General features: G+C 47.5%; 1 protein-coding gene and 1 pseudogene across 6 annotated transcripts; both read right to left on the bottom strand.

Moving 5' to 3' along the window:
• Positions 1-1747: 1747 nt before the first annotated feature.
• AGBL2 (AGBL carboxypeptidase 2) lies at positions 1748-57476 on the bottom strand. Of its 6 annotated transcripts, none has more exons than XM_062196154.1 (17): positions 57388-57476; positions 57222-57285; positions 55226-55360; positions 50414-50467; positions 49444-49629; positions 47602-47709; positions 32750-32894; positions 30315-31097; positions 28647-28803; positions 21610-21736; positions 20965-21065; positions 15671-15801; positions 10909-10975; positions 10318-10437; positions 9789-9893; positions 5103-5189; positions 1748-2446 (listed from the first exon to the last, which is right to left on the bottom strand). In XM_062196154.1, the coding sequence occupies exons 1-17, from the start codon at positions 57421-57423 to the stop codon at positions 2273-2275; spliced, it is 2580 nt and encodes an 859-aa protein (XP_062052138.1). In that variant the 5' UTR covers positions 57424-57476; the 3' UTR covers positions 1748-2272. The 6 variants fall into 6 exon arrangements, with proteins under 6 accessions (XP_062052138.1, XP_062052142.1, XP_062052139.1 ...); XM_062196158.1 differs by having other exon boundaries at positions 50424-50467; positions 55226-55743; positions 57388-57406; XM_062196156.1 differs by lacking the exon at positions 1748-2446 and adding an exon at positions 4107-4173.
• On the bottom strand, positions 47063-47472 carry LOC133763035 (large ribosomal subunit protein eL42-like; annotated as a pseudogene).
• Positions 57477-58056: the final 580 nt, after the last annotated feature.

Below are 58056 nucleotides of genomic sequence, written 5' to 3'. Positions count from 1 at the left end.
GTCAGAGTGGCCAGGTATCCAGGAAAGCGCCAAGATTCTTGCCCCTTTTAATGACAAGTGAGAAAAAAAAAAAAAAAAAAAAAAAAAAAACAACCAAAAAAAAACACCTAGAATTTTTGTTCTCAAAGAGCCCCTCTGTCCATATGGAATCCCGGTATTTAGTATTCCACCAAAAACTGAAGAGCAATGCTTACTGCCGTCGCCTTGCCTGTTTGCATACGTTTACACCACTGGCACCTCTCCCGGCCGGAAAAGGGCATTCTGCCACCAGGATGGGGACAGGACCTTGGTTAGGCCATGGGTCCAAAAAAGTTGGGCTTCTTAAGAGAACGTATTCACCTGAAATCCATTTTGAATCTCAAAGCATTACTTGTATTAGGGACTACGTGGTTAGTTTATAAAGAAAAGCACGTTTAGAGAACATTCCTTGTTCCTCCCCTCTAGCCTTGACTGTGGGTGCCAGAGCCCAGCGGGAAGCTGACCTCTCTCCCCTGCACCCACTCTGTTCTAGGGTGCCCTGTCTCCGTCCTCGGTTCACCCTCAGTCATCGACATGTTCAGGTTGTTTCTCCAGCAGCGCGAGGTTTATTCAGACTGTTCAGGCGGTGAGAATGGATTACCTGCGTTTTTCATTCTAAAATTTCTAGCCAGGGTCACTCCTTCAGCCTTTACCAAAAGCTGAATGAGAAATGACAGGCACACTGGCTTCTGGAGGCTGCAGCATGTAAATTTCCTGCGGGCACTTCTTCCTAATCCAGGGAGGAAAACTTGCCACTCTTTTCTAAAGAGAACAAATATGACTCCTTGACAGGATTCACTTCACGTGAGCTGGGCGGTGCTTGAAATCTAATTAGCATGGCCTTCTAGGAATGATTGGATGTGGCTTTTGCCCCTTTAACACACATCCAAAACACACCTCTCAGGAAGCTTTGCGTTCTCAAAAAGCATTTCTAAAAGCAACTCATCATGTATTCTGATTTTTTTTATTCCAAAAATGTCATCATCATACTAGGGTGCCTTTCGTAACCTTTCTCCAAAGTTATCTGGAGCAAAAACAAGTAGTGCTGACCAACTTTCAAGCAAGTCCGCCTTCAGCTGTTTACAACGTCTGGGGACTTGTCCTTTAAGGATGTCCTTTAGGGACGGACAGTGGGGTTTTGGCTGGGTACTTTCTCGGTACTCAGGATGCTGACTGGTGGCTTAGGGTATGGGCAAGTGTGGCACGGGGGAAGCCATCAGCAGACTCCCCAGGTGAAGAGCGCAGAGCTCATTCCCTTCAGAAGGATGCCCTTGGTGTGGGGGACTGCACCTGGGAATTTTCTGGACTCTGCTCAGTTTCTCAAACTGGAAATTAAAAAAAGACTGATACACTGGGATGCTAACCAAGTGCGTGTTGCCATGTTGTTCTAATCACTACTCACCCAGCTAGCGGTGGGTGTTGAAAGAGTTGAGAAGTGATAATGAAAAATGTGCTAGAAACCTTCCAATCCAATGTGAAAGGAAAACAGTAAAGCCAAAATAGGGAGGCTGGCCCGAGCTGGAGTGACCTCTCTTTAATGTGACTCCAGCATGTCACCATGACAGTCATAGCCAGCAGACTGCTTGGTGTTCATGAGGGACTCTGGGAAAGAAATGGCTGACATAAAATATCTGTTCACATAAGATTATGCAGTTAACCAATCAAAGGAAACAACTGGTTAGAGAGAAAGAATTTTAATCATAGGGTTAAAAATTTACATAACCTTGTTGAACATAATATATGTAACATTAAATTCTGGATAATACAGGAATTGTTGTCTCTCTGTGGGAATACCTTACTTGGAGCAAAACTTGTATACTAACAGTCTGACTGATCATCCATCACCAGAAAGCTTTGACACAAGACATGTTTGGATAGCTTACTCCCAAAATACTTTTAAAAGAGTTCAATCTTTTAAAGTTGATTTGCATATAATTTTGGAGAGAGTAGCTATGGGTAAAATGCGGTATATCTGTGCTGTAGTTCCATGAGCACACACTTTGGTTGCTGCTAGAGGAAGCTTTTCCATACATTATAAGAACATTTCATTTTATGAAAAAAATAACTGAAATGATGAGGTGTGCATCGTGGGGACAGGGACGGAGTCTGAGTACAAAGTGTGGGGTCAGCACATGATGAGTGCACAACACAGTATACCACAGACAGTCCCGAGTCCTACTGCTCCCTGCCTCACAAAGGCTGTCTGGCCCAGAACGTCCCCGGCACATGCCTGCATGGCGTGGCACACGCGCACCTATGGGTATGTGTATATGTGTAAGGATGGGTATGCCACCATGGTACCACGGCCTGTCTTTGTGGCAGCATATATAGTCCTAGGCCAGTTTGGCTTCATACCTGGGGCTGGCTCTTGGCTGCAGTTTGTACTTTTCTTTGGAGAGCATGACACTGTAAAGCCTGGCTTCTTACTCTGTGCAAACAAGATAAACAAGCAGATTTCACTGTATGTTACAATTTCTAATTGTACTTATGGTTGGGGCTGGCTTTATTGGGATCTAGTGACAAGTACTTGTATTTTCTCCCCTGATACCAAAGTACTGCCATTGTTACAGGGCCTGGTTCCTCAGATGGTCAAATTAGGGCCTGCAGGTGACATTTTCATTGCCCTGGGAAGCAGAGGGGCTGTGTTTTACAGGCTGTCTACAAACATTTCTCAGCGGGAGAAAAGGACCTGCTCTTAGCTGGCGCCGTGGCTTAACAGGCTAATCCTCCGCCTTGCGGCGCCGGCACACCGGGTTCTAGTCCCGGTCAGGGCGCCGGTTCTGTCCCGGCTGCCCCTCTTCCAGGCCAGCTCTCTGCTGTGGCCAGGGAGTGCAGTGGAGGATGGCCCAAGTGTTTGGGCTCTGCACCCCATGGGAGACCAGGAGAAGCACCTGGCTCCTGCCATCGGAACAGCGCGGTGTGCCGGCCGCAGCGCACCTACCGCGGCGGCCATTGGAGGGTGAACCAACAGCAAAAGGAAGACCTTTCTCTCTATCTCCCTCTACTGTCCACTCTGCCTGTCAAAAATTAAAAAAAAAAAAAAAAAAAAAAAAAGACAAGACCTGCTCTAGCAAGGTGGCGGTCTGCCTATGTTTTCAGCTCTGTCTGTCTGACATGCTATGGAAGTCAAACGCCCACATCTCCAACAGAGACCAGCACACCAAGAACTTGAAGAAAATAAAGGAAAGGGGGCCAGCGCTGTGGTGTAGCAGATAAAGCTGCCACCTGCAGTGCGGGCATCCCATATGGGCACTGGTTAGAGTCCCGGCTGTTCCACTTCCAATCCAGCTCTCTGCTATGGCCTGGGAAAGCAGTGGAAGATGGCCAAAGTGCTTGGGCCCCTGCAACTGTGTGGGAGATCAAGAGGAAGCTCCTGGGTCCTGGCTTCAGATGGGTGCAATTCCAGCTGTTGCGGCCAACTGAGGAGTGAACCAGTGGATGAAAGACCTCTCTCTTTCTCTGCCTCTCCTCTCTCTGGGTAACTCTAACTTTCAAATAAATACATAAATCTTAAAAAAGAGAGAGAGAGAGAGAGGCTGGCACCATGGTCAGTTCTAGTCCCAGCTGCTCCACTTCTCATCCAGTCTCTGCTGTGGCCCGGGAGGGCAGTAGAGGATGGCCCAAGTGCTTGGGCCCCTTGCACCTGCATGGGAGACCAGGAAGAAGCACCTGGCTCCTGGCTTCGGATCGGCACAGCTCCAGCCGTTGCGGCCATTTGGGGAGTGAACCAACGGAAGGAAGACCTTTCTCTGTCTCTCCCTCTCACTGTCTGTAACTCTACCTCTCAAATAAATAAATAAATAAATAAACAATCTTAAAAAAAGAAAAGAAAAGAAAAGAACGGTGAAGACTGCTTTGGCAACCACCTGCTCCACTGGATTTAACTGAGTCCATGGCTACCTGCTACAGCCTGCGTAGGAAGTTTCAGCAGTGGGATTTGGTTTTAGCTTCCTGCAGACTTTGTGAAATGAATGGCAGAGGAAGAAACAGCACAAGTTCATCATCAGTCTGTCAGGCCTGAAACCTTCTTTGATCTGACTTTATTGGAACTCTCTTCCTTGCTCTTCAGTTTCTGTCACACCACAGCGATCCGTCTTGTCACCTTTCCTGGAGCATCTTATTATTTTTTTCCATGTTCTCTTTCATTTTGATGTACTTGAAAGGCAGACAATGAGCCAGAGATCTCCCATCTGCTAGTACACTCCCCACATGCTGCAGCAGCTTGGACTGGGCCAGGTCCGTCCCACGTGGCTGGCAGAGACCCAAGTACTTGAGCTATCACCCGCTGCCTCCCAGGGTAGGCGTTAGCAGGAAGCTGGAATTGGGAATGGAGCTGAGACTCAAGCCCAGGCATTCCTATAGGGGATCCAGATATCCAAGCAGCAGCCTAACTGCTACCCCACATGACTACCTGGAGTACCTTACATAGCAGGTTCTCCAGAAGACACTCACAGGCAAATGAGGGCATCAAACTAAGAATCCCTAAACAAGAGACTGGCAGAGACCACAGGGACGTCACCTTGGGAAGACTGCCCATTCCCTATCTAGGACATGCAAGTTCATCCAACATTCTTCCATCTCTCTCCCTTTCAGGAAAGAACAGGCAGACGCAAATGTGCCTGCGAGAGGTTATTATAGTGATAAGTAAGAATTCCACATAACTTACTGTTTTGCAAAAGCAACTCACTCACATCTCACTATGGACCGGTCAGTGTGGCAGCACTGGGTGTGAGGCACAACTCACAGTGGTTGGTGACTGCCCAGGGTTGAGAATCATGTATTCACTGGCGTGTTGCCAGAAACTTACAAAATAATGGCTGCCTAAGGAGAACGTTTGTTGAAATAAAATTACATTCTCACTGGGAAGCTTTTAGCTCTGGGTGGGCTTCCTCCAGGCTCCTGGTGCCTGTTGGCTGTGCCCCAGGCTGGCCAGCTGGTTTGTAGCTGCCTTCGAGATACACCTGAGCAGAACCACTCTGAAGAGGTGAAACAGTAGGGACTGTGGATCATCATCCACCCAAATCATACAATACAACTGCAAACAAATTCAAGTGAACTGCTGGCATATATAGTCGGTGAAGTACCTGCATTCTCTCTTGATTCTTAAGTAGAGTCAGGGTGGTCACTGATGGGTCCCGGCAGGTGCCTTTGTCTCTGCCATTTAACTGTGTCTGAAATAAAAGAACACAACCTCACTGGACTTTCCACTTGAACAAATGTGGTCATGCTGAGTACACATTAACTGTGAGTCTTTTATTCATAGGTGTTGATTCATTATCAGATTCTCACACCAAAAATATGGTAACACACAAAGGAGTAACAATTCAAAGAAAAGAAGGAGAGAGGACTAGTATTTGAGGGCTTACTGTTTACCAGATACTTCACACATTTGTGTATCTAATTCTCACCACAACCTCAGAGTGCAGGTATCATCGCCTCAGTATTTCAGATGCCGGAGCTGAGTCCCAGGGAAGGTTAAGTAACTCATGGACACAGGTTTAATATCTTTTATCCAAAAAGCTTGGGACGAGAACTGTTTCAGATTTGGGATTTTTTTTTCAGATATTTAGAAAGTTTGCATATACATTATAGTATATCTTAGAGATGTGATCAAAATCTAAACAAACAAACATGAAATTCCGGGCTGAAGCATAGTAGGTTAAGCTGCTGTCTGCAACACTGGCATCCCATATCAGAATGCTGATCTTGGCTGCTCCACTTCCAATTCAGCTTCCTGCTAATGTGCCCAGGAGGGTAGCAGAGGATGGCTCAAGTATTTGGGCCCCTGCCACTCTCGTGGGAGACTGGATGGAGCTCCTACTACTGGCTTTGGCCTGGCCTAGCCCCTGGCTATTGGAGCCATTTGGGGACTGAACCAGTGGATAGAAGATCTCTGTTTCTGTCTTTTTGTCATTCTGCCTTTCAAATAAATAAATAAATTTTAAGAAAAGTACATAAAATTCACTTATGTTTCATGTATACTTTTTTTTTTTTTTTGACAGGCAGAGTGGACAGTGAGAGAGAGAGACAGAGAGAAAGGTCTTCCTTTTTGCCGTTGGTTCACCCTCCAATGGCCGCCGTGGCCGGCGTGCTGCAGCCAGCGCACCGCACTGATTCAAAGCCAGGAGCCAGGCCGGCGCTGTGGCTTAACAGGCTAATCCTCCGCCTTGTGGTGCCGGCACACCAGGTTCTAGTCCCGGTCAGGGCGCCGGATTCTATCCCGGTCGCCCCTTTTCCAGGCCAGCTCTCTGCTATGGTCCAGGAGTGCAGTGGAGGATGGCCCAAGTCCTTGGGTCCTGCACCCGCATGGGAGACCAGGAGAAGCACCTGGCTCCTGGCTTCGGATCAGCGCGATGCGCCGGCCGCAGCGGCCACTGGAGGGTGAACCAGCGGCAAAAAAGGAAGACCTTTCTCTCTGTCTCTCTCTCTCACTATCCACTCTACCTGTCAAAAAAAAAAAACCAAAAAACAAAACAAAACAAAAAAAAACAAAGCCAGGAGCCAGGTGCTTCTCCTGGTCTCCCATGCGGGTGCAGGACCCAAGGACTTGGGCCATCCTCCACTGCCTTCCCGGGCCACAGCAGAGAGCTGGACAGCAAGAGGAGCGACCGGGACAGAATCCGGCACCCCGACTGGGACTAGAACCCGGTGTGCCAGTGCTGCAGGTGGAGGTTTAGCCTATTGAGCCATGGCGCCGGCCTCATGTATACTTTATACACATACCTTGAAGGTAATTTTATATAGTACCTTTAAAAATGTTATACATGAGACAGTCATACGGTGTGGAATTTTACACTGTGGCATCATGTTGGCACTCAAAAAGTTTTGGATTTTCAGACTGGGGATGCTAAACTCCAACAAAATAGTGTTGAGTGAAACTTACACTTAAGACAGACTTTGAAGTTTGTGCTCTTACCACTGTTACATTAGTGACCAAACAGCCCTCCCTCTGGACCAGGGACAGCTGTGATCCGTGGGATTCCCAGGGTACAATAGTGGTCTGTTCACTATTAGCCCCAGAGTAACATTCTACATAAGGAGGGCTCACTATGCACCCTATCCACTAAGAATTAGCTACTACAGTACAAAAGCTATTTTTTTTTTTAAAATTATTTATTTATTTGAAAGGTAGAGTTAGAGAGAGACAGAGACAGAGACAGAGAGAACTTCCATTTGCTGGTTTGCTTCCCAAATGTCTGCAATGGCAGGGGCTGGGCCAAGCTGAAGCCAGGAGCCTGTGGCTCTGTTCAGGTCTCCCTTGTGAATGAGGAATCCAAGGACTTGGGCTGTCCTCCACTGCTTTCCCAGATGCATCAGCAGGGAGCTGGACCGGAAGTGGAGCAGCCAGGACTCAAACCAGGACTCAGATGGGATGCTGGCATGGCAGGTGGTGGCTTAGCCCACTACACTACAATGCTGGCCCCTTAAATGTTTATTTATTCATTTTTTTTTTTGAAAGACACTGTGACAGAGACAGAGAGAAGTAGATACAGATAGAGATCTTCCATCCATCTTCCAGATTACTCCCCAAATCCCTACAACAACCAGGGCCAGGCCAAGCCAGAGCCAGGAGCCAGGAGCTCCTTGTGTTTTCCACATGGGTTGCAAAGACTCGAGAACTTGCGCCATCATTCACTGCCTCCCAGGCACATTGGCAGGGGGCTGGATAAGAAGCCAAGGTAGAGGTGTGACTTGATCTCAGGCACTCTGATTGGGACGTGGGGATTCCAAGAGCAGCTTAACCTGCTGTACTCTAACACCTGCTTCTCCAAAAGCTATTTTTATGTATAAAGTAGTCAAGGATTTTATAACCACAAATCTGTTTTGGTGCCTCTCCCCTGTGTTCCCACTGCATCCTGCTCTGTGGTGTAATTTCCTCCTTACTTGTTAAAACCCCCACCATGGCCCGCGCCATGACTCACTTGGCTAATTCTCCGCCTGCGGCGCCGGCACCCCAGGTTCTAGTCCAAGTTGGGGCGCCAGGTACTAGTCCCGGTTGATCCTCTTCCAGTCCACAGCTCTCTGCTGTGGCCCAGGAGGGCAGCGGAGGATGGCCCAAGTGCTTGGGTCCCTGCACTCGCATGGGAGACCGGGAGGAAGTACCCGGCTCCTGGCTTCAGATTGGCGCAGCGCTGGCCGTACCAGCCATTAGGGGAGTGAACCAATGGAAGGAAGACCTTTCTCTCTGTCTCTCACTGTCCATAACTCTCTCTGTCTCTCTCTCTCTCTCTCACTGTCTAACTCTGCCTGGCGGGAAAAAAAAAAACAAAAAAAACAAAAAAAAAACAAAAAAAACACCAGACCCTGAGGTCTCTGAGGCTGGGCTATTAATTGTTCAATGTTGTATCCCCAGCATCCAGTAAAGGGCCTGGCAAGTAGTAGATATTTGTTGTTATTAAAATAAAACATGTTGGAGCCGGTACTGTGGTGTAGCAGGCAAAGCCACCACCTGCAGTGCGGCATCCCATATGGGCGCTGGTTCAAGTCCCTGCTGCTCCACTTCTGATCCAGCTCTCTGCTATGGCCTGGGAAAGCAGTGGAAGATGGCCCAAGTCCTTGGGCCCCTGCACCCACATGGGAGACCCGGAAGAAGCTCCTGTCTCCTGGCTTTGGATTGGCGCAGCTCCAGCCATTGAGGCCATTTGGGGAGTGAACCAGCAGAAGGAAGACCTCTCCTTCTCTCTCTCTGCCTCTCCTTCTCTCTGTGAAACTCTGACTTTCAATAAATAAATCTTAAAAAAAAAAAAATTAAAACGTGTTGACTAGGTATATGGATGAAGGGATGGTAAAGCAGCCTGTTTTTATGTTCTTGGTATAAAATCATGAATCACCAATATTTAATGTAAGATTTCAGGGATGTCTAGTTCAAGCAGGGTCCATATCCTCGCCAATCTTTTTATTCTTTTTTAAAAAACTGGGGCTGGGGATGGAGGGTAGGGTGAGGTGAGAAGTATCACTATGTTCTTGAAGCTGTATATAGGAAATACATGAAATTTATATACCTTAAATAAAACTTTTTTAAAAAATTGGGGTTGGTGTTGTGGCTTAGTGGGTAAAGTTGCTGCTTGTGAGCCAACATCTCCTATAGGCACCGATTTGTATCCCAGCTGTTCCACTTCCAATCCAGCTCCCTTCTAATGGCTTGGGAAAAGCAGAGGAAGATGGCCAAAGTGTTTGGGGCCCTGCACTCACATGGGAGACCTGTAGGAAGCTCCTGGCTTCAGCTTGGCCCAGCACTGGTTGTTGTAGCCATCTGGGGAGTGAACCAGCAGATGGAAGATCTCTCTCTGTCTCTCCCTCTCTATAACTCTGCCCTTCAAAATAAATAAATATTTTAAAAAATGATTTAAAATTTTATTTCATTTTAATTGAAAAGCAGAGAGACAAACACGCAATCTCTCTCATTAGCTGGTTCACTTCCCAAGTGCCCACAATAGCCAGGGCTGAGCCAGGACACAGCCCAGAGCCCAGAACTCAATTGAGTATCTCACAAGGGTGACAGGGGCCCTAGTGCCTGACACCATCTGTTGCCTCCCAGGATGAATATTAGCAGGAAGCTGGACTGTTAGTGGAGGACCTGGGACTTGAACCAAGAACTCCAATATGGGATCGCAGGAGTCTCAAGTGCCAAATACCCACGCCAACCTCTCCCATCTTAGGTTCCCGTGCTGCCAGCGGCACGGACAGACTACCGCAGTCTCCACCCTGTGGGAGAGATATGCTAATTGGGAGATCAAAGGACCTGGGTGACAGTCAGGCAAAAGTAATACCTCATTCAACTTTGGTTTTTCATGTTTCATCATTGAAGTGGAATTCTCTGAATTCTTGAAAAAGGTTGGCTGCTTTTGCAGAGCAGACGTAAATCCTGCCTTTTCCTAGAAGTATTGAGTGAAAATAGAGTACGTTTTTCAATCAGTCCATTCATAATCCACCCAACTCATCCAACTGCAAAACTCCCCTTTCTGAAAGCATTTTTGTCTTCAGAAAGCGGCGGGTCTGGCGTGTAGATGGCGGCTGGGAGAAAGACTGAGAAGGAGCTATGCAGGCTCACCACTTTTCCACCACCACCTCCTTCTAGAAGTCCAGACTTGGACAAGCCCCAGACTTGCCGTGCCAGGTACAGGAGAGGAGTGGCGGGCCAAGGCTGAAACCTCAGACTCTGACCCCAAGTCAGAAGGGCTCCCTCTGCCCCAGGCCGCACCCCTCTTTTGGTTCAGAGCGAGCTTTAACCCCTTTCCCGCTCCCTCTGTGGGGCACTCTGCAACCAGAGCGCAGAAGTAGGCAGCACGGCTTTCTTACTGGGGCATCTTCTGTTAACTTGAATTTCCGCATCAGATGATTTTTCTGATACTGCTTAGTTCGCTGTTTCCTGGTCTGAAGCATCTTCTTCTTTTTCTTCTTAAATTTCTTCTGATTCACCTAATCCAGAAAGCACAGAGAGACTGGTCACTACGCCCACCCGCACGTAGCCTTCTTTCCACCCAACACTCGAGACACAAAGCTTAATCCAGAATGCTCCCTCACATCGCTGCCTCCTGAGCAGAGGCTGTTCCGCAGGCAGCACCACAGGCAGACTGCAAAGGGGCGCCCACAGCCACGTGTCTGTGATTTACAATATGAAACCAGATTACTTACGCAATAACGGCAGGTCTAGATAACGCTAATCATTAGACGTAAGGTTCGGTTTGGTTGTTATCGTAAGGTGGCCTTAATAAGTAAGCCAGAAAATTATAAAGGACAAAAATCAAAGACCCTAGGGGCAAGGTGACTAGTCAGGACACGTTGTATCTTCTGTACATCCTAGGACAATCAGAAACATTTCGCCAAATTATCCAATAGTGTATTTGTAAGGCTGCTACTTCGTGGGTGTAAGAGTCAATGCAACCTCACCTCATCTTCTATGTTCAGTAGGTGAACAGGGAGACCATCTGAGAGGGAGCTGTCAGAACCGCTGGTGCTGTTCCCCAGAGGAAAGAAGGGAGGAAAATAACTTATTATATGTCCACGAAGTGAAACATCAGACCAGCCACATGGGTCCAGGTCACTGTCCACTATCTGCTGCCATATCTATGCTTCAATCACTAAGAATTCTTTTAAAAGTAATTTTTAATTTTATTTGAGAGATAGGGAGAGGGAGAGATAGAGGGGTTGAGGGAAGAGGGCGGGGAGAAAGAGATTGAGAATGAAAGAGAACCCATCCATTGGCTAACTTCCCAAATGCCCAGAACGGCTGGGGCGGAGGGGAGGAAAGCTAAAGCCAAGCGCCTGGAACTCAGTCCAGGTCTTCCACTGGGTGGCAGGAACCCGACTATTCCAGTCATCACCACTGCTCCCAGGGTCTGCACTAGAGGGAGGCTGGAGGCAGGACTCAGAGCCGGGCAGCAAACCTAGGCTCTCCAATGTGTCCTAACCGGTGTCCAAACGGCTAAACCAAACACCTACCCCAAATGATTAAGAATTCATTTTTTCTTTTAATTTATTTTCACTTTATTTGAAAGGCAGAGAGATAAGCAATGCAGGGAGACAGATGGAAAGAAAGAGGTCATCTACTGGTTCACTCCCCAAGCACTGCCAACAGCCAGGGCTGGACAGGCCAAATACTGAAGCCCAGAGATCACTCTGGGTCTCCTATGTGGATGGCAGCAACCCAAGAGCCACCAGCTGCTGCCTCCCAGGTACACACTGGCAGGAAGTCGGATCAGAAGTGGAAGCACAGATTTGAACCAGGTACCCCAAGAAGAGATGCAAGCATCCCCTGTAGCATCTTAACCACTGCACCAAATGCCCACCCCTAAGAATTCTGGACAAGCACATTCGCTCATTCATTCATTCATTCTAAACGCCTGTCATATGCCAGGCAGTGGGTCCGCGCAGTAAACTCAAATGAATGAGGCAGAGCCCCGGCACCAAGGAGCTCCCAGTCCACGTAGGTAAGCCGAATGCTGGCCAGACAGGCAAGGCTGCACGTGGCAGAGGTTAGGAGAGGCCAGCGGCTTCTCAATGTGCAGCCCTGGAGAACAGGGGACTCTAATTTGTCTGAGAGTGGGGCCTTTTTTTCATTCATTGCTTCCTGGCTGTTCCAGTTCAGGGAGCCAGGATCTTACCAGGTACTCTGTAAAAATATGTTGAATAAATACATAAATAAATTTAATAAAGAATCTGCAGGCCAAAAAGCAGCAGTATTATGTTATCACTCCAATCCTCCCTCCAAAAGTGCTGAACGTACACCTAGATTAATCGACAGCCTTTCTCTACAAACTATCCCCCACCCCGCTGCAGGGGCTAGGATGGCTAAGGACTCAGATAACCAACCCTCTTCTGCATCATATCTTTTGCTCCAGTGTCACATTCTGTTTTTCCTTTCTTGGAGTTCGGTTGGCTTGAACCGAGAGCTGTGCTCTGGGACAGGGCCTCCATACATTGAGAGAGAGAGAGAGAGAGACAGACAGACAGACAGACAGACACAGAGAGACAGAGAGAGGTAGAGAGAGAGGTCTTCCATCCACTGGTTCACTCCCCAGATGGCCGCAATGGCTGGAGCTAAGCCCATCTGAAGCCAGGAGCCAGGAGCTTCTTCTGGGTCTCCCACATGGGTTCAGGGACCCAAGGACTTGGGCCATCCTCCACTGCTTTCCCAGACACAGTAGGAGAGCACTGGATTGGAAGTGGAGCAGCTGGGACTTGAACCACCGCTCCACTATGGGATGCCAGTGTCACAGGTGGCGGCTTAACCTGCTTCACCAGCCCCTGACATGTTTTAACAGGCGAATGACAGGATTTGACCTAAGAACTGCTCTCTGGGTTTTCTCCCAGCCTCTGGTTCCTTCTTCTCAGTCCCCTCCGCTGGCCCCTTCCTATCTCTTTGGCCCTTTTAAAGCTGTGATGTCCAGCTCAGACTCAGACCTTTATTTTACTCTGCGCTGACTTCCTTGGAGTCCCCCCCAGTTTTAAGGCTGACGAGTCTCCGCTGGCCCTCTTCACTGAGCTCCACAGCCAGCTGCTTGGTCACTGTCTGCTAAACGTCTAGTGGACACCTCAGACTCAACAAGTCCAACGCTAGACTCCTGCCCTTCACCTCCTCCCCAGCCTTTCCCACGCCTTAGGCTTCCTCATCTCCACCCAACCAACTGGGGAGTCATTCTCTCTCTTCTAATCGTGTCCCATATCCATTCCTTAAGCACATTTTAATGCTTGTAACTTCAAAATTCCCTGAGAATCCAGCAACCCACCCACTTTCCCCCCAGCCACTCCTTTTACTCTGTCTGGTTAAGCCACCTCGCCTTTCACCTGTGTTAAGGCACCAGCCTCTTAATGAAGAACTCAGAGTGTTAAAGGAAGGAAAGGTCTCCACGGGAGGCAAGTAGTAGGCTCTCACCATAATAGAGGGGTTCTTTTCATCAAAAAAATAAATAAATAAATAAAAGAAAAAAGCATGCATTTTCAGTTAGCTTCAGCAGAATTTTTTAAATTACTGCTTTCTTTTCAAAGATTTATTTATTTATTTATTTGAAAAGCAGAGACAGAGAATGCAAGGGGGGTGGGGGGTAGAGATCTTCCATCTGGTGGTCTACTCTCCCAAATAGCCAAAATGGCCAGGGCTGGGCCATGCAGAAGCCAGGAGCCAGGAGCTTTATCCAGGTCTCCCAAGTGAGTGCAGGGGCCCCAGCAGCTGAGCCATCCATTGCTGCTTTTCCTAGGCACACTAGCAGGGAGTTGGATCAGAAGTGGCACAGTCGGGACTCAAACCAGCACCCACATGGGATGCTGGCATTGCAGGCGAGGCCCAACCCTCTACACAATAGTGCTGGCCCCAGAATTTTTTTAAATTAAAAAATATTGGCCAGCGCCGCAGCTCAATAGACTAATCCTACGCCTGCGGCGCCGGCACACCAGGTTCTAGTCCCGGTTGGGGCGCCGGATTCTGTCCCGGTTGCCCCTCTCCCAGGCCAGCTCTCTGCTGTGGCCCAGGAGTGCAGTGGAGGATGGCCCAGGTGCTTGGGCCCTGCACCCCATGGGAGACCAGGATAAGCACCTGGCTCCTGCCTTCGGATCAGTGCGGTGCGCCGGCCGCAGCACACCGGCTGCGGCGGCCATTGGAGGGTGAACCAATGGCAAAGGAAGACCTTTCTCTTTGTCTCTCTCTCACTGTCCACTCTGCCTGTAAAACAAACAAATATATATATATATATATATATATATATATATATATAGAGAGAGAGAGAGAGAGAGAGAGAGACTAGTGTTGTGGTTTAGTGGGTAAAGCTGCCACCTATAGTGCTGGCATCCCATATAGGCACCAGTTAAGAGCTGGCTGCTCTACTTCCCATCCAGCTCTCTGCTATGGCCTGGGAAAGCAGAAGATAGTCCAAGTGCTTGGGCCCCTGCACCTGTGTGGGAGACCAGGAAGAAGCTCCTGGCTTCAAATAGGCCCAGCTCCGGCCACTGAGGCCATTTAGGGAGTGAACCAGCAGATGGAAGATCTCTCTTTCTCTTTACCTTTGCCTCTCTGTAACTCTGCCTTTCAAATAAATAAATATATATATACTAATATATATTTAATATATTGGGAGCTCCTTGGGGCCAGGGACTCTGCCTCATTCAATTATGTTTCCTGTGCTGACCTACTGCCTGGCATATAATAGGTGTTTAAAATTTTTTAAATGATATATGTATTTATTTATTTGACAAGCAGAGTATCAGACAAAGAGAAATCCTATATCCTATAATATCCAGGGTTAGGCTAGGCTGAAGACAGGAGCTGGGAACTCCATCCAGGTCTCCCATGTGGGTGGCAGAGGCCCAAATACTTTAGCCATCATCTTCTCCCTCCCAGGTGCACATAAGCAGGTGGCTGAATTCAAAGTGGAGTAGACAAGGCTTCAACCAGGCACTCTGATATGGGATGTGGGTGTTCCAAGTGGTAGGTAAACCTGCTGTGCATGACACCCGCCTCAATACAGGTGTTCTTGCTGAAACTAAAACCTCACTCAGATCATGACGCTTCTCCACTCAAAACCTTCCAAAGGCCTGCCATCTCCCCTGGATAACAGGCAAAAGCTTTACAACAACCACAAGCCCCTACACAAACTGCCTGCCCAACTCCCTACTCCTTTCTTGTGCCTAAAACAGAGGCTGGCAAAGAACATGCACTCAACTCATAATTGCTGGAGAAATGGAGTTTATGTAACTGTGCCATGAGCTGAGGAGTAGGAATGGTTTTGTACTTGAGGCCTAAAACCCAAACCAACAAAAAAATAGCAAGCAAAACAAAAATAAATAAATAGGGGCCCACGAATGAATAAAGGTTAAGCTACCATTTGCAGTGCTGGCATCCCACATGTGGGCCAGTTTGAGTCCTGGCTGCTCCACTTCACATCCGGCTCCCTGTTAATGGCCTGGGAAAAGCAGCAGAAGATCGCCCAAGTGTGCAGACCCCTGCTACACACATGGGAGACCCTGATGAAGCTCCTGGCTCCAGCCTGGCCTGGCCATGGCTGTTGTGGCCATCTGAGGAGTAAACCAGCAGATGGAAGATCTCTCTCTGTCTTTGTCTCTTCCTCTCTCTTTCAAAATAAATAAATAAATAAGCATTATTTATTAAAAAAATAAACAGAAACTTTCTCTGGTTTTTCTTTGAAATGAAGTTTGTTACCTGGATTCAATGTCAGACAAAGAGATGTCACTCCAATTTCCTTCTAAATCCATATCTTGTCCAAGTTGATTGAATTTCTTGTGGATTTCCTGTTGTAAGAGCTCCTTCAGTTCTGCTAGGCATTGAGTGAACTGTGAAGGTAAAAAAAATAACTAATTTTTAAAAAATGATCTATTTTATTTATCTGAAAGGCAGAGTCACAGAGAGAGATGGAGAGATGGAGAGAAAGAAAAAGAGACCTTACATCTGCTGGTTGACTCCCCAAATGGCCACAATGGCCAGGAGTGGGCCAGGCTGAAGCTGGGAGCCAGGAATTCCACCAGTTTCCCACGTGGGTGGCAAGGAACAAGCACTTTGGCCATCATCTGCTGCTTTTCCAGGAGCATTAGCAGGGGACTGGGCTGGAAGTGGAGCAGCCGGAACTTGTGCTCCAATATGAGATGCCAGTGTTGCAAGCAGCAGTTTAACCTGTATTGCCACAACACTGGCCCCCAAAAGAACTATTTTTGCTAATTCATTTATTCATCAAATATTTACTAAGATGTGCTGGAAGGCATTTTACTGATTGCTGGGAACACTAAGAAAAGTAAGATGCAGGGGCAGGCACTGTGGTGCAGTGGGATAAGCCTCCATCTGGGACACCTGCATCCCATATAGGAGTGCTGGTTGGAGTCCTGGCTTCTCCACTTCTGATCCAGGCACCTGCTAATGCTAGTGGTTCACTTCCCAAATGTCAGCAACAGCTGGACGAGGCGGGGACTGAAGCTGGGAAGCAGGAACTCGATTGGGGCCTCCCACATAGGGTTGTAGGGACCCTGCCACTCGAGCCATCACTGCTACCTCCCCAGGTGTACATCAGCAGGAAGCTGGAGTCAGGAGCCAGAGCAGGTATTGAACCCAGATACTCCAACAGGGAACACAGGTGTCCCACTCAGTTTCTGTCTTTTCTTTTTCTTTCAAGATTAATTTATGGGGCCAGCGCTGTGGCATAGAAGGTTAAGCCTCTGCCTGCAGTGCTGGCACCCCATATGGGTGCCAGTTTGAGTCCTGGATTCTCCATTTCCAATCCAGCTCCCTGCTAATGAGCCTGGGAAAGCAGTGGAAGATGGTCCAAGCCCTTGGGCTCCTGCACTCATGTGGGAGACCAGAAGAAGCTCCTGGCTCCTGGCTTCGGGCTGGCCCAGCCCCAGCTGTTGTGGCCATTTGTGGAGTGAACCAGTGGATGGAAGATCTTTTTCTCTCTCCTTTCCCCTTCTCTCTCTGTGTCTCTGCCTTTCAAATATATTTTTAAAAAAGTATTTATTAATTTTGAAAGTCAGAGTTACAGAGATGGAGGGGGAGGAGAAACAGAGAGAGAGAGAAAGAGAGAGAGAGAGAGGTCTTCCATCTGCTGGTTCACTCCCCAGATGACCACAATGGCCAGAGCTGGGACAGAAAAGCCAGAAAGAAGCCAGGAGCTTCATCCGGGTCTCTTACATGGGTGGCAGGTCTTCTGCTGCTTTTCCCAGGCCCTTACCAGGGAGCTGGATCAGAAGTGGAGCAGCCAGGACATGAGCTGGCAACCATATGGGATTCTGGTGTCACAGGGGGCAGTTTTACCTGCTACACCACAATGCCAGCCCCAAGCCAACTTCTAAACAAAGTAATGATCTGATTTATTTTTTTTAAGTAACAAGGAAGGAAAGGTTAGAATAGATTATTCAAATTTAGGTTTATGGCAAAGATGGTTTACAGGCCATGTTATGTCCAAATTTTTACTTATAAAAAAAGTTTATTTAAAAATTTAACATTTTACTTATTTATTTTTATTGGAAAGGCCCAAGAGTCAGAGGAAGTGATAGACAGAGATATTTTCTATCTGTTGGTTCAACAGCCAGGCTGGACTAGGCTAAAGCCAGGAGCCTAGAATTCAATCCAAGATTCCATGTGGACGGCAGAAATCTAATTACATGATTCATCACCTGCTACCTCCTATTGTCTGCATTAGCACAAAGATGGAATTGGAGACAGAGCAGGAACTCAAACTCTCATGCTCCAATATGGGATGTGGACATCCCAAGTGATGTCTTAACTGCTGTGCCAAATGCCCACCTCAAAATATCTTTCATCAAATGATTGCATTCAAAATAGTGCATTTCAAGTGTTCCCAGGGCAAACAATTCAGAAGGGGCATAAGAATTGAGTTAGGAGCTGGCATTGTGGTACAATGGGTTACTAGCATCCCATATGAATATTGTTTCAAGTCTGGGCTGCTCCACTTCCAATCCCGCTCCCTACTTATGCAGCTGGGAAAGCAGCAGCAGATGGCCTAAGTGCTTGGGTCCCTGTCACCCATGTGGGAGACTCAGATGGAGTCCCTGGCTCTGGCTTTGGCCTGGCCAAGCCATAGCCATTGTGGTCATCTGGGAGTGAACCAATGGATAGAAGATCTCTCCCTCTCTTTATCTCTCTCTCTAACTCTGCCTTTCAAATTAAAAAAAAAAAATCTAAAAAAAAAAAAAAAGCAGTCTGCACTCAATGGTCTCTAACTCATCTCCCTCTTTCTTTTTTTTTTTTTTAAAGATTTATTATTTTTTATTTGAGAGGCAGTTAGGGAAGGAGCAAGGAGCAAGGAGGGGGGAAGGAGGAAGGGAGGGAGGGAGGGAGGGAGAGAGGGAGGAAGGGAGAGAGAGAGAGAGAGAGAGAGAGAAAGAAAGAGCTTTCATTTGCTGGCTCACTCCTCAAATGGCTATAATGGCTAGAGTTGGGCCAGGCTGAAGTCAGAAGCCAGGAGTTTCTTCTGGGTTTCCCATCTGGGTGCATGAGCCCAAGGTCTTGGGCCATCTTCCACCGCTTCCCCAGGTGCATTAGCAGAGGACTGGATCGGAAGTGGAGCAGCCAGGACTCGAACAAGCGCCCATATGATATGTCAGCACTACAGGCGGTGGCTTTACTGTCTACACAACACCAGCTCCCAGACTGCTTTTTAAGAAGTTGAATGATCAAAGGAAACAGAAATAATCTGCTGTGGAAACAAAGTCATAGAAACTTTTGTTTGTGTTTTAGGACAGGAGCAGCTTGGAGTTGAAGGGAGGAATTAAGAAGTGGAGGGGTGGGCATTGTGGCACAGTGGGTTAAGCTGCCACTCAGAGACATCGACATTCCATACAGGAGTGCTGGCTTGAGTCATGGCTGCTCTGCTTCTGATCCAGCTTCCTGTGAGTGGCCCTGGGAAAGCAGCATTAGATGGCCCAAGTACTTAAATCCTCCTCCAGCCAGAGGGGAGGCCCAGCTCCTGGCTCCTGGCTTCAGTGTGCCCAGCTCTAGCTATTGAGGACACTTGGGGAATGAACCAGTGGATGTTTGATCTCTCTCTCTCTCTCTCTTTCCCCTATCTCTGTCATTCTGCTTGCCAAATAAATCAATAAATAAAAGAATAAATAAATAAATATTTAAAAAAGAAATAGTAGGAAAAAACACAGAGAGCACAGGAAAGAACAGATATCATTAGTGAGACCAGGCCTCAGGGAGGCTGTAGTGGAAGTCAACATGTGCATGAAGAGCAGGGTTAGGGCCAAAGTTGCAGCGCAGCAGGTCAGACCGCCGCCTGCAATGCTGGCATTCCATATGGCCACCAGTTCATGCCCTGGCTGCTCCACGCTCCACTTATGATCCAGCTCCCTGCTAATGCACCTGGGAAAGCAGTGGAGGGTGGCCCAAGTGTTCGGTTCCCTGCTACCCACATGGGAGACGTGGAAGAAGTTCCTGCCTTTGGCCTGGCTCAGTCTTGGCCACTGCAGCCATTAGAAGCTAATGGAAGACCTCTCTCTCTCTCTCTCTCTCTCTCTCTCTCTCTCACTTTCAAATGAATAAATCTTAAAAAAAAAAAAATGCCCCCAAACAATGTTACTCCATTAAAAAAAAAGAAAAGCAAGGTTAGTTTTGGAGAACAGAAAGGACACTTGATATAGGAGAAAGGGAAGTAAGAATTGTGCTGCTATAGCTAAGCCTCCAAGTGAGGCAGAAATGTGCTGAAGCCTGGTCTCTATATTTTTATGGAATTCTGAGGTCTTCCATTTGCTGACCATGTGCAGGCTGGAAGCATTCTTATTTTCTTTGACTATAAAAACTTCAGGAAAACTTTTTTTTTTTTTTTAAAAACTTCTCTGTGCTAAATTTTTTTTTTAATTTTTTTTTTTTTTTGACAGGCAGAGTGGATAGTGAGAGAGAGAGACAGAGAGAAAGGTCTTCCTTTTTGCCGTTGGTTCACCCTCCAATGGCCGTTACGGCCGGCGCATCGTGCTGATCTGAAGCCAGGAGCCAGGTTCTTTTCCTGGTCTCCCATGTGGGTGCAGGGCCCAAGGACTTGGGCCATCCTCCACTGCCTTCCCGGGCCACAGCAGAGAGCTGGCCTGGAAGAGGGGCAACCGGGATAGAATCCGGCACCCCGACCGGGACTAGAACCCGGTGTGCCGGCGCTGCAAGGCGGAGGATTAGCCTGTTAAGCCACAGCGCCGGCTAGGAAAACTTTTTTTTAAAGATTTATTTTATTTATTTGAAAGGCAAAGTTACAGAGAAAGAGAGAGAGAGAGAGAAACAGAGAGAGGGAGTGATCTTCCATCTGCTGGTTCATTCTCCAAATAGCCGCAACTGGCCCAGCCCTGGTCAAACCAGGAGCTTTGTCAGGGTCTCCCATGTGGGTACAGGGGCCCAAGGACTTGGCCATCTTCCACTGCTTTCCCAGGCCATTAGCAGAGGGCTGAATTAGAAGTGGAGCATCCAGGACTTGAACCAGTGCCATATGGGATGTGAGCATTGCAGGCAACAGTTTAACCTATTACATCACTATGCTGGCCCTCTGAAAAATACTAAAAAGGAAACAGATGTCACCTATAATTCCACTTGGCTGACTCTGGACCCATGTGAACCTGATCACAGGATCATAACCATATTCATTTTTTTTTTTTAATTTCTGTTTATTTTTTTCAAAGGTAGAGGGAGGAAGTAGTAAAGAGACAGACAGAAACAGAGAGGGATTTTTCCATCCACTGGTTCACTCCCCAGACGACTGCAATGCTGGGGCTGGGCCACGCTGAAGCCAGGAGGCTAGGGCTCAGTCTGAGCCTCCCACGTGGGTGGTAGAGACCCAAGTACGTGAGCATCATCTGTTGCCCCTGAAGGTGTGCGTTAGCGGGAAACTGGAGCCAGGACTGAAACCCAGGTCCCCTGATCCGGGATGCAGCTGCCCCAAGAAGCATCTTAACTGCTGAGTCAAACACCTACTCCACCATGTTTCTTAAAACTCCATTTTTTACCTTGGCTTGGTCAGGATCACAGAAATCCAGAAGTGTGTCACAGACGTGATAACCTAAGGACTTCAGATCCTCAATGGTAAAATGAGTGTCTCTTTTACTGCCTGGAAAGAATAGTCCATGAACATTTCTTATTAAATCTTAGTGAATGAATGTCAATCTGATGTGTTAGTATCTTTCTAGAAAGACCACCCCTTAACATACAATACCCTGCTTCTGGACAGGGCCGCTCCCCTTGTTCTAGTCAGGTTCAGGAGAATCTTTGACAATGAAAACAATGCATAGTTATGATGCTTACAGTTGTTTACGTTTTACCTCGTATAGGCCCTTGACATGCAGTGTCTCGTTAACTTGTGTCTATCATGCAGGTGCTATCACAGTTAAAGGAAAATGAGGCCCAAAGGGATTCAGATATTTACCCAGAATCACATCTCGTAAAGGGGGCTCAAACCCAAACCCACATCTGCCTGGGTCCAGGTGCTGAGCCACCATGCTAGAGTGCCCTCCCCAGTGCTTTCACATTCATATTTTGGGTACTGGGATTTAGAATGAGACCAGACACGGAAGTCCCCTCGGCCGGTCACCTCTCCAGGTGCTTTGCTTGGCCTGCCTTTGCCACGCTGGCCCATGGTACAGCAGTATACTTACCCAGGGTGGACCCGCCAAACGTGGACTCCATGGTATAGCTGTTCAGGATTCCCATGCGCCACATCACAACTCGTCCCGTTCCTTCTTTGCACTTTTGGACCTTAAAATTACAACTATGAAAAGAGAACTAAAGAAAAATCCAAAATCTCTGTTAATCACAAACCAGCAAAAACAAGATGTCTAAGATTCATTAATACGAAACAAGAATGCTTCCTCTGGGCCCATATATAACTTCCCAAAGTATGTTCTGCAAAATACTAGTTCTTTTAAAATTGTTTTAAAATGTATTTACTTTCATTTTATTTCAAAGGCAGAGAAACAGACAGATCTTCCATTTGCTGGTTTACTCCCCCAAATGCCCACAACAGCCACAGCTGGGCCAGGCTGAAGCCAGGAGCTCAAACTCAATTTGGGCCTCCCATGTTTTGAGCCATCTTCTGCTTCCTGGGATGCATAGTATCAGATAGCTGGATTGGAAGCAGAGGAGCCGGGACTCGAACCAGACACTCTGGTATGAGAAGCAAGTGGTGTCTCAACTGCTGTGCCAAAGGATTACTTCCCATAGAATACTAACGCTGAGAGATCTTAATAGCTATTATGGAGGTGGAGGGGGGCTTGCGAACATGTTAGTTGCGGACACAAGGGGTTAACAACAAAGTTAAACAGATTCTTTGCAGATTCTTTGTGGATGTGACCCTCCAGAGGAAACAGTGTGCGCATATTTACGTTTTGTTTCCCCATCTATTTGCCCATGACCCTTCCTTTGTCTTTCCTTTTGCTGATTTCCCCGTGGAATATTTTGCAGGAGAGTTTCTAGAACACCTGTTGGGGATCGTGGTCTTACTGGCACTAGCCAACCTTTCTAAGGTTCACTCTCTTTTCTGGCACTCCCTAACTGGAACCTTTGAATCTAGTTGGGCTTAGCCTCTCTCTAAGAACTATGAACTCCTTACCCCACAATCTCTGCCTACAGTTCTCTTTCCCTTAGGCTATCACTCAAAGTTCAATATTCTCCATTGTCATTTATGACCACCCCAGCCCTTTGTCCTCACATGGAGGATAGCCCAGCATACACTTGGTATCAATCCCTACCTATCTTATCCTGCTGCCAAAGTTTTACAGTTGGAATATCTCTCATTATCTAGTTATTAAAAATATAAATTGTGGGCCGGTGCCACCTTGCGGCGCCGGCACACTGGGTTCTAGTCCCGGTTGGGGCGCCGGATTCTATCCCAGTTGCCCCTCTTCCAGGCCAGCTCTCTGCTATGGCCCAGGAAGGCAGTGGAGGATGGCCCAAGTGCTTGGGCCCTGCACCCGCATGGGAGACCAGGAGAAGCACCTGGCTCCTGGCTTCAGATCAGCGAGATGCGCAGGCTGCAGCGGCCATTGGAGGGTGAACCAATGGCAAAAAGGAAGACCTTTCTCTCTGTCTCTCTCTCTTACTATCCACTCTGCCTGTCAAAAAAATAGATATAGATATAGATATAGATATAGATATAGATATAGATATAGATATAGATATAGATATAGATATAGATTGTGGGGCCAGCGCTGTGGCATAGCGAGTAAAGCCACCACCTGAAGTGCCAGTTTCCCATATCGGCACCAGTTTGAGACCCTACTGCTCCACTTCCAGTCCAGCTCTCTGCTATGGCCTGGGAAAGCAGTAGAAGATGGCCCAGGTCCTTGGGCCCCTGTACCCACATGGGAGATCCGGAAGAAGCTCCTGGCTCCGGATCAGGGCAGCTTCAGCCATTGCAGTCAACTGGGAAGTGAACCAGCGGATGGAAGATCTCTCTCTCTCTCTCTCTTTCTCTGGATCTCCTCTCTCTGTCTCTGTTTAACTCTGCCTTTCAAATAAATAAGTAAATCTTTTTTAAAAAATATTAATTGTGCTCTGCAAATCCAACCCCACTAGTTAAGAGCCTCTAGGACTGAAGGAACTGGAGGGGACATCCCTTCAATTAGTGTTCCTTTCCTTGAAATTGTTTCAGATTCTGGGTTATGATTTTTTTTAAGATTTATTTTATTTATTTGAAAGGCAGAGTTACAGACAGAGGTACAGACAGAGAGAGAGAGAGGTCTTCCATCCGCTGGTTCATTACCCAAAATGGCTCGAACAACCAGGGCTGGGCCAGGCTGAAGACAGGAGCCAAGAGCTTCTTCTGGATCTCCCATGTGGGTGGCAGGGGCCCAAGCACTTGGGTTGTCTTCCACTGCTTTCCCAGGCCATAGCAGGGAGCTGGATCAGAAGTGGAGCAGCCAGGACTTGAACCAGTGCCCATATGGGATGCTGGCACTACAGGCCAGAGCTTTAACCCGCTACTCCACAGTGCCAGCCCCTATGACTCCTTTTTGAAGAAAGAGAGGGAGGATAAGAGGAAAAAGGAAATCTCCCCCCCCCCCTTTTTTTTCTAAAGATTTATTTAACTGAAAGGAAGAGTTACACAGAGAGAGGGAAGAATACACAGAGAGAAAGAGATCTATCCGCCAGTTCAGTCCTAAATGGCTGCATGGCTACAAAGTGGGATAGGCTAAAGCCAGGGCTCTATCCAGGTCTTCCATGTAGGTGACAGAGGCCCAGGTACCTGAGCCATTTTCCACTGCTTTCCCAGGTACATTAGTAGGAACCTGAATTGGAAGTGGAGCAGGCCGGTGCCGTGGCTCAATAGGCTAATCCTCTGCCTTGTGGCGCCGGCACACCGGGTTCTAGTCCCAGTCGGGGCGCCGGATTCTGTCCCGGTTGCCCCCCTTCCAGGCCAGCTCTCTGCTATGGCCCGGGAGTGCGGTGGAGGATGGCCCAGGTCCTTGGGCCCTGCACCCCATGGGAGACCAGGAGAAGCACCTGGCTCCTGGTTTCGGATCAGTGCGGTGTGCTGACCGCATCGTGCCCGCGGTGGCAGCCATTGGAGGGTGAACCAACAGCAAAGGAAGACCTTTCTCTCTGCCTCTCTCTCTCTCTCTCACTGTCCACTCTGCCTGTCAAAAAATAAATAAAAAAGAAAGCATTTCTTTAAAAAAAAAAAAAAAAAAAGGAAGTGGAGCAGCTGGGACTTGAACTGGTGCCCATGTGGGATGCTGGTTGACATGGGAGGTGACAGCTTAACCCACTGCGCCATGCCAGCCCTTCTTTTTACCAGATATGAGCAGTTGATATGTTGTCATCTGAACAGGATTTGGTTCCCCAAACTCACTCAGATGTTTAAACCCCAGTCTTATGCTAACAATTAACAGACTGAGTGGAGCCACTGCTGGGAATGCCCACATCCCATATCAAAGCGCCTGGCTACTCTGTGCTTCGGATCCAACTTCCTACTAATGCACCTGGTGGGCAGCAGATGATAGTCCAAGGACTTGGGTTCATGGGAGACCTGGGTGGAGTTCCTGGCTGTTGGCTTTGGCCTGGAACAATGTGGGCTGTTGCAGCATTTGGGGAGGGAACTAGCAGACAGAAGATCTTTCTCTGTTAGTTGTGGATACTCGATCTAATTATGGTATGAGGGAGGTGGATCCAACAGGAGGTCCTTAGGTCATTGGAAGCTTGTCCTTTTAGGTGGTTCTCACAAGAAGGTTGGCTGTATAAGCCATGCTGCTTCCTGGCCCAGCATGTGACTGTACCTCCACCATCTTTTTGCTTCACTAAATGCCTGAATCAATGGGCTGCCCAGTCTTGGACTATGAACCTTCAAAACTTGAAGCTGAAACAAATCTCCCTTCCAAAGTAGCTCCTCTCGGGTATTTTATTTATTTATTTGAAACTGGAGAGAGAGGGAGGGAGGGGTGAGGGAAAAGGGGAAAGACAGAGAGAGAAATTTTTTGATTGATTCTATCCACTGGTTCTAGGCCAGACCAAAGCCAGGAGCCTGAAACTCAGTCCTGGAAGCAGCTACTCGAACCATCACCTGATGCTACCCAGGTGCATTACCACAGAGCTGGATGAGAAGCAGGGTAGTCAAGACTGGAAGCAGCACTCCAATATGGGATGTGGGCATACCAAGAAGTGGCTTAATCTGCTGTGCCTCATTTTCTTTCCAACTGATAGCCACAGTTTGTGGGTCTATTTATTTATTTAAATTTTTTTTAAAGTTTGTAGAGGATTGGGTTAATTTTTTTTTTCCTTTTTAAAGATTTACTTATATATTGGGAAGGCACAGTTACAGAGAGGCAGAGGCACAGAGAGAGGTCTTCCATCTGCTGGTTCACTCCCCAAATGGCTGCAATGGCTGGAGCTGTGCCAATCCAAAGCCAGGAGCCAGGAGCTTCTTCCAGGTCTCCCACACAGCTGCAGGGGCCCAAGGACTTGGGCCATCTTCTACTGCTTTCCCAGGCCATAGCAGGGAGCTGGATTGGAAGTGGAACAGCTGGGACTCGAACCAACGCCCATATAGGATGCCAGCATGCAGGCGGCAGCTTTATCTGGACTGTGGATCTATTTACGATGCAAAAAACCAGCTTCTAAACCAATGCAGATTATCTGTGTATGCTCAGCTGTGTCATAGCTTTTAGCCCACTCTTAAAAATTTGTTTTCATTACCTTTTAATATTTTTCAGTTATTTGTCATCTTGCATTAGACAACCTATTCTGTAGAGCCTGACAGTACATTAGCATTCTGTTTGTTCTTCAAATCTTTCACTGCCAACACAGGATTCAGAGTGATAGATACCAGCTCTCTGCTGTGGCCTGGGAAAGCAGTAGAAGATGGCCCAAGTGCTTGGTCCCCTGCACCCTCACAGGAGACCTGGAAGAAGTTCCTGGCTCCTGGCTTCAGATCAGGGCAGCTCCAGCCATTGCAGCTATCTGGGGAGTGAACCAGCAGATGGAAGACCTCTCTCTCTCTGTCTGTCTCTACCTCTCTCTCTAGCTCTTTCAAATAAATAAAATAAATCTTTTTTTTTTTTTTAAAGAGTGATAGATAATTCCATCTACTTACGGCTTCAACTTACGCCTAGGCAAAGCAGCCAGAGCAAAAGTTTTTTAAAGACTTTTTTTTAAAGATTTATTTTATTTATTTGAAAGACAGAGTTACAGAGAGAGGCAGAGACAGAGAGAGAGGTCTTCTATCCACTGGTTCACTCCCCAGTTCGCTGCAACAGCTGGAGCTGCGCTGATTCGAAGCCAGGAGCCAGGAGCTTCTTCCAGGTCTCCCAGGCCAGGGCTTTAACTCGCTGCGCCATAGCACTGGCCCCGCAAATTTATTTTTTAAATCTTCACTGAGCTATAATTCACAGGTCATAAAAGCCACTCATTTGGGGCCAGCACTGTGGTATAGCAGGTTATGCCACTGCCTGCAACACTGGCATTCCGCAGGAGCACTGGATCGAGTCCTGTCTGCTCCACTTATGGGTCTCCCACACAGGTGCAAGGGCCCAGGAACTTGGGCCATTTTCTACTGCTTTCTCAGGCCATAGCAGAGAGCTGGATCGGAAGTGGAGCAGCTGGGTCTCAAACTGGTGCCCATATGGGATGCTGGTGCTTCAGGCCAGGGTGTTAACCTGCTGCACCATAGTGCTGGCCCCTGCTCCACTTCTGACCCAGTTGCCTGCTAATGCACCTGGGGAAGCAGCAGGAGATGGCCCAAGGATTTGGGCCCCTGCACCTACGTAGGAATCCTGGATGGAATTCCAGTCTCCTGGCTTCAGTCTGACCTTGCTCTGGTTGTGACCATTTGGGGAGTGAACCAGCAGATCTCCCTCTCTGTCTCTCTTTCTCTCCCTGTCTGTAACTCTGCCTTTCATATAAGTAAATAAATCTTTTAAAAAATTCACTCATTTAAAGTGCATAATTCAATGCTTTAACCATACACACAGAATAGTTCAGCTGTCACCACAATCTGTTTAGAATATTTTCATCACCAGAAAAAGAAATTCAATACTCATTAGCAGTCATGCCCCTGCCCTCACCCCCCCACAGTCCTGGGCAATCACTAACTACTGTCTGTCTCTACAGATTTGTCTTTTCTCAACATTTCACATAACAAAATCACACTGCATATGGCTTCCTGTGTCAGGCTTCTCTCACTTAACATAATGTGTTCAAGGTTCATCTGTGTCTTATTCATCAGTACTTAAATCTTTTTATTGGTGAATAACATAATGCCGTATGAATACACATTTTATTTATCTGCACATGGGTTGATGGACATAGCAATTCTTAAATCACGCCTTTCTAACTTTTTTTTTAAAGATTTTATTTATTTCAAAGATTGAGTTACAGAGAGAGGCAAAGACAGAGAGTGAGGTCTCCCATCTTCTAGTTCGCTCCCCAAATGGTCCCAACAGCCAGAGCTAAGCCGATCTGAAACCAGGAGCCAGACAGGGGCCAAGAGCTTCTTCTGGGTCTTCCACATAGGTGCAGGGGCCCAAGCACTTGGGCCATCCTTGGCTGCTTTCCCATATGGATTGACATGGAGCAGCTGGAACTCAAACCAGCGCCCATATGGGATGCTGGCACTACAGATTGGGGCTTTAACTCAATGCACCACAGCGCCAGCCCCAGACTTTCTAAATTCTCAAAGTCTCGGTTGCTGGGACATGCCCAAGATAATAAAAAGAGATACCAAGTGACAAAACATTACATATAGAAGAGTGACTGGAGCCAGCACTGTGGCACAGTGGACTAAGCCTCTGCCTGTGGTGCTGGCATCCTGGATGGGTACTGGTTCTAGTCCCAGCTTCTCCCCTTTGATATAGCTCTCTGCTATGGCCTAGGAAAGCAGTGGAAGATGGCCCAAGTCCTGGGCACCTACATGGGAGACTTGGAAGAAGCACCTGGCTCCTGGCTTCAGTTTGGCCTAGCTCTGCCATTGTGGCCATTTGGGGAGTGAAACAACAGATCAAAGACCTTTCTCTCTGTCTTTCCCTCTCTCTGTCTGTAACTCTACTTGTCAAATAAACAAAAATGCAAATCTTAAAGGAAAAACAAAGCCTCTGGATCACTCTGCACTGCAGGGAACACACACATTCTTTAAACAAACAATAAAAAGAACAGTGAGCTCTCTAGTCCCTCAGTCAGTGGACAGATTACCTTAGGTGCTTACCTTATCTGGTGCATTTTTGCTTAACATTAAAGGAAAGACTCGCTCATGAAGCCAGTACTTGCGATTGTTGTTATTACAGCCATACAGGAAGATATTATTCTTACGGCTGTGGCCATGGAAATCACAATACAAGAGGACTTCTCTTTCCTCAAGAAGTCTGTCAAGGAGATGAAGAACTCAGTAGACACCCAAATTCATGCAAATAATCAAGGATCGTTTGGAGTCTTCCCTAAGTATGGCTATTGACAGCTTTCTTCCCCCACTACAAAAATCTCAACTTCAGTGGCCTTCAAAGGACCCTATGCCCATCCTCAGCCATTGCTGAAAACATGTTACCAGCACCCCGGCCTCTGCTAGTCAGAGGGACTTGAAATGGAAAGCTTCTTTAAAAGATTGATCTATTTATTTTCATCTACTTGAAAGGAAGAGTGGCAGAGTGATGGAGTGCAAAGACATTTTCCATACACTGACTGGTTCATTCCCCATGTGCCTGCAATAGCCAGGGCTGGGTTGGGTTGAAGCCAGGAACTCAGAACTCCGTATGGATCTGCTGCATGGGTGGCAGGGGCCCAAGCACTTTAGCCATCATCCGCCACCTCCTAGGATGCATTAGCAGGAAACTGGATTGGCAGTGGAGTAGCCAAGACTTGAACTGGCACTACAATATGGGATGCAGCTGTCAGCAGTAGCAGCTTAACCCACTGCACCACAACACCTGCCCTGAAATGGAAAGTTCTGACATGGAAAGAGGAAGTGGGTAAGCCTTGGGTAGGCTGACAAGGAAGTGGAGAAAAACTATAGAAGACCTCTCTCTGTCTCTCTTTCTCTCTGTAGCTCTCTCAAATGGATAAATAAATATAAAAAAATTCTAAAAAATCACAAAGCCAGCCAGTAGTATAATCAGGCCTGTCTGATAACCACACATGCTCTTAGCCACTCTGCCTGCTAGCCCAACACTTCCATTTACACAGTTAAGAGTAGAAGGTACATAGTCACATATTTTTATATGCTGTTTTCATTTGCGATTGAATGAAAACACCTAAAAGGTGGGCTCTGTTACATTCTAGTCTTCAACGGCTTTTACACAGGCTTGAAGAATGCAGCGTGACTTCATTTTCTTTCTGCATGACAAGCAGCGTTAGATGGTAATAAGGAACATAGACTCTGGGTCCACAGGGCCTGCGTTCAGGTATCTACTCTGTCACTTACTAGCTGTGCGAGCGCACACAAGTCATTTAACCTTGCTGGGCCGCCATTCTATCATCATATACATCACGGGATACTGACGCTCCCTGACCTCGCAGGGTTAGCACGAAGGTTACATGGGTCATGTGTGTAAAGCATTGAGTACAGTGCCTGTCACTTCATACATATGCAAATGAATTGTTAGCTATAAGAACAGAGTTTCATCATGAAGACTGGTGACTCTCTTCATCTTTTCCATTCAGTGATTTCACTTGTCAGTCAAACGGCTGTAGCTGCAGTGCTGTGTGTTCTGTTTCAACTCAAAGTGAAAGCCCAGATTTGGAAGTACAAAAATGAACAACGCCCCTGACTGTAAAGTCCAAAGCCACACCCATGCCTGTCGCGACAGAAGAGACCTCACACTAGAGCCTGGCTCTGGCACTCCTAGCATTCACCGAAAGCTCAACAGATCAAAGGCCTCACCTTTTGATCATGTTCCTGGTGTACCAAACGCAGGGGAAAGACTCCTTCAGGATGGTTTTATAGCGTCTGTTCAAGTCCCTTCCAGCCAGCGAACACCGGTAATTGCCCACAATCACACCATCTGGATTTAACATGGGAACCACCTTGAAGACAAAGATATCTCTGAGGAGCTGGGCATCTGGGGAATCGCTAAGGATGAAGTCCAAAAAGCCGTTCATAATCCAGGAGCCATTGCTCTCCCCAGGGTGGACCCTGGCGCTCAAGACCACGGCTTTCTTTGCGGCCGCCTCCTGCGGGGACCGGGATGGGTTGGTGATGGTGAGCAGGTAGACAGTATTTCCTGCCAGGCTCCTGCATAAAGTTCGGAGCTTGCAGAACTGAGACTGGGTGGGGTTGTTTGCCACTGACAGGAGGTAGCACTGCAAATCAGTGTACGTGTATGGGTAGAAATGGGCAAAAAAGCAAGTGTCCTGGTCATGTGGAAACTGAACGGTCCACGTGAGGCAGTAGAAGGGCTGCTGCCCATCATCCGCGTTGTTCTTATAGTACTTGATTTCATTGCCCTCTCTCCTCCAGCCAATGCTGTAGGTGCTGGCATCCAGCTGGGAGTACATGAGTGGCTTCATCCCTGCAGTATAAAGGCTCTTGGGTTTCAGCAGGTTCACAATGGTGAAGCGGTAGGTGGTATCTTTCCTGGTGTTCTGAACGCGAAAATAAAACCACTGCGTGTGCTTGTTTGTGTAAAGGTCAGTTCGCAAGGTAAGTTCATACTCATAGGTGCCGCTGTAATGGAGAAAACAGGAGGACGTCTCTGTGACTTCACATGCCTCTCAAAAAGCAGATTTGGCATAATACTGTTTTCTCCTGGTAAAAGTAGGTGTTACTACAATAGAAAAGCCTACTGCATCAAAACAGTTATTTTCTAATTTATCTGGTTCTCTAACTTACAGAGCAGATTTGCAGAAGCTTGGAAAAGGAAAGTTTGTTTAGGGTGAGGAAGCTGTATGGGACGTTCAGCAGGTCTGTGATGTCCTCCCAGAGTCCCCCAAGCACTGACCACGGCACTACATTTCTCCGAAACACACCCAGCAGTGGCCAGGGCCCTCTGGTGGCTGCTAGCATGCCCATCTTAGAGATCACCACCGTGGAAATGTTTCTTACCTCTGGTCATCAATTATTTCAAGACAGAATGTATTCATCTTGTTTAAAACAATCAGGACTGACTTGCAGAAGAGAAAATACAAATAGCTAAAAAATATATGAAAAGGTACTCACCCACATGCATACTTAAAGAAATGAAAACTAAAGTCAGATGTCATTTCTCCCTCTATCTCATCATCATCCTAGCACTGGGAACAGGCAGTGTTATACACTGCTGCTGCGAACTGAAATCATATTGGAGGGTGATTCGGCAATAACTAGGAATAAAGTGTTTAAAGAATGTGTTTAGAGTGTTTAAATGTGTTTAACACATTTAACACATTTCAACCTGGCCCAGTCCTTGCTCTTGCAGCCATTTGGGAAGCAAACCAGCAATGGAAGATCGATTCTCTCTCTTTTTCTCTCTCCCTCTTCTTCCCTCCCTCTTCTTCCCACCCTTCCCTCCCTCCCTCCTTCCCTGTCACTTTGCTTTCAAATAAATAAACTAATTTAAAAAAAGTTTATTTTGGTGCAAAAGAATTTTGAAAGCCATACATAGTTTTTTCATAGTATGCATTTTCATGAACTTTTTTGAAGACCCCACATACACATGGATTTCTAAAAAAATTTTGCACCAAGATAAATTTCTTTTCATTCCATTTTTCATAAGCTTTTTGAAGCATCCTTGTAATAAACTACTGCATCTGGAAGTATTATTATAGGAATTTTATGTATATATTTTTTGCCATATAAATTTCAAGTGAGCATCAATTTATAAAAGAAGAAACAATTTACATAATGTATTATTCTGAGAAAAAACACGAACTATAATTATTCCAATTCTTTTTCACCCCCACAGTCCTTCCCTGTCACCTCTCCTTGTTTTCTAAGATTTATTTATTTGAAAGGTAGAGTTACAGAGAGAGGGAGAGTCAGAAAGAAAAAGATCTTCCACTGGCTGGTACTCCCCAAATGGCTGCAACAGCTGGGGCTGGTCTAGGCCTCAACCAGGAGACCAGAGCTCTATCTGGGTCTCCCACGTGGACGAAGAGGCCCAGGTACCTGGGGCAACTTCCACTGCCCGACCAGATACATTAGCAGGGAGCTGGATCAGAAGCGGAGCAGCCAGGCTTTGAACGAGGGCTGCTAGTATGGAGGCAACAACTTAGCCCATCGTGCCACGGTGCTGCCCCCCACCACTTCTTACAATCACTCCTCATTCCTAGTATCGATCCCGAAGACACCTCTCAGTCACCCCACTTGTGACCCCCGTGGGAACCTCCTCCGTTACTCACACTCTGACAGCTTTCTGCAGATTCCCACTCTCGAACCGTGACTCAAACAGCAGAGTGTGATCTTCCGGCCCTTGCAGGGGCACAGCAAGTTCCTTGATCATGCCCCGTTTGCCTCCCACTCTGGAACTGGTGAAATAGGATCCTTCTGCGGGCAGTGCGGACAAGAGAGGCACATTTAGACCAGGCTGCATTCAGAGTCCATTCCCTCAGCAAATACTGACAGAGCCCCCCTGAGCAGTCGACACCATTTTGCTTGTAACAGCAAATATCCAGGTTTTCATCCATCCGTTCTGAGACGTCTAATTTTCAATAGTGTGTTTCTTCGAAGCCCTTTAAGTGGTTCAGAGTACTTCCTTTTGCTTCATGAATTTGTACCCAACTAACCCTAATTTAAAAGGATGTTGGGCTGGCGCCGTGGCTCAATAGGCTAATCCTCCGCCTGCGGCGCCGGCACACTGGGTTCTAGTCCCAGTCGGGGCACCGGATTCTGTCCCAGTTGCCCCTCTTCCAGGCCAGCTCTCTGCTGTGGCCCGGGAGTGCAGTGGAGGATGGCCCAAGTGCTTGGGCCCTGCACCCGCATGGGAGACCAGGAGAAGCACCTGGCTCCTGGCCTTGGATCGGCGTAGCTCCGGCCGTAGCAGCCATTTGGGGGGGTGAACCAATGGAAGGAAGACCTTTCTCTCTGTCTTTCTCTCTCTCACTAACTCTAGCAAATAAATTAAAAAAACAAATACGTGACTTAATTATTAAAAAAAAAAAAAAGTTTCACGGAGAGAGGAGAAACGGGGGGGTGGGGTCTTCCATCCGATGGTTCACAAATTGGCCGCAATGGCTGGACCGAAGCCAGGAGCCAGGAGCTTCTTCCAGGTCTCCCATGTGGGTGCAGGGGCCCAAGGACTTTGGGCCGTCTTCTACTGCTTTCCCAGGCCACAGCAGAGAGCTGGATGGGAAGTGGAGCGGGACTCAAACCAGCACCCTTATGGGATGCCGGCGCCTCAGGCCAGGGTGCACCACAGCGCTGGCCCCCTAAAAAGTGATTTTTTAAAAAGACTTATTTATTGGCCGGCGCTGTAGCTTAACAGGCTAATCCTCCGCCTTGAGGCGCCGGCACACCAGGTTCTAGTCCCGGTGGGGGCTCTGGATTCTATCCCGCTTGCCCCTCTTCCAGGCCAGCTCTCTGCTATGGCCCGGGAAGACAGTGGAGGATGGCCCAAGTGCTTGGGCCCTGAACCCGCATGGGAGACCAGGAGAAGCACCTGGCTCCTGGCTTCGGATCAGCGCGATGCGCCGGCCGCAGTGGCCATTGGAGGGTGAACCAACGGCAAAAAGGAAGACCTTTCTCTCTGTCTCTCTCTCTCACTATCCACTCTGCCTGTCAAAAAATAAATAAATAAATAAATAAATAAAAATTTAAAAAAAGACTTATTTATTGATTTGAAAGGCAGAGTTACAAAAAGGGAAGGAGAGACAGAGATGATCTGCTCAGCAGTTCACTCCTCAGATGGCCACTATGGTCAGCACAGCGCCAAGCCAAAGCAAGGAGCCTGGAACTCCACCCAGGTCTCCCGTGTGGCTGCAGGGGCCCAGGTACTTGGGTTGTCCTTGACTTCTCTCCCAGGTGCATCAGCAGGGAGCTGAATTGGAAGCAGAATAGCCAGGACTCCGACAGGCACATGAAGCCGGCACATGAAGCGATATTTTAACATCTGAAACTAAATGGAATAAGACATAATACACTTTAACTATTTTTATGGAGGATCTGAAAACACTGCAATCTTAATACAGTCAATAATAATACCTATGCCGGGGCCGTGGCTCAATAGGCTGATCCTCCGCCTTGCGGCGCCGGCACACCAGGTTCTAGTCCCGGTAGGGGCACAGGATTCTGTCCCCGTTGCCCCTCTTCCAGGCCAGCTCTCTGCTATGGCCAGGGAAGGCAGTGGAGGATGGCCCAAGTGCTTGGGCCCTGCACCCCATGGGAGACCAGGAGAAGCACCCGGCTCCTGCCATCGGATCAGTGCAGTGCGCCGGCAACAGCGCGCCTACTGCGGCGGCCATTGGAGGGTGAACCAACGGCAAAAGGAAGACCTTTCTCTCTGTCTCTCTCTCTCTCACTGTCCACTCTGCCTGTCAAAAAATAAAAAATAAATAAAAAAATAATGATAACACCTATTGCAATCAATAATACCTATTCACCAATTTTTTAAGAGGAAATAAAGTCTACTCCACATAATTTGTTGGTATAGCCTTCCAGATTTAAATAAAATAAAAATAAAAATTTGAGAAGAATTGGGATGGGCGAATTTGCATATGAGGGTTCCAAAATACAGTTATGTGTGAAAATAAAAGATGCAGCTGGCACTTTATAATGAAGCTAAAACAAAAAGTTATAAAATCTAACAAAACTCAGGTTACAATCACAACCCCTAATCCTCAGAATAATCAATTGTCAATTTTTTTTTTTTTTGACAGGCAGAGTGGATAGTGAGAGAGAGAGACAAAGAGAAAGGTCTTCCTTTTTGCCGTTGGTTCACCCTCCAATGGCCGCTGCAGCCAGCACATTGCGCTGATCCGAAGCCAGGAGCCAGGTGCTTCTCCTGGTCTCCCATGCGGGTGCAGGGCCCAAGTACTTGGGCCATCCTCCACTGCCTTCCCGGGCCACAGCAGAGAGCTGGCCCGGAAGAGGGGCAACCGGGATAGAATCCAGTGCCCCAACCGGGACTAGAACCTGGTGTGCCGGCGCTGCAAGGCGGAGGATTAGCCTGTTAAGCCACAGCACCGGCCAATTGTCAATTTTTTAATATGGAGTTACAAGTTTTCAAATTCAGAGACAGTGCCATCAGATATCCTTGATTTTTGTAGTTACTTTTACAAAACTATTTTAGAGCTTTATAATTTTTTCAAGAACTCTGTTCCATACTAAAAAAAATTTATTGGGGTCAGCATTGTGGTGTAATGGGTAAAGCTGCTGCCTGTGGTGCCAGCATCCCATATGAATGTTGGTTCAAGTCCTGTTTCTCTACTTCCCATCCAGCTCCCTGCTAATGGCCTGGGAAAGCAGCGGAATCTGGCCCAAGTCCTTGGGTCCCCGTTCCTATACAGAGGTATGGAAGAAGCTCCTGCATCCTGGCTTTGGTCTGGCCCAGCCCTAGTTGTTGCAGCCATGCGGGGAGTGAACCAGTGGATCAAAGATCTCTGTTAATCTCTCTCTCTCTTGCTCTGTAACTGTGCCTTTCAAATAAAAAAATCTTTAAAAAAGAGATTTATTTATTTGAAAAAACAAGAGAGAGAAGAGACAGAGAGAAGTCTTCCATCTGCTGTTTTCACTTGCCGAATGGTCCCAATAGCCAGTTCTGGGCCAGGCCAAAGCCACAAAGGTGATGGGGGCCCAAGCTCTTGGGTCATTTTCAGCTGCTTTCCCTGGCGCATTATCAGGAAGCGGGGTCAGAAGTGAAAGCAGCTTGGGGCCAGTGTTGTGGCCATATGGGTGCCGGCTGGAATCCTGGCTGCTCCACTTCTGATCCAGCTCCCTGCTGATGTGCCTGGGAAGTCAATGGAAGATGGCCCAAGTGCTTGGGCCCCTGCACCCGCATGGAGACCTGTAAGAAGCTCCTGACTCCTGGCTTCAGATCAGCCCAGCTCTGGCCATTGTGACCATTTGGGGAGTGAACCAGCAGATGGAAGACCTTTCTCTCTGTCTCTCCCTCTGTCTGTAGCTCTAACTCTCAAATAAATAAATAAAATCTTTTTTTTTTAAAAAGACATATTTTTCACCTTTTGTTGATTTTCTCTTAAATTGATGAAAAATGTCTAGATTTAACACTTGTCAGTGATTTCACAATTCAAGTAATTTTTTTTAAAGATTTATTTATTTGAAAGTCAGAGTTACAGAGGCAGAGGCAGACAAGAGAGGTCTTCCTTCCACTGATTCACTCCCCACATGGCTGTAATGACTGGAGCTGGACCTATCTAAAGCCAGGACCCTGGAGCTTCTTCCTGGTCTCCCACACAAGTGCAGGGGCCCAAGCACTTGGGCCATCTTCTACTGCTTTCTCAGGCCATAGCAGAGAGCTGGATCAGAAGTGGTATAGCAAGGACTCAAACCAGCACCCACAGAGGATGCCGGCACTGAAGGCAGTGGCTTTACCCACTATTCCACAGTGCCAGGCACCTGATTTGTTTAAAAGAATTTTAAATTTATTTTCATCTAGTTTGAAAGGCAGAAAGACAGACAGGCAGACAGTTATCTTTCATTTGCAGTTCACTCTCCAAATGCCTGCAACAGCCTGGGCCAGGATCCCAAAGCTCAATCCAGGTCTTCCACGTGGTGACACAGACCCATGTCCTTCAGCCATCATCTCTCTGCTGCCTCCTAGCATTAGCACAACGCTGGGTTAGAAATGGAGGAGCTAAGACCTGAACCAGGCACTTCATATGGAATGCAGGTATCTTCCGTGGTGACTTAACTGCTGTGCCAAACAGCCGCTCTCCAGGTGTCATCAACAGAGGAACTTCAATGTTTTCTCCAGTCTCTGATGTAACATTTAAGTCAATCTAAGGTACAGCCCATAGTTCTCAAAAAGCAGAACATCTTTCCTTTGTTCCTCAATATTCCCATAGAACACAGATATTTTGGAGTCCCTAAAATGACAGACTCCCAAATTCTCCTTAGAACCTCATCTTCTTAGTTTTTTTAATTTCTTCATTCCTGAGAAATTCAAGGGACAAGATGGGGGCAGCTTCCACAACACTGTGTTAACAGGACCACTGGGCAATTTAGCAAAGAGCCACATCAGGAGATGATTAATCCAGGTCTCTTCACTCACAGCAGCACCTTCCGCCTAACATTTTCCAAACTCCTCCACGGGCATTCCATAATGTAGAGCTCAGGCAGACTGAATGGCTGCACCTTATTTACTTCTCTGCATATAGATTTTCATCACATTAACATGACAAAGATCATAATCAAGGCAACTGGAAGTAGAGTGTGTGTGACTTCCATCGGCTCATTTCACTCTTCCAGTTGGAGGAATTGTAAAACCTATGCAGCCCCTCATCCTAGTTCTAGCTGTTTCTCCAAGGGCCTCTCCTGATTTCAGTGACAACGCCCCACACTTGGTACAGTCCTTCTGCAATAAAAACAGATTAACTTTCTGGTCATTATTAGAGACTGGTTTTGAAATTAGGAGAATCTTTTCCTTGCTATTTCTTCAATACAGTGTTTTACCAGGAAGACTTCAGCCTGGCACCTGTGCGTGCAATGCCTATCAGCTGGTTTTGCATGATAACAGAGGATGCCTCCTGGGCAGCTTCCTTTTCTATGTCCATCACTGTAACCAACTTATCAACCTGCCATTATAAAAATTCGCTCCTCCATGCTTGGGAAGGTTCATAGTACATTCCTTGGCTCACTTCTCTTTAGCATTATATCCCTTTTTCTAGTCTGAAATGTTAGTTCCCAACTCTCCTCCCCAGCACTTACTCTTTATTACAGCTAGTTGAACAGTTATGAAAAAGTATCATCCCATGGCTTAAATTTGTATTTATTTAGTGACTAGTGATGCTGGGTATCTCTGCATGTACTTATTAGCCATCTGGATGTTTTAATTAGCAAAGTATATATTCAAATCTTTTTTTTTTTTAAAAAGTGATAGAATTTTTTTTAGATTTATTTATTTATTTGAAAGTCAGAGTTACACAGAGAGAGGAGAGGCAGAGAAAAAGAGAGGTCTTCCATCCGCTGGTTCACTCCCCAATTGGCTGCAACGGCCAGAGCTGTGCCAATCCGAAGCCAGGAGCTTCTTCTGGGTTTCCCACATGGGTGCAGGGGCCCAAGGACTTGGGCCATCTTCTGCTTTTCCAGGCCATAGCAGAGAGGTGGATCAGAAGTGGAGCAGCTGAGTCTCAAACCGGCGCCCATACGGGATGCCTGCACTTCAGGCCAGGGCATTAACCCACTGCGCCGCAGTGCTGGCCCCTATTCAAATCTTTTGACCATTTTTGTGTTGGGTTGTTTGTCTTCTGACCATGGATTCTGGATACAAATTCTTTACCAAATGTATCACTTCCAACTATTTTATTTCAGTATGTAGTTTTCCCTTTTTTTAAAAAAAAATATTTATCTTCATCCATTTGAGGGCAGAGGGACAGAGAGAGAGCTTTACCTGTTGGTTCACTCCCCAAATACCCACAATAGCCTGGGCCATATGGAAGCCAGGAGCCTAGAACCCTATCTGGGTCTTCCTACTATCATGGGTAGCAGGGCCACACATTTGAGCCATCATCTGCTGCTTCCTAGGATACATCAGCAGGAACTGGATTGGAAGTAGAGACACAATTCGATCCAGGCCAAACCAGAATGTATTGTGGACATCCTAAATGGCAGCTTAACCCACTGTACCATAACATCTTCTCCAGTTTTTCCCTTTTTAAATTGTGCTTTGAAAAGCAACAACTTTACATTTAGATGAAGTCCAATTTATCAATTTTTATAAAAGATTTATTTTATTTGTTTGCAAGGCAGAGTTACAGAGAGAGAGGGAGAGAGAGACAGACAGGTCTTCCATCTGCCGGTTCACTCCCCATATGGCCCACAATGGTCAGTACTGGGCCAGGCTAAAGCTAGGAGCCAGGAGCCAGGAGCTTCATCTGGTTCTCCCACATGCGTGCAGGGGCCCAAGCAGTTAGGCCACCTTCTGCTGCTTCCCCAGGTGCATTAGGAGGGAGCTGGATTGGAAATGGAGCAGCCAAGACTTGAACCAGCAGCTATAGGGGATGCTGGCAGTGCAGGCCACCCATTACCCGCTATACCACAACACAGCCCCTGTACTGTTTTGCAGTATGTTCTGAACAGAAATGTTAGTCATTGACCTTTATCCTTCTTTTTCAATACGGACTATTCAGGGACCCTAGCTTTTCTATTTTCACATAAAAGGCCACTGGAATTTTGATAAGGATTGTATTTAATCTATAATGTTCAGGTAGTACTGCTATCTTAAATTAAACTTTCTTTTTTTTTTTTATTTTTTTTTTTTTATTTTTGACAGGCAGAGTGGATAGTGAGAGAGAGAGACAGAGGGAAAGGTCTTCCTTTGCCGTTGGTTCACCCTCCAATGGCCGCCGCGGTAGCGCGCTGCGGCCGGCGCACCGCGCTGTTCCGATGGCAGGAGCCAGGTGCTTATCCTGGTCTCCCATGGGGTGCAGGGCCCAAACACTTGGGCCATCCTCCACTGCACTCCCTGGCCACAGCAGAGAGCTGGCCTGGAAGAGGGGCAACCGGGACAGGATCGGTGCCCCGACCGGGACTAGAACCCGGTGTGCCGGCGCCGCAAGGCGGAGGATTAGCCTGTTGAGCCACGGCGCCGGCCAAATTAAACTTTCTAATATATGAATATTGAATACGTTTTCATTTATGTAGGTCCTGAAATTCTTTCAGGAGTATTTGTAGTTTCCAGGGTACCGGTCTTTCACCCTCTTGTTTAAATGTATTCCTAGGCAGCTTATTCTTTGGATGCTACTGCAAATGAGATTATTTCAATTTATTTTGCATTGGTCATTGCTAGCATATAGACACAAGTTGATTTCTCTGTCTTGAGCTTGTACCCTGCAATTTTGCTAAATTTGTTTAGCAGTTCTAGTAGTATTTCTGTGTATGTGTATTTGAGATTTTCTATATATTGGATCATGTCATTAGTGAAGAGACAATTTTACTACTTTGCTTCCAATCTGGATGCATTCTTTTTTTTTTTTTTTTCTTGTTTGTTTGATCTGCTAAAACTTCCAGCAGACTCTTCAGCAGCAGTGGTAAGAGTGGGCATCCTTATCTTGTTCCCAACCTCAGAGGGAAAACTTTGTCTTTTACCGTTGAGCAGGGTGTTACTCCTCGTCATGTGCAGTCACTAAGTCTTTGTTCTGCTGTATGACTGGCCAGCCAGTGACTTGACAGATTTCCTCAGACAGCCAAAGCCAAAAAGAAACACACAGACACACACACACACACACTCACAGCTTTTCTAGGTTTTTCAGATTAGCTCTGGGGTGATGCACCTCTCAAAACTAAGCCAGGCTGCCAACAACTCAAATACCACCTTTACTTCCTGCACGCACAGTGGGAGTCTGGTGTCTTCCCAGGTCCCGTCCTGGCCATGAACTCTGTACTTCCCAGTACTGTGATGGCCTTCCCAAGCCCTCATTCCTCCAGGGATCTTTCTCTTCAGCTTGTTCCTTCTCAGGCTTTCTGGTCTTTCTGCTGCTTGTTGCATCTGCCGTCCCTTGTCCCAGGGGGCTATGGGCAGTGTATGCCTTTAAATGCCAGCATACGCCACCTGGCAAAACTGCTGCTCAGTGTTTGCTTGGGTTCTTCAGGGAGTTGGGAAACAGGTGAAAAGTCAGTTTCTGAGAATAGAGTAAATATTGTCTTTCACAAACACATAAACACCAGTATGTCAGTCCAGGAACATGGATTGTTCCCCATGGCCTCTGCCAAGATGGTGGAAGAAAAATGCCACGTACTTTTTTTTTCCTTTATTTTTTTGGTTGGAGAGATTAAGCATTCTCCCTAAATTGCTGATTATATTCAGATCCAACAGTTCTGGAAATGTTGCTTTTTTTTTTTTTTTTTTAAATTATCACCTCTTGAGGGGCAGAGATACAGAGAGAGGGAGAAACAGAGAAAAATAACTTCCATTGGCTGGTTCACTCCCCAAACAGATGCAATGGTCAGAGCTGTGCCAATCCAAAGCCAGGAGCTTTCCCCAGGTCTCTCACGTGGGTGCAGGGGCCCAAGCACTTGGGCCATCTTCCACTGTTTTCCTAGGCCATATGCAGAGAGCTGGATCAGAAGAGGAGCAGCTGGGACTGGAATCAGTGCCCATATGGGATGCCAGCGCTGCAAGTGGAGGCTTGGCCTACTATGCCACAGCACCAACCACCAGCTTTTGCTAGTTTAATTACTTCAGAGGAGCTCATTCTGGGAGCTCTTATGCTGCCATTTCTGTCAATTTTTTTTTTTTTGTGCTATGTGGTTTTGCCCTTTATTCCATTTAAATATTTTATTTCACAATTGATTTTCTGATGTTAAAATTATTTGTGTGTTCCAAGTATAAATCCCATTTGGTCACAATGTGTCACTGGATTCAGTCTTCAAAGGTTTCCATGATTAAAAAAAAAAAAAGGGGCGGGTACTGTGGTGCAGCAGGTTAAAGCCCTGGCCTGAGGCGCTGGCATCCCATATAAGCAATGGTTGGAGACCCGGCTGCTCCTCTTCCTATCCAGCTCTCTGCTATGGCCTGGGCAGGCAGTGGAGGACAGCCCAAGCCCACACTCACATGGGAGACCTGGAGGAAGCTCCTGGCTCCTGGCTTCGGATCGGCACAGCTCCGGCCATTACAGCCAACTGGGGAGTGAACCATCGGACGGAGGGCCTCTCTCTCTCTCTGCTTCTCCTCTCTCTGCGTAACTCTGACTTTCAAATAAATAACAAATAAATCTTTAAAGAAAATTAAAAAATAAAAAATGCAAAAATTTTAAAAAAAGAAACAACCCTGTCGAGCTATCTCAGCCTGGGTTTTCTTTGTGGGAAGATTTTAAATTACTAATTCAATTTCTTTGTATTAATCTATTCAGACTTTTTATTTCATCCTGAATCAGTTTGGTAACTTTTCTTCCCAGCAATTTGTTCTTCATCACTGTCTAACTTGTTGGCATAAAGTTGGTAATGGCATTATTTTGTAACTGTTGTGATTTCTGTGGTGGTTATGTTCCTTCTTTCATTCTGATTTTGGTAATTTATGTGTTCTCTTTATTCTTGGTTGGTCCAGCTAAATTTGTCCATATCATTGATGTTTTATGTTGACTTGCTCTATCATTTTTTGTTTTCTATTCCACTGAGTTTCACTTTTCTTTTTTCTTTTTTTTACTTTTTGACAGGCAGAGTGGACAGTGAGAGAGAGAGACAGACAGAAAGGTCTTCCTTTGCTGTTGGTTCACCCTCCAATGGCCGCCGCGGCTGGCGTGCTGCAGCCGGCGCACCGCGCTGTTCCGAAGCCAGGAGCCAGGTGCTTCTCCTGGTCTCCCATGTGGGTGCAGGGCCCAAGTACTTGGGCCATCCTCCACTGCACTCCCTGGCCACAGCAGAGAGCTGGCCTGGAAGAGGGGCAACCGGGACAGAATCCGGTGCCCCAACCAGGACTAGAACCCAGTGTGCCGGCGCCGCTAGGCAGAGGATTAGCCTGTTGAGCCACAGCGCCGGCTGAGTTTCACGATTAACTTTCATTATTTCCTTTATTCTGCTTGCCTTAGGCATAGTTTACTCTCATTTTCTAACTTATTAAAACAAAAGCTTAGATAATTAAGATCTTTCTTGCTGTCAAATACAAAGCCATAAATTTCCCTGGCAGTGTGTTAGCAGCATTCCATAAAGTCTGATATGCTATGGTACAATTTTCCTTGTTATTTCTTTTTAATTTAGATTTTTTTTTTTGACAGGCAGAGTGGACAGTGAGAGAGAGACAGAGAGAAAGGTCTTCCTTTTGCCGTTGGTTCACCCTCCAATGGCCGCCGCAGTAGGCGCGCTGCGGCCGGCGCACCGCGCTGATCCGATGGCAGGAACCAGGTGCTTCTCCTGGTCTCCCATGGGGTGCAGGGCCCAAGGACTTGGGCCATCCTCCACTGCACTCCCTGGCCACAGCAGAGAGCTGGCTTGGAAGAGGGGCAACCGGGACAGGATCGGTGCCCCGACCGGGACTAGAACCCGGTGTGCCGGCACCGCAAGGCGGAGGATTAGCCTAGTGAGCCGCGGCGCCGGCCTAATTTAGATTTTTAAAAAAGATTTATTTTTTTATTTGAAAGGCAGAGTTACAGAGAGGGTGAGACAGAGACACAGACAGAGAGAGAGGTCTTCCATCCACTGGTTCACTCCCCAGATGGCCACAAACAGCTGGGACTGGGCTGGGCCAGAGCCAAGATCCTGGACCCCCACTCAGGCTTCCCACATGGGTGTAGAGGCTCAAGTACTTGGGCCATCTTCCACTGCTGCTTTTCCAGGAGCATTAGCAGGGAGCTGGATCACAAGTGGAGCAGCCAGGACTCTCCACACCCATATGGGATGTTGGCACTGCGGGAGGCAGCTGAACCCACTGCAGCACAATGCCGGCCCCACCCTGCTATTTCTTTAGCCCACGTTGTTCACAAATGTACTGTTCAATTTCCAAATATTTATGTATTTCCCAGATCTCACTCTGTTGCTGATTTCTTTTCTTTTCTTTTTCTTTCTTTCTTTTTTTTTTTTTTTTTTTTTGACAGGCAGAGTGGACAGTGAGAGAGAGACAGAGAGAAAGGTCTTCCTTTTGCCGTTGGTTCACCCTCCAATGGCTGCCGCGGCTGGTGCGCTGCGGCCGGTGCACCGCGCTGATCCGAAGGCAGGAGCCAGGTGCTTCTCCTGGTTTCCCATGGGGTGCAGGGCCCAAGCACTTGGGCCATCCTCCACTGCACTCCCTGGCCACAGCAGAGAGCTGGCCTGGAAGAGGGGCAACAGGGACAGAATCTGGTGCCCCAACCGGGACTAGAACCTGGTGTGCCGGCGCCGCAAGGTGGAGGGTTTGTTGCTGATTTCTAATTGGATTCTATTGTGGTCAGAGAACATTTTGTATGTTTCAACCCTTTTAGATGTATTAAGAATTGATTTATTGGCCGGTGCCGTGGCTCAACAGGCTAATCCTCTGCCTTGTGGTGCCGGCACACGGGGTTCTAGTCCCGGTTGGGGCGCCGGATTCTATCCTGGTTGCCCCTCTTCCAGGCCAGCTCTCCGCTGTGGCCAGGGAGTGCAGTGGAGGATGGCCCAAGTCCTTGGGCCCTGCACCCCATGGGAGACCAGGAGAAGCACCTGGATCCTGCTATCGGATCAGCACGATGCGCCGGCCACAGCGGCCATTGGAGGGTGAACCAACGGCAAAAAGGAAGACCTTTCTCTCTGTCTCTCTCTCTCTCACTATCCACTCTGCCTGTAAAAAAAAAAAAAAAAAAGGACTTGATTTATGGCCTCGCCTATGATTCTAACAGGTGTCCTTGAGAAGAATGTATATTTTGTTGGTGCTTGTGGATTTAGGGCTTTAAATATTTTCAGGAAAGATGCAGATTCTATCCCTAGAAATGTGCAACTTAATGTAGGAAAGCACATCCTAAGTGACAGAGCAAACACAACCAAGTATACATGAAAGTACCTATGGGAGGTAAAGAAAGAGTAGGGCTGGCTCTGTAGCACAGCGGTTAAAGCCCCAGCCTGCAGTGCTGGCATCCCATATGGGTACTGGTTCGAGTCCTAGTTGCTCCACTTCCAATCTAGCTCCCTGCTAATGAGCCTGGGAAAGCAGCAGAGGATAGCCCAAGTGCTCGGGCCCCTGCACCCACATGGGAGACCTGGAAGAAGTTCCTAGCTCCCACCTCCTGGCTCCAGATCAGTTCAGCTCTGGCCATTGTGGCCATCTGGGGAGTGAACCAATGGATGGAAGACCTACCTCTCTCTGTCTCTGCCTCTCTCTGTAACTCTGTCTTTCAAATAAATAAAATAAATATTAAAAAAACAGAAAAGAGGAGCAAGCTCCCCAAAGATGATCCAATATCTAATTTTTCAGATGGGAATAACAAAGGAGAAGCTGTAAAATGCTCCACTTCTGATCCAGCTCTCTGCTAATGCACCTGGGAAAGCATCAGAGGATGGCCCAAGTACTTATATGCATCCACATGGGAGTCCCAGAAGAAGCTCCTGGCTCCTGGCTCTGGATCAGCTAAGCTCTGGCCATTGCAGGTATTTGGGGAGTAACCAGAAGATGGAAGATCTCTCTCTCTCTCTCTCTCTCTCTCTCTCTCTTCCTCTCTAACTTCTGCCTTTCAATTAAAAAAAAAAAAATCTTTAAAAAAAAAAAGCATCTTGCATTTCATGATGACTAATTTTTAAATTTTCATTTTATTTGGGGCTGGCGCTGTGGCGCAGTGGATTAACGCCCTGGCCTGAAGTGCCAACATCCTATATGGGCACCGATTCGCGACCTGGCTGCTCCATTTCTGACCCAGCTCTCTGCTATGGCCTGGGAGAGCAGTGGAAGATGGCCCAAGTGCTTGGGCCCCTGCACTCATGTGCAAGACCCAGAAGAAGCTCCTGGCCCCTGGCTTTCAAACAGCACAGCTCTGGCCGTTGTGGCCAATTGGGGAGTGAACCAGCGGATGGAAGACCTCTCTCTCTCTCTCTCTCTCTCTCTGCCTCTCCTCTCTAACTGACTTTCAAATAAATCTTACAAAAAAAATTTCAAGGGCCGACACTGTGGCGCAGTGGGTTAAAGCCCTGGCATCCCATATGGGCACTGGTTTTAGTCCCAGCTGCTCCTCTTCCAATCCAGCTCTCTGCTATGGCCTGGGAAGGCAGTAGAAGATGGTCCAGGTGCTGGGGGCCCTGCAGTCGCGAGGGAGACCTGGAAGAAGCTCCTGGCTCCTGACTTTGGATCTGCACAGCTCCAGCCACTGTGGCCAGTTGGGGAGTGAACCAGCCTATGGAAGACCTCTCTCTCTCTCTGCCTCTCCTTCTCTCTCTGTGTAACTCTGACTTTCAAATAAGTAAATAAATCTTTAAATTTTTTTTTTTCATTTTACTTGAAAGGCATAGAGTTGGAGATAAATTCTGCTACCTGCTGGTTTACTTCTCAAATTCCTACAATAGCTGGGGCTGGACCAGGCCAAAGCCAGGAGCCAGGAATCCATTATAGGTCTTCCATATGTATAACTGGATCCAACTGCTTGAGCCATCACCTACTGCCTCTCAGGGTGTGCATCAGCAAGAAGCTAGAATTGGAAGCAGATTCAGGAACTCAGATTTGGGATGTGATCATCGCCAGCTGTGTGTCTTTTTTTTTTTTTTTTTGACAGGCAGAGTTAGACAGTGAGAGAGAGACAGAGAGAAAGGTCTTCCTTCCGTTGGTTCACCCCTCAAGTGGCTGCTATGGCCGGTGCGCTGCACCGATCCAAAGCCAGGAGCCAGGTGCCTCCTCCTGGTCTCACATGTGGATGCAGGGCCCAAGGACCCGGGCCATCCTCCACTGCCTTCCTGGGCCACAGCAGAGAGCTGGACTGGAAGAGGAGCAACTGAGACAGAATCCGGCGCCCCAACAGGGACTAGAACCCGGTGTGCCGGTGCCTCAGGCGGAAGATTAGCCTAGTGAGCTGTGGTGTCGGCCATCCAGCTGTGTCTTAACCCCTTAGCTAAACACCACCTCTACACTAGAAATTTGTGAGGGGATAATGAATATCACTATTTATTTTCCTACAGGTTAATTTTTACATCCTCAACATTTTTGTCCAAAATTAAGAGCCAAAAAAGAAAAAAAAAAAAAATCCCCGAGTTTAGAACTGGACAATTGGCCCTTTCTCTTCTTATCTCCATCCAGTTCACAATGCGTGCATCTCTTAATGTCCAGCGTCCCCTTGGATCTGCAGTTGGGCTCAACACATTCAAGCTGTAGTACAATCTTCTTCATGGTGTTAGCTTTCTTCCAGAAAATTGGCTTTGTCTGCCCACCATAGCCACTCTACTTCCGATCATAGCGCCTCTTCCCCTGGGCATACAAGAAATCCTTGCCCTTCTTACACTGGGTCACTTTGTGAGTCCGATGCTTGCCACACTTCTTATAGAAAGTCATTCGGGTTTTAGGTACGTTGACCTTTTTTTTTTTTTTTTTTTTTTTTCATTTTGATGAAACTGGCAAACTTAGCAACCACACTCCAGGAATTTTTAAAATAACTTCTGTTACTACAAAACATACTTATTGTCCCAATTAGTTACTCACTGCTGAGTGTAATGACAATACCTGAATCCAACTGATAGACAACTGTGCCTTTTTCCTCTCCTACAATTTCTGGTACCTCTTCATTTCCTGTAGATTGATAGAAATATTCTGGCTGAGGTGGAACCCACTCTGAAAGACAATTAAAAAGCACAAAATAAGCAACAATATTAAAGGCATTAGCAGAACTTATATAAAAATTATAATAATTATTCAAATGGCTAGAATCAAACCAAATTCCCATCTCAAGTTTCCAGTTTGCTTATAAATATATATTTATATATAAAATTATAAATATATTAGGTCTTGCTTCTTTCCATAAAGACCATTAAGGCGATTTTCCACTGCCCGGGAAGGCAGTGGAGGATGGCTCAAGTCCTTGGGCCCTGCACCCGCATGGGAGACCAGGAGAAGCACCTGGCTCCTGGCTTTGGATCAGCGCAATGCGCCGGCCGCAGCGGCCATTGGAGGGTGAACCAACGGCAAAAAGGAGGACCTTTCTCTCTGTCTCTCTCTCTCTCACTATCCACTCTGCCTGTCAAAAAAAAAAAAGTCAACTCCTGGAAATCCACAGAGATCCCTCGCTGGGTCAGGGGTTCCCAGAGGGACCAAACTCTATGTAACTGCCTCGTGAGGTGTTTAACTTCCCTTGCAGTTCGTCTGTGAGCTCTGGGTGTCTCTATCTTGCTCACCACTGTACCTCTAGCCCTCTAGCACCACTGTGCTTAGCATATGATAAATGCCAATATATATTATTGAATGAATATTCTAAGAGGGGAATAAGAAATAAGAAACATCCACTTGTTTATCCAGTGTCTAAAGTAGAGACATGGGGCCGTTGCTGTGGTGTAAATGGGTAAAGCCACCACCTGCAGTGCTGGCATCCCATATGGGCACTGGTTCAAGTCCCGGCTGCTCCATTTCCAATCTAGTTCTCTGTTGTGGCATGGGAATGCAGTGGAGGATGGCCCAGGTCCTTGGGCCCCTGTACCCGCATGGGAGACTCGGAAGAAGCTCCTGACTTTGGATTGGTGCAGCTCTGGCTGTTGTGGCCATCTGGGCAGTGAACCAGAGGATGGAAGGCCTCTCTCTCTCTCTCTGCCTCTCTGTAACTCTGCTTTTCAAATAAATACATAAATCTTTTTAAAAGGCTTTACTTGCTATGTCACAGTGCTGGCCTCAATAAATAAATCTTAAAAAAAAAAAAGAGAGACATGATGATAGATGGCCCTAAGTATCCCAGGAATTAAAAAAGTTCCCATTTTTCAATGCAACCCACTTCTGCAAGTGCTTCATAAAATGAATGCAAGAGATTATATTTGCATCAAAGGCTCAGATATGACCAGTGATGCAAAAAAAAAAAAAAAAGACTTACATATTTATATTTCTTAGACTCTATAAAGTACCCCTATTCCAAAGAACTCAGAAGCATTCCAGTTTATACAGAAGTGTACCTTTTTAAAAAATTGAACTATCCACTCTCTTATTCACTTGCAATATAGAGAGAGTGAGATACCCAAATGCCTGCAACCGTGAGTTGGGGGAGGGGCGGAGCTGGGAGCCGGGAACTCCATCCAGGTCTCCCACGTGGGCGGCAGGAACCCAGCTGGGATCATCACTGCTGTCCTCCCAGGGTGCGCACCAGCAGGAAGCTGGAGTCAGGCACTACGGTTACAGACACTGGCATCCCGCTGGCAGCCTAACTGCTAAGTCAAACACCCGTGCTGCTGTTAACTCTGGACTCTGGTGAGGGCCTGTGAGCTCCCCAGCGTTCTGTCTTCCCAGGGCGAGCCAACCCCGACTCAGTCCTGCCTTGTCTTACAGCAGGCAGACCAGAAGGCCGTGGTCACACACGGGCCACATTACCGATATGACGAATGCTCTCCTTGATGACCTCACACTCTATTGGCCACCGTGGCGCCTGCAGCGGCCCCTTGCTGGAGAAGAAGGGAAAAAGTTCTCGGGGTTCTTGGAGACGTGGGTTCACGTCATCCAGCTCATTGTAAATGAGCTGCCTGGTCCGGAGAAGCGGAGAAGTCAGCATGAGGGAACCTGTCAAAGGCAAAGGGCGCGTGAACACTCTCCTCCCCTCCTCCCTGGGAACTCTCACTCCTCCGCAACAACTAAGTAACCTGCTGCGCTGTATGAAGACACAAGCATTAACTACGAGTATTAAAACACAAGCAGAGAGCTACAGTCCTGCGCTACGGCTTCCTTTACTGTTTGGTCCAGCATGACAGACTCTAAATCATAAAGCGTTAAGTTACAATTCCTGCATTTGATGCTGAATATTTAAATATAAAGCTTTGGTGTACTTCAGAGAAAGCTTTTTAAAAACATGTTAAGGGTCCAAGACATTTCGAGAATGGGTTATGATGAATAAGAAGTTACCTAACGTGGCACATTCCATCTACCCTTAGCATTTTAGGAAAAGGGGTTTTTTTATCTTTTGCTTTTTAGGAAAAAAAAACTTTATTAACTACAGTGAAACAATCTCAAATTAAATTCCAGGTCCATAATAAGCCCATTCAGAGGACAGAGTCTTATAAAACAAGGAGTGCACAGGTGAGGAACAGGGGACGGAAGGGGCAAAAGAGAGGAAAAAGAGTTCTTGGGCAAGACTATGAAGAAGAAAGGGGGGAGGGGAGAAAGGCTCTCAGGGAGTTAGAGAAAGAAAGGAAATTAAGGGGGAAACCAAAGGCTGAAGCCCCTGAGTGCCCATCAGACGCGGACCCAGGCTTGTCATGTGCCTCCTGGATCTGGTGGGAGGGCAAGGGCTCGGGACCTATTCCAATACAGGAGTCTGAACTTCCTGGTTGGGAAGGGCAGGAGATACCTCTGCTTACAGATTCTAACTGAGCGCGCCCAGCTGAAGGTAAACAGGTAGGCCCTAGAAAGAGGAAGAAAAAGACAACGTTTGTTCTAGGAATCTTTTTGTTTTTTCTGCCCACTGCCCCCACCCTCCCCCCTTCTCACCTCCACTCCCACTTTGGACCCTTGCATGCATGCATATATATATATATATATATATATATATATATATATATAATTTTCCATGGTTTAATGGGGATGAGAAGGCAATAAATATTTGAAGAATGATAAAGCTGCTGAATCTCATTCGTAATTTAAAAATGTAAGTCATAATGAAAATGCCAGTTTGTTACCTAATAGATGGGAAAAACCTTGACATGTTTTTACTCTCATCTTGACAAAGGGGTAAGCAAATACCCGTAGACAACAGTGCAACGGTGCAAACTTTATGGAAAGTTGTTTGGCAAGAAGATTGAGTGTGTGTGCACCCAGCAATTCCACACAGAGTTTATTTTAAATCTTAAAAAAAAGGAGTGCTTTTAGCTTTCATTTTGTATTTTTTTCTTTTCCTTTTTATTTGAGAAGTAGATTTATAGACAGTGAGAGGGAAGGATGGAGAGAAAGGTCTTCCATCTGCTGGTTCACAGCAGATGGAAGTGGCCACAATGGCCAGAGATGAGCTGGTCTGAAGCCAGGAGCCAAGAGCTTCTTCCAGGTCTCCCACATGGGTGCAGGGGTCCAAGCACTTGGGCCATCTTATATTGCTTTCCTAGGCCACAGCAGAGAGCTGGATCAGTAGTGGAGCAGCCGGGACTCAAACTGGCATCCATATAGGATGCTGGTGCCGCAGGCGGAGGATTAACCTACTGCGCCACAGTGCTGGCCCCTCATTTTGTGTTTTTTTAATGTCACTTGAATTTTCTAACCTTATCTATTCCTTTTTGTCAATATTACTTATCTGAAAGGGAGTGCCACACACACACACACACACATACACAGAGATATTTTCCATTTGTTAGTTCATTCCTCAAATGCCTACAACAGCTAGAGCCGGGCCACACTGAAGCCAGGAGCCAGGGGCTTCACCTGGGTGTTCCACATGGGTTGTAGAGACCCAAGTACCTGAGCTATCACCTGCTGCCTCCCAGTATGCATTAGCAGGAAGCTGGATCAGAAATGGAGGCAGGACTCCACCCCCGGGCACTTCAAATACTGGATGAAGACATCCCAAGCAGTGGCTTAATCTGCAATATCCAAACCTATTCCATTTTTTTTTTAAAAAAGCAATTTGACCCATTATTTTGTCCTTTGTATACCTTGCTGGTTAAAAAGACCAGTAACAGGCCAGCACCATGGCTCAACAGGCTAATCCTCCACCTTGCGGCACTGGCACACGGGGTTCTAGTTCCGGTCGGGGCGCCAGATTCTGTCCCGGTTGCCCCTCTTCCAGTCCAGCTCTTTGCTGTGGCCCGGGAGTGCAGTGGAGGATGGCCCAAGTACTGGGCCCTGCACCCCATGGGAGACCAGGAGAAGAAGCACCTGGCTCCTGGCTTCGGATCAGCGTGGTGTGCCGGCTGCAGTGCGCTGGCCGCGGCGGCCATTGTGGGGTGAACCAACGGCAAAGGAAGACCTTTCTCTCTCTCTATCTCACTATCCACTCTGCCTGGCAAAAATTAAAAAAAAAAAAAAAAAAAAAAAAAAAGACAAGTAACAAAGAAACATAGTAACTGTTTTGTTGAGAAGATAAAGAAACTATTTTTCTCATTGCAAGAGTCAAAACAGGAAAAAAAAAATTATCAATTACAGGGGCTGGTGCTGTGGTGTAGTGGGTAAAGCCACCACCTGCAGTGCCAGCATCCCATACAGGCACCAGTTCTAGTCTGCTGCTCCTCTTACAATCCAGCTCTCTGGATCCAGCTTTGGGCTGGGGAAGCAGTAGAAGACGGCCCAAGTGTTTGGGCCCCTGTATCCAGATAGGAGACCTGGAAAAAGTTCCTGGCTTCTGGCTTTGGATCAGCCCAGCTCCAGCTGTTGTGGCCATTTGGTGAGTGAACCAGCAGATGGAAGAAACCTCTCTCTCTCTCTCTCTCTCTCTCTCTCTCTCTGCCTCTGCCTCTCTGTAACTTTGCCTTTCAAACAAATAAATATTCAAAAAAGTTATCAATTACTGCAATGTCTTCTATTAGTTAAAGAGTGACAGCTATTTCTTATGAGAATTTTGAGTCTCAGCAAGTAGGGCAGGAGAAATCAGAAAGGAGGGTTAGCTGGCCCTCAGCTGTCCCACCCCGACCAGTCTCCTTCACTCAACTTTCTCAACTCCTCCTGTTCTATTCTCCCCAGGGGCTCTGGGCCACAGAATAGCCTTCTTGGCAATCGTGTGAGCAAAAACAAAATATCTATCTGAAAATGGAATTGCTGCATCAAGGGTTAAACACGGTTTTAATTTTTATAGCAATTGCCAATTGCCTCTCCAAAATAGTCTCTTGGAGCGGGTGTTTGGCGTGGGATGCCTGCATCCCACACTGGAGCGTATCAAATCCTGGCTCTGCTCTCTCCATTCCAGCTTCCTTGCTAATGCACACCCTGGGAGGTAGTTGGTCATGGCTCAAGTAAGTACCAGGTAAGTACCAGGTAAGTAAGTACCTGCCAGCCACATGGGATACCTGGATTTGGCCTGGTCCAGCCATGGCTGCTACAGGCGTTTGAAGAGTGAACCCTCTGGATGGAAGATCTCTGTCTGTTTCTGGGTCTCTCTTTCAAATAAATCAAATAGCGTGGGCATTGTAGCACAGCAGATTAAGTGAATGCTTGGGACATCCACATCCTATATTAGAATGCCTGGTTCAAGTCCAAGTTACTCTGCTTCTGATCCAGATTCCTGCTAATGTGACCCTGGGAGGCGGAAGGTGATGGCTCGAGTGGTTGAGGCCCTGCCACTCATGTGGGAGATCCAGGCAGAGTTCTAGGCTTCTGGCTTCAACCTGGCCCAGCGCCAGCTGTGGCTGGCTTTTGGGGAATGGATTGGCAGATGGAAGGTCTCTCTCTCTGTTGCTCTGCCTTTCAAATCAATACATTTTTTAAAAGTAGGGCAAACAAATCAAATAAATAAATTGTTCTTTTTATTCACACTTCCAACAGCAGTTTGTTCCCCTATACTCTAACCTGTAACAGGTGTGTACTTTTCTCTATTTTGTTTTTTGCCCAAATCTTGTAATTTAAAAAATGGTACCATATTTTGATTTGCATCTTTTTTTTAAGATTTTATTTATTTGGCCGGTGCCACTGCTCACTAGACTAATCCTCCACTTGCGGCGCCGGCACCCTGGGTTCTAGTCCTGGTTGGGGTGCCGGATTCTATCCCGGTTGCTCCTCTTCCAGTCCCGCTCTCTGCTGTGGCCCAGGAAGGCAGTGGAGGATGGCCCAAGTGCTTGGGCCCTGCACCCGCATGGGAGACCAGGAGAAGCACCTGGCTCCTGGCTTCAGATCGGTGCAGCGCGCCAGCCATGGTGGTCATTAGGGAAGTGAACCAATGGAAGGGAGACCTTTCTCTCTGTCTCTCTCTCTCACTTTCTAACTACCTATAAAAAAAAAATTATTTATTTGAAAGTTAGAGTTACATAGAGAGATAAGGAAAGACAGAGAGAGAGTCTTCCATCCACTGGTTCACTCCCCAGTTGGCTGCATGGCTGGGGCTGTGCTGATCCAAAGTCAGGAACCAGGAGCTTCCTCCAGGTCTCCCACATGGGTGCAGGGGCCCAAGGACCTGGGCCACCTTCTACTGCTTTCCCAGGCCACAGCAGAGTGCTGGATTGGAAGAGGAGCAGCCGGGACTCGAATCGGCACCCATATGAGATGCCAGCACTGCAGGGGCGAGTTTACTCATTACGCCACAGTGCCGGCCCCGATTTGCATCTTTCATTAGCAGTGAAGTTAAGCATCTCCCCTTATGTTTAACAACTTCAATTAAAGTCACCCTGTGCAACAGAACACTAGAACTTATTCCTATATGTAACACTGTAACCACTGACCCATCTCTCCTCACTCCCCTGTTGTTACCTTTTTTTTTTTTTATTTGACATAGTGAGAGAGACAGAGAGAAAGGTCTTCCTTCCGTTGGTTAGAGTATAGGAGCTGGCACGGTGGCGCAGCGGGTTGGGCTGCTGTCTGAGGTGCCAGAAGCCCATGTAGGCACCGGTTCATGTCCCAGGTGCTCCACATCTGAGCCAGCTACTGCTAATGCAGCGGAAGATGACTCAAGTGCTTGGGCCCTGACATCATGTGGAGACCTAGAAGAATCTTCTGGCTCCTGCCTTCAGCCCAGCCTAGACCTGGCCATTGCCGCCATTTGGGACATGAACCAGTGGGTAGAAGATATTTCTCCATCTCTCCTTTTCTCTAACTTTGCCTTTCAAATTAGTTAATTAAAAAAAAAAGATATATTAAGAGATAAAGTCAACAGCATTCCTGTCCTTGGGGGGAAAAAAATCATGTCCCTGTAAGAAATTATTGTTGCTTAAGCTAGCTGGACTTTATTTCCTCTACTCTTATGCAAAGAACTTTTTAAAAAATACATATATCCATCAAAAACTTATTCTCTGGAGGGAAGAGTTTTAACAAATTCTCCAATAATTTGGAGGAACACAGTTCAGAAGGTATAGCATTTTAATATAAACCTATGATACAAAGTAGATCCCAAGAGAACGATTGTGAGTGGGGTCCGAACAGGAGCCAGGCCGCCCCCTGGCCTCCCCCACGTGAAGCCATGCTCTTCTGGACACCTGAAGGAGCTGTCAAGACCGCCAGGTTCTAGGAGTCACACACACTGATGATCACTCACATAGAAGCTTCTCCCTCTGCAAAGTGTCCGGTATCAAATTCTCTCTTTCCCCGAAAGAGCCGTGCAGCTGGTGCCGAGGGGTATTCTTCCAAAGGTGCTGCTGCGTAGCCGAGTTTGGTAAACTGCTTCTTTGTCCTAAGAACAGGCGGTTTAATTAAAGTTGCCGGCAGGCTGGCTCACCACCTCTAAGTCGAGGGCAATATCAAAACCTCTACTCTCCAAACCGACCACCACAGATCTTCACCAGGAACACAACCCAGTTTTCAGACCTTCTGGTGGCAATGTAAGCCAAATACGCATAATTATTCCCATTTTATACTGAGGAAATGGGAGAGTGAGGAGATTCGAGAAAGGGTGTGGGAGGCAGAAAGACGCAGGAGCTGCCAAGATAGCGGAGCCCGAGTGAGGCAGGTCTCAGAGTGGGGCGGAGCTCCAAGTTGCAAGCCTCTTTGTCCTGAGGGTGCCCGCTGAGTCTGGCAAGCGGGAAACTCAGTTCTCGTTCAACAAATTCTTAATCACTTCGAAAAGGAAATAGTTAAAAAGAAACATCAGCAAGTTTGCTAGGAAAAAACCCAATGTTAAAAACTCTATCTTGGGGCCGGTGCTGTGGTGCAGTAGGTTAAAGCCCCAGCCTGCAGTGCCAGCATCCCATATGGGCGCCAGTTCAAGTCCTGATCCAGCTCTCTGCTATGGCCTCGGAAAGCAGCAGAGGACGGCCCACGTCCTTGGGCCTCCGCGTCTGGAAGAAGCTCCTGGCTTCGGATCCGTGCAGCTCCGGCCATCTGGGGAGTGAACCAGTGGATGGAAAACCTCTCTCTATCTCTCTCAAATAATAAAATAAATCTTTGAAATAAAAAGCTAGAAAATTAAAAGTTAAAAAAACATAATAAGCATAAACATGTGAAGTACTAGGGAAAAATTGTAAACTTTTATCGGGAAGCTTTAATGATAATCTATGCAAATGGAGAAATACAGGTTGGAGAACTCAGTATTAGAAAACTGCCATTTCTTGTAAAATTTGATCCATGGAATAAATGCAATCTCAATACAGTTTTTAAAGCTAATTCCAAAATTTATACAGAAAGGTGAGCACTCCAGAATAGTCAAGGCAATTTTTAAAAAGTATTTATTTTATTTGAAAAGCATAGTTGGAGACACAGAGAGACCATCCATTCACTGGCTCACTCTCCAAACGGCTACAACAGCTGGGTCCAGGACTGGAATTCCATCTGGGTTTCCCACATGGGTGGCAGGGACCCAAGGACTTGGGCCATCTTCAGCGGCCTTCCCAGGCACATCATCAGGGAGCTGGACTGGAAGTGGAGAAGCCGGGACCTGAACCAGTGCTCATATTGGATGCCAGCATTGCAGGCGGAGGCTTAACCCACTGCAGCACAATGTCAGCCCGCCAAGTCAGTTTTGAAGAACAAAATGGGATGACATGCTTTTCCAGATAGCAGCTGAGATGTGGCAGCCTCTGCCTGAGACGCCCATAGCTACTCGCCTTCCGATCCACCCTCCTGCTAATGTGCACTCCGGGAGGCAGCAGGTGATGGCTCAAGTACTTGGGTCCCTGCCATCCACATGGGAGACCTAGATGGCGCTCCGGGCTCCTGGCTTTGGCCTGGCCCAGCTCTGGCTCTTCTAGGTGTTTCAGGGAGTGACTTAACAGATGGACGCTCTCTCTCCAGCTGTCTGTCCGTCGATGTCTTTCTGCCTTTCAAATAAAATAAATACACAGTTTTTAAAAAGAGGGGTGATGACATTGGTGCAAGGTCAGACAAAAAATAAATAAATAAAAGACAGAATAGACAGCCCAGAAACAGGCCCTTGTATACAGACTCTGTTGTCAGTCAACAGAGGTGACACTGCTGATCAACGGATTAAACAAATGCTTTTCGCCAATGGACTGGAGAAATCTCAGCTCTCCCAGCTAATGAAGCAATGCACCTCCTGAACCCCGGAAAGATGCCGCGAGATAGGAAGCTGGTGTTACCTTTAAAGTAGCCATAGTACTGGAGGTGATGGTACATAAAGTCCTCATAGGGGTCAGCAAGAGTCTGTAAGAGGAGGGGCCTCTCAGGTACCCAACAGCGGACCGCGCGCCCGCCGGACCCGGCGCTGCGCTCCCGCCAGGCGCCGGCAGAGGGCAGCCTACCAACCTCCTGCTTCAGCTCCGCGTCCAGCGCCGGGAACATGCTACTTCCGCATGGCCTGCTCAAGCCCACTCAGCGACACCGCGTGCAGCCGCCACCCCTGCCCGATCTCCAGACGGGCGGCTGATGACACCGCAGAGGCTACAAAACCAAACGGGGCAGATGAAACCGCCGCCGTGCCGCAGCCTCGCCTCGGACACGGCCCGGCCCGCTCCCACCCTGAGCCCAGGGGGCGCGTTCTGCCTTCTCCGCGCGGGGCCGGTGCCCCCGGGACGCCACAGCGAGGGAAGAAACGCGGTGGACCGAAACGAAAGGTCGGGGGCAGGGGCAGTGGACCCCAAGAGCCGCACTCCGGGGTTCAGAGGCTGTGGGTCAGTCTTCCTGAAGGACCGGGGAGGATGGAGCGGGGATTTCCCAGGAGGGAAGAGCCGGGGGTGCGCCCGCCCGCGCCCCCGCCAGTACCGGGCAGGAGGTGGGCGCTGCGCCCGCGGCGGCACAGCAGCCTGGGTGAGGAGGGCGCTCGCTGCACCGAGGCTGGCACTGCACCAGCGGACACGCTCGCCACCTTTCTGCGAGGGCCTGCGTAGCCTAGCAACCGCGAGCGGAAGGCGGAAGGAAGGCGGGGGACGGGACGCCTCCTTCCGGGAGCCAGGCTCCGCCCCCAAGGAGGAAAGA

Source organism: Lepus europaeus, chromosome 7 (assembly GCF_033115175.1).
Source record: "Lepus europaeus isolate LE1 chromosome 7, mLepTim1.pri, whole genome shotgun sequence".
Taxonomy (NCBI): domain Eukaryota; kingdom Metazoa; phylum Chordata; class Mammalia; order Lagomorpha; family Leporidae; genus Lepus; species Lepus europaeus.
The sequence above is the reverse complement of the archived record's forward strand: the minus strand, read 5'-3'. Positions and strand labels throughout refer to the sequence as shown.

Excerpts from the sequence above, each read along its gene's own strand:
- AGBL2 (XM_062196154.1), bottom strand. The coding sequence starts at position 57,423 with ATGTTCCCGGCGCTGGACGCGGAGCTGAAGCAGGAG. Across the intron at positions 28,804-30,314 it reads ACCAGGAACATGATCAAAAG|ACTTCTTGAGGAAAGAGAAG; the intron begins GTGAGGCCTTTG and ends TCTCCTTGACAG. Across the intron at positions 21,737-28,646 it reads GCAAAAATGCACCAGATAAG|TTCTCTTTTCATAGTTGTAA; the intron begins GTAAGCACCTAA and ends ATTTTTCTTTAG.